Source organism: Dermacentor andersoni, chromosome 3 (assembly GCF_023375885.2).
Source record: "Dermacentor andersoni chromosome 3, qqDerAnde1_hic_scaffold, whole genome shotgun sequence".
NCBI classification, from domain to species: domain Eukaryota; kingdom Metazoa; phylum Arthropoda; class Arachnida; order Ixodida; family Ixodidae; genus Dermacentor; species Dermacentor andersoni.
The window spans coordinates 81,900,479-81,972,567 of NC_092816.1; the positions used below are offsets into that span (position 1 = coordinate 81,900,479).

The window sequence follows — 72,089 nt, forward strand, 5'->3', positions numbered from 1 at the left end:
ACAAATAGAGAAACAAATACCCGTGGTGCGAAGGAACACCGACATTTGAACACATTACATTCCAGTTCACGTTACGCCCGGCGGCTGCCATCTCGCCGCTGCTTGACAACACTCTCCATAACTGGTGCTGGGAGGTGCGACTCGCGGAAATGGAATTGGGAAGCGAACTGGTGACCCTTGACCAGGCCCAGCGTGCCGCTGTAAGCATTGAGGCCCTAGAAAAGGAGCTCCACCCACCATGATCAAACCACCTCTACTACAGTAAAGGTTTAATCTCTCTCTCTCTCTCTTTGCTTTTGTCGACACCTCGGAGGGGGGACACATTATTTTCCAGATCGAAGACATAGACAACTTTGCTGTAACAAGAAATATGGATTGCCGGTTGACTTCATTATAGTCACTGGCCTCCAATTCGTTTTGAGACGTCGCAAGGCGGAGTTTTTTTTTTTTTTTGCGAGCAGGATACACGGCCAGCATGAAAGTATTTAGGGAATGCATGTTCATATTCATAGACATTCAGAAGCACAAGAGTAGTGTGCCAATACTTTGTATATACTTTCAGTGACAAGTGGATGCTGCAAAATAAGGTTTAAAATATTGGATATTTTTTGTGCGCGTATCGGTTCAGCCATCGGTTCAGCCAATAGATGTTTACTCCCGATTTTCAGTTAGTGCTAAGGAATGACGTGTTTGGTGGCTGGGAAATGAAAACAGAGCTGCCACGAGCGGTGGTTGATTTAAAAAGGACGACCCATGAATAGGCTCGTTGGAACTATGACTCGCAAGGATCATGCTGATGAACCGCACACAGCCGTCCTAGGTGGTAAAAAGAAGCAAAAAAAAACGTGCGTGCTTCGTTCGGTATGCGACCTTCAAAGTGAAGATCAGTGCCGCCATATACTTTGAGAAACGTAAGAGCCAGTACCGTGCGTCATTGCAATAACACTGACGCACGACATGACAAAACACGTTTCATCGGTAGTCGGCAGTACAATAATTTACACTCATGAATAATCAAAGTATGGAATACTGAGAAGTGCTTCTTTAAATTTATGCCTGAATGCTGTGTGGAATTTTTTGCGGCCCTTAACCCTTTGTTGCATGAACAGAAACTGTGCGTGCAAGCAGTGGTTTCTTTTTGTTTTCTAATATTGGGCATTTAGGAAAAGCAAAGAAAAATGTTTTGTTAAAGTCAAACGTTTACTTACAAGGTACAGAATGTCCACTACAGTGGACAACATGAACACTAGCTTTGCTTTAATAAATTTCAATAATTTTGTTCTGCTGCTGAGCTTTCTCCCCGCACACTTGTACGATTGAACAAGAAACTTTGAACGCGCCGCGCGCTACTCCGCGTATAGGAATGAACAAAAATAGCCACTTTTTGGCGTCCACGCACAAGTAAACCGTTCACTTTCCACAAAGGTATGCGGTCTTGCGCTTGCATTCGCTTATTTTACACGTCTGAGCAACAGATGCTTCCTGATGCGGAAAATGACTGACGTTGTCGTAACGCACGTCTCCGGAAACTGAACTTGGTTTGGCAGGTGGCCTCCGCTGGGCTCTGGCAGCACTTGCCGGTGATTCTGCAGGAAGAACGACTTCTTCAACTGTGATCCTTGATTGAACTTTTATCAGCCCAATTGAAACCGAGAGTTTGAAGTCACTGAGTTTCGTGGCACGCTCTGCTGCGAGAACGCGGTACAAGAGCCACGCGTTCACAACCGCCAAATCTGTGAGATGAGAAATCACCCGCCTGTCCGATTTTCTAGTCTTCTTCTGCGTTCTGCACATTGAAAGTAGCACGGAGCACTTGTAGGCATCACCGATGTTTTCAGGCATTTGACCTTAACTTGTTTGGTTTTTGTTTTTTTCGATCGAACCAATTAACCTTTACGACTGAGTAAGCTCCATGTACGTCGGACCCCATTACGACTAGCCTGTTGTCACACCATTCGCAAACCATAATGATGTGGTCTCTGCCGACTTTATAGTCAAATAAACTTCTGCCTTGTTTTTTGAGTTCCTTCTCTATCACGCGGGGCCAATTGACAGTTCGGTTCTTGCGCATGGTGCATGTCGCGTGCAATCCTCTGTCTTTCCGGTGAGATAATAGTTCTGAAGGTGCAAAACAGTTTCCGAAAGAGAGGAAAGTACTCGAACGTGCATTTGTGACAAGGCGCAGCTCCACGCGTCCTGACGCGCCAATTGTCAGTGGTGCGTCAGGTCGGTCCGACTTAAAATTGTCGCCTTGAAACTAGACTTAATGGAGGTATCCAACTGACCAGCCCTTACCCAGACTTTGTAGCCCCATTTCTTTGGCTTCTTTGTCATGTAGAATTTCATTGGGTGTCTTTCATTGAAAAGGATAACTTTCCCAGGTACCGCCTAGCAGCTTTCAGGATCAGCCAAACTGCTAAGTGTCGCATTTAATTTCTCGACCATGGGACGAATCTTCTTGAGACGATCGACACCATCCTCGCTGATCATCTTTTCTAGAGCGGGATCATTGAGGTGAAGAACAGACAGTATTTCTTCCCTACGATTGACGGTCATGGCATCAGCTACAAAATTTTGCCTTGTGTTCGACGACTGGTATAGGCGCCCAAATTATATATCCACAAACGACATATACATACATATGCTTAAGAATGCTTCCTTCTCATTTTGAGATAGCGCTTTCATTTTGGGGCGATCGCACATTTTGATCGGTTTGATTAAAATCACAGAAGCTCGATAAGGTCTTCACCAAACCTGATTCTGAACATTTTCAGGGAAGCTTTCGCAATTCTAGCTGCAGCTTTAGGCTTCGGCTCATTAAGGAGCTTAACTTATAGAGCTATATCTACTTTGTCCCAGCGTTACACCTTCCGCGTGTCACTTTGTACTCAAAGCTGTTTTTTCGCGCATCGTTCCTCCTTATCGCTCTCAGTCTCCGTGTCATTATTGTCCGTCTCACTGCTATCGACGATGTTGCTCCGTCTCTGCTTCATCATTGCTGTCTCCTTCGCGCTCGCGGCGTTCGTCATGACTGTTCGTCGATTTCGGCAGCAGATTTCTTTTTTAGGAGATCGCTGCATCGTATGAAGAACAACATAATACTGCATTACTAAATTAATGTAAACATCAGAAGCAACATATATGAGGCTAAAGGAAGAAAGCACGACACGGCGCAGAATACCCGCAAATGTATGGGTGGCTTTACCCACAAGGAATTGTGCCCACTAAAGTGGACATACTACGAAAATTCTTCTGAACAAATGATATTCCCTTCACTCACCTGCAATATTTACAGCTGTTGACTGCGAATGTATCCTCTGTCGCGTCCATACGATAGCATGCACCAAATGATTATTTTGCCTGGGTTGTGAGGAAAAAGAAGCAGAGACGAAAATAAGTTAACCGCCGGTGCAGATGGTTGCCATTTTTGACGCGGAGTTTCGGAAAAATTGCGGTATGCTGGCGCCAGCTAGTACGACAAGTGAAAGCCCCTTTTGTCCACAGTGGTTGTCAATATGCACAGGAGCATCCTCGACGCGCTGCCCTTGCTCTGAAAAACGCGGAAATTTGTGCATTAAAGAGGACAGCATGCAAAAACGGGTTAAGTATTTCGTTTTAAATGTAAGGTAAGATGTATGGAACATTTTCTCAATAATATTTTGAACTTGTCTATGTGGTATTCAGCAGCGTCCATCACATATTATATTCTAATATACATGTTTACTTGTGATAATAATAATGTGCGATAATATCGCCCCTCTGTCCACGTTATACCTGTCGCAACGCACACACATACAATATGTTATTTATTAGGTTCGATTATGTAAGGAGTTGTTTGTGAGAGTACCGTGCACGAGTTCTTTTTCCTTACCTGCTGCGTATTATAAAGCAACGCCAAATGTGGGTGTGAAGAATACCAGTGACACACTTATGTGCGTCTTGTAGTTAATCAGCCCGCAGAATTGGAGAAGTTTGGATAGTTTTGGTTCCATTCCATCAAAATTTGAAGCATGCACTCCGATCCCTCTTTCTTGACTTGACTATAATATTTGTTGATTGACACTACGCCCGTTACGTATCGAGTGCTCGACTGCGTGCTCAATTTATCGCTGCAAATCAATACTATCACAATATGCCAATGTTGCTTTCGACTATAGCAAATGAATGAAAAGAGAGCAAATGATAAATGAAAGGTAGGGAGGTTAGCAATGACTGAGCCCGGTTGGCTACCTTACACTGCGGAAAGGGAAAAGGGGACGTAAAAATTAAATTAAGAAGAGAAGGTCCACTGAGGATATCGTTCGGTCACTCAGTCTGGATCACAGATGCTGACTCAATCCTGTAGCTCTCAAATATCGCAGCACCGCTTTTGTGGGCTTTTGCAGCTGCGACATGCGAAGTGCGAGGTGATGGTCCCACGATCTAATTCAAGGTCAACGGCTTTTTATCTAACTGGTTGAGAGCTGTGCAGAGATATTGTCTTTCATTTTCAAAAGATGGGCAGAAGCACAGTAGATGTTCTAAAGTTTCCTCGACACAGCAGGCATTGCACTCGGCGCTATCAGCCATTCCAACCAAAAACTTATATGCATTCATCAATACGACGCCCAAGCGTAAGCGGCACAGCATTGTTTCCTCATTACGCGGAAGCCCTGGTAACAGCCGCAGTTGCATAGATGGATCAAGGGAATGCAATAGACGTTGAGTGAATTCATGTGTGTGCCACTTCTCCAATGCCATACGGTGCGCTAGCTTGCCTCAGTGTTGGGCTGCGTCAGTCCGCGATAAAGGTATAGAAACAAGGGTTGCTCCTTCGTGTGCTTTCCTAGCAGCTTCGTCAGCGAGGTCGTTGCCGAAGTTACCGCAATGGCCTGGCAGCCACTGAAACACGACGTCGTGCCCTTTCGCGATCACGTGATCGTGCATTTCTCTTATCTCCCACGCCAATTCTTCACATGACCCGCGACGAAAAAATGACAGAAGACATTGTAAGACCGCCTTGGAATCGCAAATATTGTCCAAAGGTTAGCCGGTAGGTTGTTAATATAATCGACGGCACCTCGGAAGGCTACAAGCCATGAACCGGTCGATGTTGTCAAGTGAGAAATCTTGTATCGGATGCTTAGTGATCGTGATGGTATAACCACGGCGCTGCTGGAGCTGGTCTGGGTGGAAGAGTCATCCGTATATATGCACCCATACAATATTTTATACCAGGTGCCCACATTACTAGGGCCAATATTTCTAAAAAGCCGAAGCGGTCTAAAGAATATTACTGACTCCATAGTAGCCGTAGTCGTGTGTACTTCAAGCCAGTGTATTATTCATCATGAAGTATAAATTATTAATTTATAATTATTAGTGACCTTTTAATTATTGCTTGATAATGCAACATATCAAATATAATGTTGCAGAGCACCACAAATAGCCTCCAAATGAAGCATTTCTTTCGTTCCCAGCTTTGCGTCGTTGGTTTACTGAGAAAAAAGCAACGCGCGAGAGGTCCAAAATGCGAAATAGATAGACGTTTGCGCGCCGCTACTTAAGCGCTCTCGATGGAGGCGAAATGCGAAAACACCCGTGTACTTAGATTTAGGTGCACGTTAAAGAACGCCAAAGAGACAGACAGACAACGAACTTTACTTAATCCTGAGGAGCTACTGTCAGGACCTCCTAACGGGAGGCCATTGTAGAAGCTGGCCGCGCCCACGTAAAGGACAGAACGCCGTTTCGCTCCGCTTTTTCCTGGGCCCTCTTGATAGCCTGGACTTGCTTTCGAAGTACCGTGCTTCTGATGCCTCCTTCCATTCGGCTTCGCTGGAGAGGAAGTCGTTAGGCAACGCGGGACATCGCCAGAGCATGTGAGCCACTGAGCAAAAGGTTTCAGTGCAGTCGGGACAACTAGCGTCCACATCCGAGTTCATCCTACTGAGGAATCCCCGCGACGGGAAAGACCCCGTCTGCAGCATTCTAAGTGTAGCTGACTGACCTCTACTGAGCTTCGGGTGAGGCAGGGGATAAATTCTCCGAACAAGTTGGTAATGTTTACTAATTTCATTAAATGTGAGGAGTGTATCGTTCTGCAGAGTCCCTTCCTGCCCCTCTGGAGACTCCAGACCGTCGCGGCGCGTGACTTCTCGCGCACGGTCGTGGGCAAGCTCGTTGAGGTTTGGGAAGCTCTCGAGAAAGTTCGTCCACATGTGTGCGGGGAACCACGTGATATAATCAAAACCGGGGAAAGCCCTTTTCTCTAAAACAGAGGCCGCTTCTCGTGCGAGGTTACCCTATTCTAAAGCTCTGATTACGTCTCTCGAGTCGGTGTAAATGTAGGAACGCTCTGGGTCACACAAGGCCAGCGCAACCGCAGTTTGCTGTGCTTTAGTAGCGGTGGCCGCTCTGACCGAGGCCGACGAGCGATGCACCCTCCGCCCGTCTACAACCGACAACGCGAACACTCTCCTTTTCCCGTACCGCGCCGCATCGACAAAGACCGCGGAGTCTCTGTCATCTCTAACTTTCTTCAAATTGGCTCGTGCACAGGCTTTACGTCTACCCTCGTTAGGCTGTGGATGTACGTTCCGCGGGAAGGGCCTCACCAGGTAGGTCGCCCTCGTTTCTCGTGTTAATGTTATGCGCCGGTCCTCCATTGTCCTAGGAGCCATGCCAACCTCGTCGAGAATTCGCCTGCCAGCTTGGGTCGACGATAGCCTAACCACCTGCGCAGTGACCTGTGCCTCTATGATCTCGTCTATGCTATTGTGCATACCGAGTTGATCTAGTCTGTCGGAGCTTGTGACAATAGGCAAGCCTAGCATTTTCTTGATGCTCTTGTGCCTGAGTGTACTTAATTTGGTCTTTTCCGTTTTTGTCCACACTAGAGCTGACGCCACATAGTTAATATGGCTCATGGGAAACGCGTTGTACATTCGAAGGAGGTTGTCTTCACCTAACCCCTTCTTTCGGCTGGACATCCTAGCAATTAACCGCAACCTATTCTCCGTTTTGGCTGTAACGTGGGTAATTGTTCTGGCATTACAGCCCCTCGCGTCTATGAGCAGGCCTAGGATCTTAACTGAGTCGACTCTAGGAATTTTCTGCCCATTATTCGCGTATAATACCACGGGTAGCTGGTTGAGGGGTGTCAGTCACTGAACCCCTTGCCTTGCGGGTCTGTAAAGTAACAGCTCCGATTTACTCGTAGACATTTTGAGACCCGCGTCCACGAGGTAAGCCTCCGTCTAGTCCAAGGCCGCTTGTAGAGCTTGCTCCATTTCAGCTAGGGAGCCCCCTGGGCCCTAGATGGTGATGTCATCGGCATAAAGTGCGTGACCTATGCCTTGGAGGCCGCCCAGCCTATCTGATAGACCCTTCATGACTATTTCGAAGAGCAGTGGCGAGATGACTGATCCCTGAGGGGTACCCCGAGCTCCCTATCCATACACGCTCGACGGAATCTGCCCCACTTGAATAGTAGCAGTTCTATTGATGAGAAAGGACCTGAAAAAGGCCTGGAATTTGACACCCAGAGCTATCCCGGCCGTGGCTCGCAGAATGTATCTATGTAACACTGTGTCGAACGACTTAGTGAGATCCAGGGCGAGAATCCCTCTCACGTTCCGGGTGCCGCTATCAAAGATTTGGTTCCTTAGCACTAGCATAACCTCCTGCGTCGATAGGCCGGGCCAAAAACCAACCATATTATGTGGGAAGAGGTCTCTGCGCTCTACGTACGCGGAAACCCTGTTCAAGATCACGTGCTCCGCTACCTTGCCTATGCACGAGGTTTGTGATATTGGCCTCATGTTGTCCAAATGAAGGGGTTTTCCCGGTTTAGGGATGAGTGTCACTACAGCCGACCTCCATCCGTCAGGCACCTGTCCTGTCTCCCATACCCTGTTGACCTCCTTAGTTAGTAGTTCCACTGCCTTATCGTCCAGGATTTGTAATAGCCTATTAAAAACGTTATCCGGACCCAGAGCCGATCTGCTGTTTAAATTGTAGATCACCGCCCTGATCTCCGATTCTGTGAAAGGTGCGTCCAGTTTCTCTACCGTTGCGCACTCGATCTGCGGATAATCCTCTTCCTGCGCCGGCCCTATAGGGAGGTATCTATCCGCGATCGCATTCAAAAGTGACTCTTCAGTACCTCCCTCCAGTTTGTGCCGGTGTATGACTTTAAGTGTTTGCCTTTGATTATGCTTTGTCTGCGCGTCACACATGAGGTGCTTGAGGATGTTCCACTTCCCTCCTGAGCACATGGACCCGTCTACTGCCGCGCAGACCTCGTCCCATTGTAGCCGATTGAGCTCCGCGCAATATCTCTCGATCTCTCTATTAAGCTCCGCAACCTTTTTCCTCAGCCTACAATTGAAACTTTGTGTTTTCCACCTCATCAGAATTGACGATTTCGCCTCCAACAGATGCGCTAGGTGCGGATCCATTCTTAGGACCTCCGCTTCTTTTTGTACTACCTTAGTAGCCCTCTCGACGTCCTCCGTTAGCGATTCGATAGCCTCGTCAAACGAGGAAAATGAGCTCGTTCGCTCCTTCCTAAGTTTCCTGAACTCCTCCCAGTCCGTGACTCGAAATACCCTGGCCGGTCGGGCGTCCACCCTTCATGTTACCGCTACTATGAAGTGGTCACTGCCCAGGTTCTCCAACATCTTTCTTTGCTGGTCCTCTCCCTCAGACGTTTCCGAGTCGCTCTCGTCGTTAGGAAGGGGGGCCTCACGCTTTGCTATAGTGAGTCCTACGGGGGTATAGGTTCGACTACCTGTGGCGTCTGGTCGCTCGCCTCTATTTCAATGGGCTTTTGGTTTGCCTTGGCGGCTTTGAGTCGGCGTACCTCCTCTCTAAGCTCCTTAACTTCCTTAAGTTATGCATCCACGTGTGACCTACTACCATGCTCTGGCAAAGCCAACCGCGTTACCTCCGTGGGTCTCTGTAGCTCCTTCTTCTTCCCTTTGACACGATCCGCCCAGGTAAGCTCCTCCTGGATCCGCACGCTGGACACCGAGCGCCCTCTTTATCTGGAGCGCTGCCTGATTACACCGCGGTTCCACGCAGCTGGCGTGCGAGAGCGGCTTCTTTCGGTGCGGCGCTCCTGCACAGCTGGCGTACGCGAGCTGCTCCTGCCGCCCGCCGTGATGACGTAGGTTCCCAGCTTCAGCTGCTCTCCGCGTCGACGCCGCTGCCGCCGTCTTCTTCTGACGATATATGGAACTTGAAATTTGTCCCCACAATTTTGGCCGCTGTGGGGTGCGGGCCACCGCACAACGTGCATTGCGGATCGCACTGGTGATCTTCCGCCGGCGATCGTTTGCCGCAGGTGCGACACCACTTGCTTCCCGGGTTGGGACACACGTCAGCCCGATGTCCCAGTCCTCCGCAACCATAGCAGACTTCCGTGTGGCGTCGGTAGAGCGTGCAGCGAAGCATGCTCGCGCCACATGCCACTTAGTTGGGCACCCTCATTCCCTCGAAAAGTACCACCACCGCTGTAGTGTTCTTTATCGGCCTGGCCTGCAAAGCTCCCGGATGCCGATTATTTGCAATTCTCGCTCTGAGTTGAGCCTCGCTGACTTCCACGTCGACTCCTCTTATGACTCCTCTATACGTATTCTCGGGTGGAGCCAGATACGCCGCCACCCCACACGTGCCTTCACCGAGCCTGATTTGCTGCACTCGGGCGTACGCGTCCACGCTTTTCTCGTGAGGAGTACACAGCACAAAAATGTTCTGAACTCCATTGGGACACATCGTGTCCTCTTCGATTGCGGCAGGAGCCAAGGATGCCGCCATGGCCAAGGATTGCTCAAAGCGTATTTTACTGACCGTGTTGACATTCAGGCCGTCGTGCGGTCTCACAATGATGTGAAAAGTGTCCCTCGGCAGTCGAGGCAGCCTTGAAGCAGCGGTGACGAGTCGTATCGCGTCGTGTGGTGCGGCAGTGCGGCCGCCCTCCCTCCGTCTGCCACTTGTATTTCCACCGTCTTGACTTGAAGAATATTCTTCCCTGCGCGTGCCGGGCCGGCGGCCGTACGCCACCTTCCATCTCGCGTCGCATGCCTCTTCTTGAGTAATCTCTTCTCCTTCCACAATGTCCATTCTTGATTCAAAGTCCCACATGCGCGCCAGTAGACCTAAGCCTACCCTTGCCGTGTTTCAAGCACTCCCAGAATGGCGAAAAGTCCTCCCACAGACGAACCTCCGGTATCGGGAGAGTCCTCGTGACTTGCCACATCGATTAAAGAATAACTCGCTCGGTTTCGCAGGGAGACCCACTCGATAACTTTGATGAAAGCTGGAGCTGATGTCAAAGCGTCAGCACTAGTCGACTAGTCGAACCCCAGGGGGCAGAAATTTCCGGAGTCCTCCACTACAGCGTGCCTCAAAATCAGAAAGTAGTTTTGGCATGTAAAAGCCCATATTTTTTTAAGCGCTCTTAAGCGAATAGCCATGTATAGACGGCTTTCTCATCAGTGTGTTCTCATCTGCATGAGAACACACTGCAGATGCATTCATAAGCGTAGCGGAGCCGCCGGGGGGATTTCGAAGGCCACAAATTATGACGGCACACTTGGTACTGTAATTTTGCGCATTTATCTTGTTCTGCAGAAAGGCGCGCCTGGAACATCCGTTCCATTTGTTCACTTTAGCAATAAAAACAAGCCCTGGTCCGGGTATGTCCATCTAATCTGTGTTGGCGGATCTGCACGGCCAGCACATGCTGTTGGCGATTACGTAAATTGTTTTCCTTGACGCGTCACTGCGTAGATAATAACGGGATACCTCAACGGCATCACGCCAGTGATCTGCTCTTCAAGAAGACAGTCATGTTCTTCACGAATGTTCAGAAGGCTAAAATGATCCTGGCTTTGGGGGCGGCACATGACGACAACAGGAATGCAGTCATGCTATTCCGGCTGTGGCATTGTGGAGGACGCCCTAGTCCATCAACAATGCTTTGAAGGTACGAAGTCCCTTACGAGACTCGTAGCTTCTCAAGAAACTGGCACAGGACAGCGCCGATACTTCAAGAAGCGGAAACGAATGTTTTAGCATTCTGCGCTGCTAGCCGTCACGGTAGTGTGCGCCATGACAGTGTGGAGGCCGGAGCCTCAAGGTCCTCAATGGGGATGATATTGAAAGTAGATTATATGCACCCGTAGAATGTACATCTCCATCGAATCTTGAATACTGAAATTTGGAAGCAGACTTGAGTTTGTCAATTAAATTTTCACAAAATGTGACAAAGAACAGGTCCTTCTCGCTCGCGTGCTTCGGACAGATAAGGCCAGTTTCTCCAGGAACGCACAAGTTAACGTTCACAACACGCACTACTGTGGTGATAGGAATCCCCACTGGGTGGCAGAAACACGACGCCAATACCAGTGGTCGTTTAATGTGTGGTGCGGTATTTAATGATGGCTGCATCATCGGACCCATCTTTTTTGACAACACACTAAACGACGAAATGTTACATCAGCGACATCATCGAGGGACCCGTGAAAGACGTCTGTTGCAACGTTCGACATGCCCAAATTCGAAAGCTGTTCTTTCAACACGCTGGTGCTCATGCGCACAGTAGTAGTCAGTCTCAAGCGTGGCTCGACAATCCTTTTGCTGGACCGTGTATTGGTCGGCACGCACCTGTACCCTTGCCCACATGGTCCCAGGACATGACACCGCTGGATTTCTTGTGGGGCTACGTCACAAAGAGCAGCGAAACTACCACACCGGATGCCTAATGCCAAAATAAGTCCACCGAGTTATTCTAACGTCGTTGGTGAAAGCTGCAACTGCACAAGTTTTAGAAAGAAAGCAAGTACTGTATGGCTTGAGAAGGAGACCTGTTTGGGCACGTGCTATAAGTGGCATTGGAAAATAACTGCTTAAAACTGGCGTAAAATATGACTGTTTAACGCACCTTCATGATGTCACTCTATCCTAACATAAGGAAAGCTTACGACCAATGTAGAAAAAGGTAAAAGCTGCTTTGTTTTGCCTCTTTCCCTTAGTTCAAGAGACCGAAAGTTAAATGGCTACACCAGTTTCACTTATGGATGTTTTTGGGGGGCGGCTGAAACGCCTTACGTGCTTTTGCTTTCTTTTTTACTGAAAATAACTCCTGAGTAGCTCTTTTCTTGCGAGAGCTGCCTTCTCTTTTTGTGCTCTTTTGTGGACAGTTTCCTTTTAACAACGTTTGAATTTATTTTGTAGCTTTGCTCTTTGATACGCGAAGGTTAAAGCTATCCCGAGAGACTCATGATCGAGCTAAACATTCTTATGTCCGCCGATGCTGACTCGTATCGCACCACGCTGGTTAGATCGCGAAACCTCGCGAGACATCCTACATGACGAAGCCTGGTACGATGCAGCGATAAATGAATGCAGTCGTATATATTTCAAAGGTTGCTTGGAAGCGCTTGAGTAGCGGGGCGCGAGCGCGCATCTACGTCATGTTTCGCGTATTTCGCGGGCTTTTCTATCTTCATTGAAAAAAGCAACTAGGCATAATTCAGCACGAAAGAAATGCTTCATTCGGAGGTTATTTAAGGTGACCTACAACTCTGTAATGGACATGTTCGCGATTTAAACATAAATAAACAGTTCACTAACGAAAAGTAATAAATTAATTATTCCTTCGGGAAGTATACAATACTGGCTGTAAGTACATAAGGCAACGGTTACTATGCAGTTGGTACAATTTCTCTAGAGCGCTTGGGTTTTTTTTAATCTTCATTCAAATTAGCTTGGAACCCAGGTAGAGCAAAGGGTACTTTTGCTCATTATATTGTTGCCAATGGTGTATCGCGCCATCTCTATATACGGCATACATGCAAGCCACTACCAAGAAAAGTTTTGGCTTCGATTCGCGGCTCCTCTACGTGTTCCCGTACCTTCACGTGATATTGAATGATTCAATAAATGAAAAATTTATTTTGAGTATACTCTCTCGGTACTCGATGTATGTTATACAGAGTAGCTCTCATTCGGCTCTACATGTGACCCTAGAGTTGTCTTTTATTCCACCGTCAGGAAATCATTCAACAGTCTTCATGGAAATTGTTCTCCTTGGACTATTGTTTTCTACCGCCATACAACCACACTCCTATGAATCAGATATATTCACTTTCAGCAAGCGAGGGTGTTTAGTCCAGAGGGTACGACACTCGGCTTCTCAGCGTAGGGTCGTAGCTGCGAAACTCACTACCACCGTTGTATTTTACAGCCAAAATGAGTATGACTAGAATCCCTGGATGTCTTCAACTCCATAGCCAGAAAGCTCAACTAAGCACAGTGGAAGATGCCCGCTGTGCGCGCGGAGGTGTTCCTGGAAGCACAAGAAAATGGCGGTCACCTCCGTGCATCCTAGGTATTGTGCGTCAACGGCCATGAAGGGGAAGAAAAAACAATAACGAAGAAGCTCGCCGTCGTGCATAGCGTTCGGCGCAGGCTTTCTACCTTTAAAATTAAATATATGTAATGAGGACGGAAGATAACCGATGGTCATTAAGGGTTACGGACTGGATCGCAAGGGAAGGGAAGCGTAGCAGGGGGCGGCAGAAAGTTAGGTGGGCGGATGAGATTAAGAAGTTTGCAGGGACGGCATGGCCACAATTAGTACATGACCGGGGTTGTTGGAGAAGTATGGGAGAGGCCTTTGCCCTGCAGTGGGCGTAACCAGGATAATGATGATGATGATGATTGCATGAGCTGCTGTTGCCGCGAAGCGACAACTGTCGCATACGAAGCAGTGAGTGACGTCACTACGCCTTATATCTAGAAGAATAACGCAACTAGCAATCTGTTTCATTTATGTTGTGATTGCGCTATGGAAATGCCACGTATAGAGACAACTTCCGGCGAGCAGCTTGACACGACAAGCGGCGACGGGAACAGCAACGTCAATATGCACAACGACATCGTTCTGAGGCTACGCAGGATGCAGCGGCTCCTGCCCAAGGCAAGCTACGCAGAGTTAGGGGGCCTTAAGGGCAGCGCGAATACGATGAGCGACGAAAGTAACAGCAACGCCTGTATACACAACGGCGTCGCGCTCAAGCTCTGACGAACCCAATTCAATGCTAGGTCAAATTGGTCTATCGTGGCAGGTGGTATCACCGTTTCTCTGAAGCACCTTCAGAGCATGGATTGGAGCTCAATTTTTTCCTTTGAAATGTATTCTGTTTATTTTTACTGGGCGCATCGAGTTACTCGTTGCGGATAGGCTGCCGTCACGTGCGATTTCATGGGTGAAAGCCAATAATGGTGTGTACGATTTAAAAAGACACCCGCGGCACACCTTTGTCAAAGTTGTGTGGCCACCGCTGGAAGGCGAGCGAAACAGGTGAGGATCGAGCGTGTGCCAGCATCCTCCTTCTCTCTCCGTTTCTTCCCTGGCACTCGCATGCCCGAAAGCACAGTCCGTTTGTTTCGCCTTTCTTAGCCTTTCCGCGACGAACTCGCGAACCAATGAGGAAAGCGACAGGACCCTTCCTACCTTTCTGGCCCTGCCCGCCACTCGTTTATGAGAGATCTCACGCGTGACGCTCCCGCGCCTTCCCACCCTGCGCTTCTTTGCAACTCGGTTGCCTCCGAGCACGTTCCCTTTCCTCAAGCGCCCTTTCCTCGGAAATTGCCAAAAATATGATCTGCCGGCCAAGCGTGTCGGCTTCTATACATGACTCGTCGAAAGTTCCAGGGTAATCATTCGTCCTTATGTGGCTTCTAGAAATTACTACTCAATTCATGTCGCGCATACAATCTGATTACAAAAGTTTCGGGAAGAACTTATAGGAAAGATAGCATTCGAGTAAGCTCGAAATTCTACTGGTGCATCTTGCGCTGAGCTATCAATTTAATTTGTCAGCTAATAAAATGCAGTCCACGGGCAAAGAATAGGCAAGTACACGTTTCAGTATACCTTACCTGGAACTTTCGCTCAAATACAGAAAACCATGTATGTTTTTCAGATCAAATGCTGCGAGTTTCCTGAGGTACCTTGAAAAAACATTCCACCTATGCTCACTAAAGCTGCTGATGCTCGCAGAGTTACTGCTTATGGAACTACGATATTATTCTTGCCTATAGAGTAAGTAATCTTTAAACTTTTTGCTTGTATGTATTACAAGCAGTCGCTGCAATTTACTACCTGCCTACACGTCATTGTGCCAAGCGTTCCTTCTAGACAAAGCGAGACAGAGAGATGAAGAGTAACGGCATGGAGCTTAAACAGATATCAGTCTTCGGTTTTCTACCCTACACTGGGGATGGAAGATATGGGTTACAAAGAGGACAGAGAGGAAAACGTTAAGCAAACAAAAAAACACGCACGCACGAAGACGCAAACTCACAGAGGGTGTTCCAGTTAAAGACGTTCACAAAGGCCGGAAGATCGCAAAAGGCGCAATAGTGCTTGCACGGCCTTCTTCTGTGACTTTAGGTCCCTTCGATGCTGTAAAAGTCCTTTTTTCCGATAATGGTTGGTAGTCCAGCTGCTCAAGTTAGTGACGAAGGCATTCCCATTGTGGAATGTACTGTGGGCAAGCGCAGCAAATATGGCCAATCGATTCTTCATAGCCGTAGTGGTCACAGGTTGCGGTGTTGGTAATCCAGCATGGAATGCAGAAGCTTTGGTAAAGGCGACGCCCAACCACAGCGGATACCAATGACCAATGGCCAAGCTTTAAGATCATCATTTTCGGCGTTTGTTTCAAGTATTGACTAAAAATTTTTTATCTTGCTGTGCCACTGCTATGTTCAAACTCTGTTGACCTGATTTGTGTTGTGTTCGTTGCCTATGCTATAGTATTCTTTACATATGTATTGTTTCCCACTGTGCTAAAATCCCCAGTGGGGATTGTAGTATTGATAAATAACTAATAATAAATAATACAAAAGCGTGGCGTCTCCACGCGAAGCTGCGATGGCGCTCGAGCACTTAATGTGAGATCAAGGGAGTGCAGTCGAGTATTTCTTAATTGTGGCTCATTATATTGCGACGTGGGGCAGTGTCGAGCAAGCAGGCGCAGATACCGTACTGCGTCAGTTCTAGAAAGTGTAATTAGTACGTGGTGCTCCTCAATATGGGCTAGGCGGGCAGCTTGATCGAACCGTTTGTTGCCGATAATCCCGCAGTGACTTGGAAGCCATTGGAAGGTTATTTCATGGCCTGCATCTTTTATATGGTGTAACGTATCTGTAAGGTGAAATATTAGCTGTTCGTGCGGTCCGCGTCATAAACATGACAGTAGAGAGTGCAGTGCCACCTTCTAATTCAAGAATACCGTCCACTTTTGTCGCGGTTCATCACCAATGTAATGAAGGGCAGTAAAGAGCGCTGCGAACTCTGTTGCCGTCGATGTTGTCGCGTGAGTCATCTTAAATTTGATGGTTGTAACTTTCGCTGGTATCACGACTACCGCCGCGTAGCTGTTTGGCAGCAAAGATCCATCAGTGTAGATATGCCTAGAGTCGTAGTAGTTCTCGTAAAAAAATAGCAGCTTGAGCTGTTTAGGGGCTGGTCATGATAGATCAGCATTTTCGCGATGCGAGGTATTGTGAGGTTGATTTTTGGCTGAGTGAGGCACCATGGAGGAATTGAAGGTCTTGCTGTCGGAGTGAAACAAGCTGGCATTCATCATATGCGGTTATCGTTTGGGGGAAACATGTGCGTGGTCTGTCCGTGGTGACAAGGTGTCCTGGCTAGATGCCTTATGTTGGTCCTGAGCACTTCAATTTCAATATGGCTCTTGACAAGGTGGTCTCTAGCGATTGCTATCGTAGCCACTGTTGGAGCACTCTGAGGCAGGCCTCTACAGATCCTGAGTTTTTGAGCTTGAGCCTGAAGACTTTGTATTGTGCATAGATTCGTTTTTGCTTGCGTTGGTTATTGCTGGCAAGCTGTATCGCAGAAAGCTGAGAAAAAGCACCCTGTACAGATGTAACGTGGTAAAGGCTACTCAACAGTAGACCATATTCACACTCTCAATCAGGCGATAGAGAAATGTGCGGAATATAATCAACCCTTATATATAGCTTTCATTTATTACGAGAAAGCGTTTGATTCAGTCGAAACCTCAGCAGTCATGGAGGCATTACTGAATCAAGGTGTAGACGAGCCGTATGTAAAAATACTGAAAGATATCTATAGCGGCTCCACAGCCACCGTAGTCCTCCATAAAGAAAGCAACAAAATCCCAATAAAGAAAGGCGTCAGGCAAGGAGATACGGTCTCTGTAATGCTATTCACAGCCTGTTTACAGGAGGTATTCAAACACCTGGATTGGGAAGAATTGGAGATAAAAGTTAATGGAGAATACATTAGTACATTAGAGCTATGCCTCTCGCGTTGATGTTCGAACTTCCCCAGAGTGTATGATGGGCCTTGAAATCTCCAATAATGACCCAGGGATTGGGAGTTGAGGAAAGGATGTTTTGTAGTGTTTTGTGATCGAATCGACTTGACAGAGATAGGTAGGCGGCCACAAAAGTAAAGGTCAAATTCTTTTTCCTTACGTTCAGCCATATATATTGGTTATCATCATTAGGTGGCACAGGCTGATGAATTTAAGTGAGGTCACGGCGAATAAGCGCCAAAACCTTACAGTTTTCACGAATACTTGACGACATAAACGATTGAATACCAGAAAGCCTGTTCGTTTTCGATAAGTTCGGCTCGCAAATGATGATAATGGAAAACATATTGGCATACGCGAAGCGACGGAAATCCTACATGCGCGCTCTGAGTCCGCGCGCGTTCGACTGAAATGTAGCTGCTTGTCGGACCTCATCCCTGCAAGGTAGAGGCTGGGGAGCCATGATCTACTGAAGGGTAGCCAGCACCGGTCTCAGAGCATCCAGTACATGAAGCGCACTTCTGGCAGACGGTGTGTGCATGTTGTTTAGCAATACGCGAATGGCATTCATTAAAGCCCTAATAAGAGCTATCACTTGCTCATTTGTTTTTAGCGGCAACTCGGATACAGCACCTTGCTGTACTGGGAGCAGCTTCTGCTTCGGCTCTTCTGGCGGTCGTTTACACGGAAGTGGTGGCCATTCCCTTGTACAGGGAGATCTGGCAATTTTTTCCCTTCCACCATCGGTGCTTTGAGTGCTGGAAACTTCCGCTGATGATGCTACCTGACGAGTTGACTTTTCTTGAAAAGTTGATATTTTCTTTCGATAAGTCCTTCGACGGTGACGTCGTCTTCGCCGCACTTTCACAGCGGCCTCTTTGTGGGTAGAGTTGCCTCTCACCATTTGTTTAAAAATGGTGATCTCCTTCTTGATCTGGGGACAGTCTTTGGAAGAGGCGCAGTGATCACCCAGACAGTTAGGACACTGCAACGTGGTTGCGGTGGAGTTGTATTCTGAGTGGGCTTCCACGAATCGAGGGTACAAGGCGGAATTTATGCAAACACCTTTCACATGGCCTATCTTCTGACAATTGAAGAATTGCATTAGCCTTGGATTAAATGGTCGAACCTGGTGGCGAAAGTGACCAACCTTCACGTAGGAAAAGGCAGTCGCCTTTCAACGTTATCATCACACAATGTGTGTTGCCGAGGCGACCAACATGCACAAAGACGTTGTGTTCACTTGCAGGTTTTATGAGAGCTTGGAGGTCTGCGTTAGGTATGTCATTGTCAATGTCATAAATGACTCCTGTTTTTGTGGCACCATTCGCTGGCCCGATGGAGCGTTCCTTCATGTTACCCAGATGCGTTCCATGTTGTAGTATGTTAAGTACGTTCGGTTTCATCACATCGATTGCCAGGATGTTTCGCCTAGTGTTTATCTTCACATTCTCGATCTCGTTCGGCACGGTGTTTTCTAGATACACGGAGAGTGCTTGCCTATTGAGGAGGCGTAGCTTGTCAGTAGCGTTCTATGGCACAAACAGGATGGAGTGAGGGCATCGTTGAGGCGCTGTTTTCACAGTGTTCGAACTGGACGCCGAAGATGCGCTGAAAATTCTTCGGTCGGCCTTGCGGTACTGGACAAGTCAAAAGCTGTCTTCCGAGGACTCATAACTTGATGCGGAGTACAGCTCTGTGTCCTCGATGTCCCTCGATATATTTCCTCGCTTCCCCGAACCAATCAATGCCCGCGAGTGAACGAGAACCGGGAGGGTCATCGGTGTTTTGTGCATTTATCACCGCAATGTAGGGGGCGGTAGACCCCACAAGTGCAGTGAGAAGTCCAGAGAAGCACAGAGACGGGCTAGATATATTCCACAAGAGAAGCACTTCGTCTTCTTCACTTTGTATACAAAAGGTACTTGACTGGCGAGTGGGCTGCTGTGGGATGTCATTCTCACTTCAACTTCTTTTCGACGCCATGGAGGAGGAGGAATCAACTTAATTTGAGAAAAGTTTCAGGGCTTTGTAGATGGCCGCTTGTTTGAGGTTACTCTTCCGCCCATGCATTGATGGTTTTTGCACTTGGTGTCTACCGTGGAGGCGTATTAGTGTCTCCCATGTCGTTTCTGAGGGTGCTGGCAGAAGCCATTTGTGTGGGGGAGGCCCTCTTGTTTCCAGAGGATGTGGTTTTGGTTTACTATGGCGTTTTATCACAGTTTTTGCATATTGGGTGACCTCTTCGTGTGTGAAGATCGCTACACGTAGAGGAGTGGCAAGGCTGTTCGAATTCAGTGGAGGGCAGTGGTCTGTGATCTCCTGAGGTTTCTGTGTGGTATAGGGTATATTGTGCTGTCCACTTCGTACAAAAAATGGGTAAATATGAGCATATATAAATGAAGGACAGGGATTGAGAAAATCGAACAGCCGACAAATCATACGGCTAACTACATCTACTTCACTTTTGGACAAAGGCCGAACATATGCGGCATTCGCCGTGAAATAACAAATTATCATTCTTGTTGTGAAAAACTCACGAGTAAAATATTCATAATCTCTGCCATCAGTCATTATTATGTAGTACACTGGATAAATTTCTGACATGACGTTATCACGGGCAAGGCTACCGCTGATATTAGCACAGAACTTTTATCAATGAATTCTAACAGCTTCCGTATGACGTCTACGACTGCCACCGAAGTCAAAGTAATATTCATACTATAATGCATTCATCTACCGTAAGGCGGCTGGGCCACCACCGTGAAAATGAACACCAGAGTCAAACCAAAACTGCCTATTCTATTTAATATTCGAAAAAGAAAGGTGTTACCACAACATCTTAAAATGCAGTGACATCTTATAACTGGAATTCAAAATACATTTTAACACAAAAAATATCATCTTCTAAAATCAAGATACTTCTTTATAAAATAAAATATTTGTATCAAGAGTGCTAGCCATTTCAATCTCATATTTGAATAAATTAATGAAAATACCAAGGCAACAAAAAAATAAAAATACCTTTTATCAATCTTTTAAAGAAAGGAAAATAGAGGGAAAAAAGAAAAAAACGAAGAAGAAAAAGCGAAAGAACAATCTTTCAATGAAACAGCACCATTAAAAAACCAAATATCATATACATGCTATAAAAACCCTCGAAGAAAAAAAAACAAAGAAATGAAAAGAAAAAGAAACACTGCAACAAAAAAATAAAGTTTTTTATCAGTGTGTTCTTATATTGAGGTAAATATTTGAGAAGTCATGAACTGAGTCTTGAGAGGGGAGGCTTCGTTCCGGCCGCGAAGCTCTCCACATCTCTGTAAGGTGCCTGGTGGTGGTCTCGTGCTAACGATGCCCTCTCGGTGAGCGCATATTTCCCCCCTCATCTTTTAAGAGGTTCAATACATACAAGCATTTGTCTCGCAAACCAGATTTTTTTTCAAGGGAATTTTCCACGTCTCAATAATATCTCTCGTCGTATTCGAGTGCTGATTGCCGTGTTATAGTTGGTTAACGAAGCTTTCCCTCAAGTCTAAATATTTTAAGGCAGTTTGTCGTGTGCGTATCATGGCCACGCACGCTTATATCGCCTTCCGTTTCTCTACCACGGTTGCGCTTTAAAACCACGGCGCTGCAAGTTTGCTTCAGAGACTTTCCTTTCCTTCCCACTTCTCCGCCCTTAAACTGGCTTTCTTAACTACTACACGCAGAGACAAAGCAACAGCGCGCGCATTAGATCCTATAGATGAGATGAATGTTTACAATTATTATTAGGGTTATAATTATATTCGAGTGCTGATTGCCGTGTTATGGTTTGTTAACGAAGCTTCCCCTCAAGTCTAAATATTGTAAGGCAGTTTGTCGTGTGCGTATCATGGACACGCATGCTTATATCGCCTTCCGTTTCCCTACCACGGTTGCGCTTTAAAACCACGGCGCTGCAATATTGCTTTCCTCTCCTTCCTTCTTCTCCGCCCTTAAACTGGCTCTCTTAACTACTACACGCAGAGACAAAGCAACAGCGCGCGCATGCGATCCCATAGATGAGATGAATACATATATATAGAAATGTATCAGTCATAGCTCTCGTAGTATAGCCTTCTGAGCCGTTTGCTTTCTTTTTCTTTTTTTTTCTTTGAAAGGAGTCCTATTAGGGTTATTATAATTACACGAAGGTATTTCGCCCTTGCCAGCAGCAGTACTTGAGATAGCTATTCTGGCGGCTTGCTTCCCACGCTATACGTGCCGCCCTCGCACCTGTTTAAGCTTTTCCTAGACGCTAGAGCTGTACTACGCCCGCGCAACCTTGAGCGATCGGAAAGCGCGTTTTCCACTCTTGGCCGGCGGAGAGGGGAGGCTTCGTTCCGGCCGCGAAGCTCTCCACATCTCTGTAAGGTGCCTGGTGGTGGTCTCGTGCTGACGATGCCCTCTCGGTGAGCGCATATTTCCCCCCTCATCTTTTAAGAGGTTCAATACATACAAGCATTTGTCTCGCAAACCAGATTTTTTTCAAGGGAATTTTCCACGTCTCAATAATTTCTCTCGTCGTATTCGAGTGCTGATTGCCGTGTTATAGTTTGTTAACGAAGCTTTCCCTCAAGTCTAAATATTTTAAGGCAGTTTGTCGTGTGCGTATCATGGCCACGCACGCTTATATCGCCTTCCGTTTCTCTACCACGGTTGCGCTTTAAAACCACGGCGCTGCAAGTTTGCTTCAGAGACTTTCCTTTCCTTCCCACTTCCCCGCCCTTAAACTGGCTGTCTTAACTACTACACGCAGAGACAAAGCAACAGCGCGCGCATTAGATCCTATAGATGAGATGAATGTTTACAATTATTATTAGGGTTATAATTATATTCGAGTGCTGATTGCCGTGTTATAGTTTGTTAACGAAGCTTCCCCTCAAGTCTAAATATTTTAAGGCAGTTTTCCTAGTCTCTAAAGCCGCTCGAGTTCGCTCTTCTCCTCGGGCGGCCATTTTTTCAAGAAATTATGCCTTCCAACAACTCAGAATCAGCAAAAATCGACTGTCGCGGACAACATCAGTCCCTTTCCACATAAGTATGAGGCTCGGAGCAGGAGCTATGGCGCTTGAAAGTAACCGGTGGCTTGACGAACCAACCGACTGAGCTACCTTTCCGGGCAACATTAAAGGGTCACGAATTCAAATCACATGTTATGTTCCTTTTTTCCCCCTTTTTTTTCTTTCTTTTTAATGTCTTTTCCTTCATTTTATCACTGTACGGAAACCCTCCTAAAAAAAAATTATATATCCTCAATTATGTGTGGCCACACATGCGCAGGTCATAAATACCAGGTTCTCTAGCCGAGTGCCATCCATGCGGTATAACCGAGCTCAGATTGGTCCACCTTGACTGATCAAATAGGGCACCACTGTAGGTTAAATGAGGCGTACAACTCCTGCGGGACCCGCCGTGGTTGCTCAGTGGTTGTGGTGTTAGACTGCTGAGCACGAGGTCGCGGGATCGGACCCCGACCACGGCGGCCGCATTTCGATGGGGGCGAAATGCGAAAACACCCGTGTACTTAGAATTAGGTGCACGTTAAAGAACCCCAGGTGGTCGAAATTTTCGGAGTCCTCCACTACGGCGTGCATAATCAGAAAGTGGTTCTGTCACGTAAAACCCCATAAATTAATTTTTAATTTAACTCCTGCGGGGACGGTAGAGTATCCGTCTCCAGTGCAAGAGGACCGTGATTCAAATCCCGGTGCCGCGCAATTCCCCACCGGAAAATACAAAAAAAAAAAACCGTGTGTTGAGAAAATTGCACAAACAGGCCTGGAGTGCAGCCTGATCCCGGTGACCAGAACCGGTAACGCACTCTCTCAGCAGAGCAGGATTGGCCACCCTGGTGCAGTACTTGGCCACAACCTCCTATATGAATACAACAATCAAACCCCGGCCCTCAGTCCCCAGCAGCCGCGAAGCAACTGACCACGGCGGCGGTCAGATCTGTGACGCTGCAGAGGGTGCTAAGAATACCTGGCTCCGGACAGGCCGCCATGGGAATCTGAACCTGGCAACGTTTAACGTTAGAACGCTATCTAGTGAGGCGAGTCTAGCAGTGTTATTGGAGGAATTAGAGGGTAGTAAATGGGATATAATAGGGCTCAGTGAGGTTAGGAGGACAAAAGAAGCATATACAGTGCTAAAAAGCGGGAATGTACTGTGTTACCGGGGCTTAGCGGAGAGACGAGAACTAGGAGTCGGATTCCTGATTAATAAGGAAATAGCTGGTGACATACAGGAATTCTATAGCATTAACGAGAGGGTGGCAGGTCTTGTTGTGAAACTTAATAAGAGGTACAAATTGAAGGTGGTACAAGTCTAGGCCCCTACATGCAGTCATGATGACCAGGAAGTCGAAAGCTTTTATGAAGACGTAGAATCGGCGATGGGTAAAGTCAAAACAAAATACACTATACTGATGGGCGACTTCAATGCCAGGGTAGGCAAGAAGCAGGCTGGAGACAAGTCAGTGGGGGAATATGGAATAGGCTCTAGGATTAGCAGAGGAGAATTATTAGTAGAGTTTGCAGAACAGAATAATATGCGGATAATGAATACCTTTTTCCGCAAGCGGGTTAGTCGAAAGTGGACGTGGAGGAGCCCGAATGGTGAGACTAGAAATGAAATCGACTTCATACTCTGCGCGAACCCTGGCATCATTCAAGATGTAGACGTGCTCGGCAAGGTACGCTGCAGTGACCACAGGATGGTAAGAACTCGAATTAGCCTAGACTTGAGGAGGGAACGAAAGAAACTGGTACACAAGAAGCCAATCAATGAGTTAGCGGTAAGAGGGAAACTAGCGGAATTCCGGATCAAGCTACAGAACAGGTATTCGGCTTTAACTCAGGAAAAGGACCTTAGTGTTGAAGCAATGAACGACAATCTCATGGGCATCATTAAGGAGTGCGCAATAGAAGTCGGTGGTAACGCCGTTAGACAGGAAACCAGTAAGCTATCGCAGGAGACGAAAGATCTGATCAAGAAACGCCAATGTATGAAAGCCTCTAATCCTACAGCTAGAATAGAACTGGCAGAACTTTCTAAGTTAATCAACAAGCGTAAGACAGCGGACATCAGGAACTATAATATGGATAGAATTGAACAGGCTCTCAGGAACGGAGGAAGCCTAAAAACAGTGAAGAAGAAACTAGGAATAGGCAAGAATCAGATGTGTGCGTTAAGAGACAAAGCCGGCAATATCGTTACTAATATGGATGAGATAGTTCAAGTGGCTGAGGAGTTCTATAGAGATTTATACAGTACCAGTGGCACCCACGACGATAGTGGAAGAGAGAATAGCCTAGAGGAATTCGAAATCCCACATGTAACGCCAGAAGAAGTAAAGAAAGCCTTAGGAGCTATGCAAAGGGGGAAGGCAGCTGGGGAGGATCAGGTAACAGCAGATTTGTTGAAGGATGGTGGTCAGATTGTTCTAGAGAAACTGGCCACCCTGTATACGCAATGCCTCATAACCTCGAGCGTACCGGAATCTTGGAAGAACGCTAACATAATCCTAATCCATAAGAAGGGGGACGCCAAAGACTTGAAAAATTATAGCCCGATCAGCTTACTGTCCGTTGCCTACAAGGTATTTACTAAGGTAATCGCAAATAGAATCAGGAACACCTTAGACTTCTGTCAACCAAAGGACCAGGCAGGATTCCGTAAAGGCTACTCAACAATAGACCATATTCACACTATCAACCAAGTGATAGAGAAATGTGCAGAATATAACCAACCCTTATATATAGCTTTCATTGATTACGAGAAAGCGTTTGATTCAGTCGAAACCTCAGCAGTCATGGAGGCATTACGGAATCAGGGTGTAGATGAGCCATATGTAAAAATACTGGAAGATATCTATAGCGGCTCCACAGCCACCGTAGTCCTCCACAATGAAAGCAACAAAATCCCTATAAAGAAAGGCGTCAGACAGGGAGATACGATATCTCCAATGCTATTCACAGCATGTTTACAGGAGGTATTCAGAGGCCTGGAGTGGGAAGAATTGGGGATAAAAGTTGATGGAGAATACCTTAGCAACTTGCGATTCGCTGATGATATTGCCTTGCTTAGTAACTCAGGAGACCAATTGCAATGCATGCTCACTGACCTGGAGAGGCAAAGCAGAAGGGTGGGTCTGAAAATTAATCTGCAGAAAACTAAAGTATTGTTTAACAGTCTCGGAAGAGAACAGCAGTTTACGATAGGTAGCGAAGCACTGGAAGTGGTAAGGGAATACATCTACTTAGGGCAGGTAGTGACCACGGATCCGGATCATGAGACTGAAATAACCAGAAGAATAAGAATGGATTGGGGTGCGTTTGGCAGGCATTCTCAAATCATGAACAGCAGGTTGCCACTATCCCTCAAAAGGAAAGTGTACAACAGCTGTGTGTTACCAGTACTCACATATGGGGCAGAAACCTGGAGGCTTACGAAAAGGGTTCTGCTGAAATTGAGGACGACGCAACGAGCTATGGAAAGAAGAATGATGGGTGTAACGTTAAGAGATAAGAAAAGAGCAGATTGGGTGAGGCAACAAACGCGGGTAAACGACATCTTAGTTGAAATCAAGAAAAAGAAATGGGCATGGGCCGGACATGTAATGAGGAGGGAAGATAACCGATGGTCACTAAGACTTACGGACTGGATTCCAAGGGAAGGGAAGCGTAGCAGGGGGCGGCAGAAAGTTAGGTGGGCGGATGACATTAAGACGTTTGCAGGGACAACATGGCCACAATTAGTACATGACCGGGATAGTTGGAGAAGTATGGGAGAGGCCTTTGCCCTGCTGTGGGCGTAACTAGGCTGATGATGATGATGATGAACTCATTGTAAGGGCCTCTGCTGGTTGTAGAAACTAGTAAAATGGGGAAAAGAAATCTTTGGAGACGGGCAGTTTTCACGAACACTAAACATATAACAAAATAAGACATAAGACAGCAATAACCGAAGATACCACAACACAAAACACACAAGAAGTCAACAGAGCAGCCAACAGAAATGTAATCAGCAAAATCATTTAACCGGATCATGTACTTCTAGAAAATCCCAGGTGGAATAATAGAATTTGTATATATTTGCATGAAACACAAGAAAAGAAGAAATCCTATGAGCCAAGATATCAAGCTATATCATGTATGATCATCAAGTACATACAATTTTTCAATAAATCCTGCAACTGCCGCTCCCCTAGATGTGGTTTTGCTGTGGAAGTAGACCCCCCCCTACATTCTTTATATACATAAAAAATTTATTTCACTGCGGTCCTGTTTGTTTATTTTTCCAATTTGTCAGCCTACAATACTTAGGTGGAGCATGCAGGCGTAGTTTATTGTTTTATTTATATTATTTTATTTATATTACCCAACACAACTTTTATGTTCTCTTTATATAGGTTAGTAAGTTCACTGTAGGAAGTCACTACTCCTATCAGGGGGTCTGATTCCAAGGAAAGCGCCACCCGGTTTGCTAACCCTCCGGCCAGCTTACGCGCTTCCTCTTTGGAGGGATTTCGCGAGTGAGCGGGCTACGAGAAAACGCTGATTTTAGTTCTGTTTTTCTTACTGAAGTTTGTCAGGATAATAGCTTTGTTGAGGGACACTCTGCCCCGCATCAAGCTGAGAATAGCACTCCTAGATTCGCTCTGTACAGTGTGAGTAGTTCGGTTCATGGTAGCCAGCAATAAAAGAAAGGTGGACTTTGGTTGACTTCGTTACACTTGCTGGCCTCTACTTCGTTTGGCGCAATCGCAAGGCGGAGTTTTATTGCGAGCCGGATACACGGCCAGCATGAAAGTGTTTAGGGAATGCATGTTCAGATTCGCAGACATTCCAAAGCACAAGTATTGGTACCTATACTTTGTAATTTACGCACAGTGACAAGTAGGTGCTGCAAAATGAGCTGTCAAATATTGGATATCTTTTGTGCGCGTATCAGCTCGTCAGTCCATTCCTAAAAGATGTAAACTCGCGACTTCCATTTAGTGCCAACGAATTCCGCTGTCGTGTTTGGTGGCTGGTGAAAGAAGACAGAGCCGCCAGGAGCGGTGATTGATCGAAGAAGGAGGACCCATCAACACGCTCGGCGCATCTCTAACTCGCCAGGATCGTGCCGATGAACCGCGCACAGCCGTGCTCGGTCGTAAGAAAGAAAGAAAAAAAAGTGTGTGCGCCCTCCTGTACGCGACCTTCAAAGAGAAGGCCAGTGCAGCCGTATAAATTCAGCAACGCAAACCCAGGGCCGTGCGTCATCGAAATAACACTGACGCACGACGTGACAAAACGCGCGCCCTCGGTAGTCACCGGCACAAGAATTTATGTCATGAATAAGCGAAGTAAGGGATCCTGAGAGGCGCTTTCTTCTATATTTATTCCTGAATGCTCTGCGGAATTTTCTTGCAGCCGTTAACCCTTTGTTGCAAGAACAGAAACAGTGCGTGCAAGCTGTGGTTACTTTTGGTTTTCTATTAATAGGCATCTAGAAAAAGCAAAGAAAATAGTCTTTTTTCAAGTTAAAAGTTTATTTTGCAAGATACAGAATGACCACTACAGTGGACAACATGAACACTAGCTTTGTTGGAAGAAATTTCGATAATTTCTTTTTTCCAGGTGAGCTTTCTTCCCACACACTTGTACGCTTGAATACAAAATTTTGAATGCGGCGCACGCTGCTCGGTGTAATGGAAAGGAAAAAAAATAGCCACTTTTTGGTGTCCACACCCAAGTAAACCGCGCACTTTCCACAAAGGTATGTGGTCTTGCAGTTGCATTCGCCCATCTTACATCTCTGAGCAACAGATGCTTCTTGATGCAGAAAATGCCCGTCGTCGTCGCAACGCACGTCTACGGAAACTGAACTTGGTTTGGCAGGTGACCTTCGTTTGACTCTGGCAGCACTTGCCCGTGATTCTGCAGGAGAATCGACTTCTTCAACTGCAATCCTTTATTGAACTTTTATCAGCACAATTGCAACTGATAGCTTGAAGTCGCTGAGTTGCAGGGTACACTCTGCTGCGAAACAGCGGTGCAGGAGCTATGCGTTCACAACCGCCAAATCTATGAGATGAAAAATCACCCGCTTGTCCCATTTTATAGTCTTCTGGTGCGTTCTGCACATTGAAAGTAGCACGGAGCACTTGTCGACATCACTAATGTTTTCATTGTACCTTGCGGCTAGGGCAAGTCATTCGAACTTAATATGTTTTTTTTTTGTTTTTTAGGTCGAACCACATCGCCTTTACGAGTGGGTGAGCTCCATATACGTTGGGCCCCGTTACGACTAGCCTGTCGTCGTACCATTCGAAAAGCATAATGATATGTTCTCTATCGAATTTGTAATCAAATGAACCTCTGCCTTATTTTTTGAGCTCCTTCTCTATCATGAGGGGGCATTTGGCAGTTCGGTTATTGCGCATGGTGCATGTCGCGTGCAATCCGTTGTCTTTCAGGAGAGATAATAGTTCTGGCGACGCAAAATAGTTATCGAAACAGAGGATAGTGCTCGAAGGTACATTTGTGACAAGGCGCAGCACCACTCGACCTGACGTGCCAATTGTCAGTGGTGCGTCAGGTTGGTCCGACTTCAAATTGTCGCTTTGAAACTAGACTTGATGGACGTATTCAGACTGACCAACCCTGATCCAGACCTTGTAGCCTTATTTCTTTGACTTCTTCGCCATGAAGACTCTCCATGGGTTTCTTCCTTTGAAAACCTGTCAGGGAAACCACCTGACAGGTTTCAGGATCAGCCAAACTGCTAAATGCCGCATTAAATTTGTCGAACATGGGACGAATCTTCTTGAGACAATCGAAAGCATCCTCGCTGATCTTCTTTTCTAGAGCGGGATCATTAAGGTGAAGAACAGACAGTATTTCGTCCCAACAACTGACGGTCATGGCATCCGCTACCATATCTTGCCTTGTGTTCGCCGAACAGTAGAGGCCCCCAAATGATATGTAAACAATCAAATTGCATACATATGCCCAAGAACACTCCCTCTCATTTTGAGATATAGCTTTCATTCTGAGGCGACCACAAATTTTTTACCGGTTTCATTCAAATGTCAAAAGCTCGATAAGGACTTCACCAAACATGATTCTGAACATTTTCAGGGGAATTTTCCCAATTGTAGCTGTAGCTTTAGGCTTGAGCTCATTAAGGAGCTTAGGAGATGGAGCTATATCCCTTTTGTCCTAGCGCCATACCTTCCGCGTGTCACTTTGTACTTGACGCTGTTTTTTCACGCATTGTTCCTCTGCATCGCTCTCAGTCTCCGTGTCATTATCGTCCGTCTCACTGCTATCGACGATGTCGCTCCATCTCTGCTTCATCGTTGTTGTCTCCTTCGCGCTCATGGCATTCGTCATCACTGCCAGTTGGCACGTTATTGTCAACCAGGGCACTGACTTGATCCTGTGGCAACGGGACGTCCAACAGTTCGTCGATTTCGGCAGCAGAATTCTTTTTTAGGAGGTCGCTGCATCCTATCAAGAACAAAGTAATACTACATTACTAAAATGATGTAAACATCAGAAACAACGCATATGAGGCTAAAGGAAGCAAGCGCGACACGGCACACAATACCCGCAAATGTATTGGTGGCTATGCCCACAAGGCATGGTGTCCGCTTTAGTGGACATACTATGAAAATTGTTCTGAAGAAATGGTATTTGCCTCACTCAGCCGCAATATTTCCAGCTGTTGACTGCGAATGCAACCTCTCTCGCATGCATACGATAGCACGCACCAAATGACGATTTTGCCTGGGTTGTAAGCAAAAACAGGAGAGACGAACGTAACTTACCCGCCGGTGCAGACGGTTGCGATCGTTGACGCCGAGTTTCGGAAAAATCGCGGTATGCTGACGTCATCTAGCGCGGCGAATGAAAACCAATTTTGTCCACGGTAGTTGCCAATATGCGAAGGAGCATCCCCGACGCGCTGCACTTACTCAGAAAAACGCGGAAATTTGTCCATTGTAGAGGACAGCATACAACAAAGGGTTAAGTATTTCGTTTTAGAAGTGCGGCAGAATATCTTAATCATTTTCTCAATAATATTTTAAACTTGTCTACGTTGTAGTCAGCAGCGTCAACCGGGTAATATTATATGCCATTATGCATGTTTACCTATTATAAAATTTACTTTTGTGAACCGCCCCTCTGTCCACGTTGTAGCTGTCACAACACTAGCATAAACAATACGTTATTCATTAGGTTTGATTATGTAAGCGGTTATTTGCAAGTAACATTTCTAAGGCCGATTTCTAAGGCCGCAAAGCGTGACGGTGCACTTGGTACTGTACTTTTTGTGCATTTAACTAGTTCTGTAGAAAGGTGTGCCTGGAACATATGTTCCTTTTGTTCCATTTAGCAATAGAAACAAACTCTAGCCAGGGTTTATCTATCTAATGCGTTTTGGCGCGTCTGTAGGTCAAGCATATGCTGTTTTCGATTGCGTAAATGATTTTGTTCGGCGTGTCAAGGCGTAGATAATAACGGGATACCTCAAAGGCACCACGCCAGTGACCTGCTCTTCGAGAAGGCATTCATGCCCTTCCCGAATCATCAGAAGGCTAAAATGATCCTGGCTCTGGGGGCGGTACATGACGCCAACAGGAATGCAGTCACGCTATTCCTGCTGTGGCATTGTATAGGACGCCCTAGTCCATCAATAATGCTTTGAACGTACGAAGTCCCTCGCGAGACTCGTAGCTTCCCAAGAATCTGGCACAGGACAGCGCCGATAGTTCAAGAAGCGGAAACGGATGTTTCGGCATTCTTTGCTGCTAGCCCTCATAGGTTGTGTACGCCACGATAGTGCTTAGGCGGGAACCTCAATGTCATCAATGGGGATGATATTAAAGAAAGGTTGTATGCACCCGTACAATTCACATCCTCACCAAAACTTGAATACTGAGATTTTGAAAACAGACTTCACACTGCCAATTAAATTTTCACGAAATGGAAAAAAAGAAGTGGTCCTTCTCACTCGCGTGCGTTGGACTAATGAGGCTAGTTTCTCCAGAAACGCGCAAGTCAACCTTCACAACGCGCCCTACTGCCGTGATAGGAATCCCCACTTGTTGGCACAAACACGACACCCATTCCAGTGGTAGCATGGCAGCATCATCGGACCCATCTTTTTTGACAACACACTAAACGGCGAAATGCTACGTCAATGGCATTCTTGAAGGCCACATGAACGACGTCTGTTGCAACGTTCCACTTGTCCACATTCGGAACATCTGGTTTCAACACGATGGTGCTTCTGCGCATAGTAGTAGTCAGTCTCAAGCGTGGCCCGAGAAACCGTGTATTTGCAGTCATGGACCTGTAGCCTGGCCTGCATGGTCTCCGGACATCATACCACTGGTCCTCTTCTGGGACTACGAAGCTACCTACCCCTATGTGCCGGCCTTTCATGAAAGCGGTATTCACAAATCCGGAGGGGAAGAGGAATAGAGTACGCTTTACCACTTATGTCTGACTAAAATGATAATGTGGCGTTGCAGTGACGGTGAACAACACAGTAGCTGCATCTGTGAATCACGTAACTAACTGTTTATTCGCCGAACTTTTGCCCTACAAAACAAGTAACTACCAGACACAACGATTTCCGCGAGCGAAGCCAGCAATCGTGAAAAATATGATCTGCCGGCCAAGCGCGTCGGCCTTTACACATGACTTGTCGAAAGTTCCACGGTAACCGCTTGTCCCTATGTGGCTTCCATAAATTACTACACAATTCATGTTGTGCGCACAATCTGATTACAAAAATTTCGGCAAGAACATATACAAAAGATATAATCAGCTATAATAGTCGAGTCGAAATCGTGCCGGCGCGTCTTGCGCTGAGCGATAAATTTACTTTTTAGCCTATCATATGCATTCCACGAGAAAATAAAGAAGCACACATATAAATATAACATACCTGGAACTGTTAATCAAAGACATAAAAAACTATATATTTGTTTTTCAGACCAAATGCAGTCAGTATGGTGAGGTACCTTTAAACAACATTTGAGCTTTGCTGACTAAAACTACTGATGCTCGCGTAGTTGCTGTTTACAGAATCGCAATATTCAATTTGGCTTCAGAGTTAGTAATCTTTAAACTTTGTTCGTGTATTTATTACGACCAGCTGCTGCAATATACTACCTGCATACAAATAGTTGAAATTATGGGGTTTAAAGTGCCAAAACCACTTTCTGATTATGAGGCACACCGTAGTGGAGGACTCCGGAAATTTCGACCACCTAGGGTTCTTTAACGTGCAACTTCTTCTAAATACAAATAGTTATGCCAAGCGTCCTTTCAGGACAAAAGGTACACTCGCGCACAAAATGTTGTGTGACGCACGAGCGCATGGCGAAATGACCCTCCTTCCCTTCTAGCGGGCGCCCCTGTTGTCAAGACCGACCCCTGCGCCATGCGCGTCCCTCCGGGACTGCAGGTGCGCATGTTTCCGCGCTTCCTCCTTGTGCGCCCAGCGATATCCGGAAGTAGCCGCGAGGTGTGGGTGAAGCTCTCTGGGTGGGGGAAGGCCCTCGTGTTTCCAGAGGATGTGGCTTTGGTTGGCTGTGCGTTCTGTCACAAATTTTGCATTTTGTGTCAACCTCTCTATTTTTGAAGATCGCTAAACGTAGAGGAGTGGTAACAGTGTTATTTCGAATTCAGCGGAGGGCAGTGGCCTGCGATCTCCTGAGGTCGCTGTATGGTTTAGGGTATATTGTCCTGTCCTGTTTATAGAGATAAGCTCACTGTAGGATGCCACTACTTCTCCTATTCGGGGGTCTGCTTCCAAGGAAAGCACCACCTCATTTTTTAACCTTCGGACCAATTTTTGCACTTCCTTTCTGCCGGAATTTCCCGAGTGAGCGTACTAGGAGAGAAGGCTGATTTTGGTTGTGTTTTCCTTATTCGAATTTGTCAGGATCTTAGGATTATTTAGGCCTACACTTCCCGTCATATAGATGAAAATAGTGCTCTTAGATTCGCCCAGGACAGTGTGGACAGTTGGGTTCATGATAGCCAGCGCTAAAAAAAGAAGCTCAATTGTTGGTTGACTTCGTTATACTCACTGGCCTCTACTTCGTTCGGCGCCATCGCAAGCGGAGTTTTATTGCGAGGCGGATACACGGCCCACGTGGGTGTACTTAAGGAATGCATGTTCAGAGTGGTGGACATTCAGGAGCGCCAGATTACCTATCTGTACTATGTATTTACGCTCATTGTCAACTAGGTGCTGCAAAGTAAGCTTCACAATATCGATTATTCACCCGCCGTGGTTGGTTAGTGGCTATGGTGTTGGGCTGCTAAGCACGAGGTCGCGGGATTTAATCCCGGCGAAAACACCCGTGTACTTCGATTTAGGTGCACGTTAAGGAACCCCTGGTGGTCCAAATTTCCGGAGTCCCCCACTACGGCGTGCCTCGTAATCAGAAAGTGGTTTTGGCACGTAAAACCCCATAATTTTTTTAACAATATCAATTATTCCTTCTGCGCCTATCAGTTCAGCCGTGCATTCCAAACAGATTTTTACTGGGCATTTTCCTTTAGTGCTAAAGAACACTATTGACGCGCTTAGTGGCTGGTTAGTAAAAAAGTAGCTTTCAGGAGTGGTGATTGATTGCGAAAGGATGACCTATCAATAGGCTCGGCGGATCTATAACTCGCCAGGATCGTGCCGATGAACAGCGCACAGCCGTGCTAGGTCGCAAAAAAGAAACGAAAAATGTGCGTGCTTCGTTGAGTACGTGACCTTCAACGTGAAGGCCTGTTCCGCCATATAAATTCACAAACGCACAGACAGGGCCGTGCGTCATCGCAATAACACTGACGCACGAATGTGAAATAGCGCTCCCTCGATGTTCACCAGCAGAATAACTTAAACTTATGAACAAAGAAAGTAAGGAATCCTGAGAGCTGCTTTTTAAAATTTATTTGTGAATGCTCTGTGGAAACTTTTGCGGCTGTATAAGCATTTCGTTTTAGATGTTGCGTAGAATATATGGAAAATTTTCTCAATAATATCTTGAACTTGTCTATGTTGTAGTCAGCAGCGTCCATCAGATAATATTGCAATCTATTATGCATATTTACCTGCGATGAATATACTTCTGTGCAGAGCCCCCTCTGTCCACGTTGTTCCTGTCACAACGGACACATAAACAATGCTTTATGCATTAGGTTCAATTATGTAAGCGGTTAACTGTTAGAGTATCCTGCAAGGGTTCTTTTTCGTTATCTGCTGTGTTTTATAAGGCAACGCCAAATGTGGGTGACACACTATTTTGCTCCCATTCTTGTCAATCAGTAGACGGAATCGGACAGGCCTGGATAGTTTTGCTTCCATTCCATCTAAATTTGAAGCACGCAATCCCTGTTTCCTGACTTCACAAAGATTTTATTGGTTGAAACTACGCCTCTTACGTATCGACTGCTTGATTCCGTGCTCGATTTATCTCTGCGAACCAATACTATCAATTGTGCCAATGCTGCATTTGACTATTGCGGTAGCTTCACATTTATTGACCACGCTGCAGTGCAGTCATACAATATATTATACCAGGTGACCCAGTTAACTTGGACCAATATTTCAAAAAAACCCAAGAAATCTAAAAAGTCGTTCCGACTGCATAGTAGCCGTAGTCGTGTGTACTTACGGCCAGTATATTATTCATCACGAAGTATCAATTATTATTATATTAATTTAGGGAACTTTCAAATATTGCTTGAATCGCAAACATATCAATTACGCAGTTGTACAGCACCTCAAATAACATGCTAATGAAGCATTTCTTTCGTTATCAGCTTTGCCTGGTTGATATTTCAGAGAAAAAGAAAATGCTCCCGATAGATCCAAAATGCGAAATAGATACGCGTTCACGCGCCGCTACTCAAGCGCTCGGAAGCGAATAGCCATGGATACACGGCTTTACGAGGGGCGGCAGCTCGATACAGGGCTTCACGCTATGTCATGGTCTCTTCATCATAACACGCCGCTTACCCATTAATGAGTCTACTGGAGTCTTAAGGGGGAGGCGGGAGGGTGGGGATCTTGAGGACGGGAAACGGTGACGGCGTCTTTGGGACTGTAATATTGCGCACTCATCCTGTGTTGTGGATATGCGTGCCCGCAACGTATGTTCCTTTTGTTCTCTTTAGCAACAGAAACAATCCTTTGGCAGGCTACGTCCATCTAATGCGTTTTGGCGTATCGTTTTGGCGCATCTGATGCGTATGGGGTTGTCGATTATGTAAAATCATTTGTGCCTGACGTGTCAGTGCGTAGATGATAATGGGATATCTCAATGCTACCACGCCATTGACCTGCACTTAAATAACACCATCATGCCCTTCACGAATGATGAGAAGGCTAACATTAACCTGGCTCTGGGGGCGGCAGCCACGCTATTCTGGATATGGCCCTGTGGTGGACGCCCTAGACCGTCAACAATACTTTGAACGTACGAAGTCCCTTGCGTGGCGGGTAGCTTCACAAGAAAGCGAGGCAGGACTGTCACGATAGTTCAAGAAGCGGATACGGATGCTTTGGCAGTCTGTGCTCCTAGCGCGCATGGTAGTGGGCGCGACGCCAGTCCGGAAGCCGCAACCTCAAGGCCATTACACAATTATAGTACTGCGTACTTTGCGTACATAAGAAGGCTACGTTCTGGAAAGTGCGCTTGTGCAGAATGCAACACGAACGGTTGGTGATGCGTGCGCACGCATCCTCTTCTTGCGTGCCATTAAATGTCTAAAAACGAAAACGAAACTTAGAAAAACAAGATCTCCGTGGGGAGCCTTTGTGCTGCTCTCCTGGTTCTCGTTTCTTCGGGAGAGCGCGTGACAAAATAGTTTTGCAGAATGGCGGCGTCAACAGTGACCTGCGGAAGGCTGAACATTTCACTATCCTAGGATCTGGCTTTGCAGGGTTAAGTGAACGGGCACAAGGGATTCCCGGATCCGGCATGGTGTAAATGCATGGCAAAAAATAGGAACTTTGTATTTGAAAAAGTGATTAGCGCGAAAGGCTCGACCTACTTTTCGCGCAGTTCGTCGCAAATAACCGAGCCAGCTTCAGAAAGCGAGTACTCGGTTTTTATTTTCCCGATATGATTCGTGTATTGCATCCGCATTAAATGTAGGGTCTCTTAAACACCTAAATATAGTTCGACGTAGCGTGAGCACGCGCAAAAGTTACATTATATTGACACGTGTACTTATCTTTATCGGGCGAATACGTTTCACCGCTTAACAACTGTAATCGCACAGCGACGGACGCGCCTGCATGTATCCGACGTTTCTGGAAAGTTATCGATGATTCTACCCGGCTGTCTGTTGTCGCCGAACCTTATGTTATCTGATTTCATCGCCTGACGCGAATGGCGTAGAACATTGTGGAATACGCGCGGGTCCCAGCGATTAGTCTGGAACATTCGACGGCTGCTGTATAAAAGCCGACGCGCTTGACCCGCTGGGCAGATTTTCGACGATCGCCGAGCGTGTTCGCCGCTATCGTTGTGCTATAAGTGTAGCCTGTTTTGTGGGCACAGGTTCGCCCAATAAAAGTTAGTTTTGTCGTTCACAGTACTGCTACTGTGTTATTCAACGTCACGACCACGTGACATCTGGTGGAGGTGCTTGTGCGTTCATGTACCGAACGCCCCCGCAAAGCCGCGATCCAAGCCCGAAGCCCGAGGACAAAACCAACGTCGCCCAAGACCAGCGAGCTAGCCGCCGGCTGCAAGGACTGCCCCCAGAGCACGGACTCCTACCTGAGACGTGCAGGAAGATTGCCACCAAGTCCTCCCCAATGGCAGCCCCAGCATCCCCCGTCGTGCTGCAGCAGCCCAGGGAGCCCCCCACGTTCCGCGGTTCAACATTCGAGGACCCGGAAACCTGGCTCGAGACGTACGAGAGGGTCGCTGCATTTAACAGCTGGAACAGCGACGACAAACTGCGACATGTCTTCTTCGCATTGGAAGACGCTGCCAGGACGTGGTTCGAGAACAGAGAAGCCACGTTAACGACCTGGGACCTTTTCCGAAGTGGCTTCCTGCAGACATTCACAAGCGTCGTACGCCGAGAACGAGCCCAAGCACTACTGGAAACCCGAGTGCAGCTGCCCAACGAGACCACCGCGATTTTTACAGAAGAAATGAGCCGCCTATTCCGCCACGCCGACCCGGAAATGTCCGAGGAAAAGAAAGTCCGGCTACTAATGCGTGGTGTTAAGGAGGAACTTTTCGCCGGTATGGTACGAAACCCACCGAAGACTGTCGACGAGTTTCTTCGCGAGGCCACTAGCATCGAGAAGACACTCGAGATGCCAAACCGGCAATTCGACCGCCGCACCAACGCTACAAACTATGCCGGAGTTCAATCACTGGCCTCCGAAGACCTGCGCGAGGCTATCAGGGCAGTCGTACGAGAGGAGCTTCAGAAGATCTTCCCGTCGTCGCAGCCTCAAGTGGCCTCGATCGCTGACATCGTCAAAAATGAGGTTCAGCGGTCGCTTGGAGTTCCGGAGGTGCAACCTCAATTACCGCAACCCCAACCCGAAGCGATGACCTACGCCGCCGTCGTACGCCGTCAAGGCCCTCCTCAGCGACCGCGCCAGGGCCCTGTAACGCCGCAATTCCGTCGACCAGCGCCGCCGCCGCCGACAGCGCGCCCACCAGTCGCCCAGCGGAGCTACCCGAGGAAGACCAACGTTTGGCGCGCTCCTGACCACCGCCCGCTCTGCTACCACTGCGGGGAAGCGGGTCACGTCTACCGACGATGTCCATACCGGGAAATGGGACTGCGAGGTTTCGCCGTCAAAGCTCCGCGCCCGCAGCAAGGTGAACGCCCTCGCGATATCGCTGACTACCTCGCGGCTACTCAGTGGAGTTCTCGACGACCGTCGCGTTCACCATCACCAGGCCGCTACCTGTCGCCGCAGCGCCGACCATACACTGGCCCAGCTCGGGGCCGGTCAGCGAGCCCATATCCGGAAAACTAAAAGCAGCAACCGATGGAGGTGCGGTTGCTGTCCGTCGAACTGTCGAAGATCCTCCGCCGCCGACGAAGACGCCGAAGAAACTACCTCGACGACATAACGACACGCCGCCGTCCCGACGAAGTCTGGAAGGAAAGAATGCGACGACGAAAGACGACCTGACGACGTCACATACCAGCCACAAGTCAACGCGACGCAGTCATGATCCGACGCCAAGACCGAACTGTAATGCAAGACAAAGAGCCACCGACCTCGACGTGCTTCTCGACGGCCACGCAGTCACCGCCTTAGTCGACACAGGGGCTGATTACTCCGTCATGAGTGGACACATCGCCGCCCAGTTGAAGAAAGTTAAGACTACGTGGGAAGGCCCTCAAATTCGTACCGCCGGAGGACTCCTCATAACGCCGACTGGAATGTGCACGGCAAGAATTACCATTCATGACCGGACTTACCCTGTCACCTTCGTTGTCCTCCAACAGTGTTCACGAGACGTCATTCTCGGCATGGACTTCCTCAACCAACACGGCGCAGTCATCGACCTGAAGTCGAAGTCAATAACTCTGTCGGAAGACCATGCGATACCGTCGGAGAACCCTCGTAGTCACCACGCCTTGAGTGTGCTCGAAGATCAGGTGAGCATCCCGCCTCGCTCCAGCATTGTTATTTCGGTCGGCACCGAAACACCCGCTGACTTAGAAGGTGTCATCGAAGGCGACCAACGTCTACTGCTAGACCGTGAAATTTGCGTCGCAAGAGGGATCGCTCGACTGCACGGAGGAAACACGAAAGTGTTGCTGACAAACTTCAGCCAGGAGTGCAAGCACATCAACAAGGGCACGACGATCGCATACATCGAGGAAATTCTGGAAAACAGCAATGCGTTTGTCCTCTCGGATTCCGCCGCACCTACCCCGACGACCATGGTTGCCGAACCAGACTACGACATTAATCCAAGTCTCCCCGTGATTAAGCAACAGCAGCTCAGAAGTCTGCTCCGGCGATACAAAGGCTACTTTTCGACGTCATCGAGGATTCGACAAACACCAGTCGCCAAGCATCGCATAATCACCGAGGAGTACGCTCGACCACTTCGCCAGAGCCCTTACCGAGTTTCGCCGCGAGAACGTGAAGCTATCAGAGAACAAGTCGACGAAATGCTGCGCGACGACATCATCCAGCCGTCGAAAAGCCCGTGGGCATCTCCTGTTGTGCTGGTGAAGAAAAAGGACGGAACCCTTCGTTTCTGCGTCGATTATCGTCGTCTGAACAAGATCACGAAGAAGGACGTATACCCTCTCCCACGGATAGACGACGCATTGGATCGGCTCTGCAACGCTAAATACTTCTCCTCGATGGACCTCAAGTCTGGCTATTGGCAAATAGAAGTCGACGAAAGAGATCGTGAAAAGACCGCCTTCATCACCCCAGACGGCCTCTACGAGTTCAAGGTTATGCCATTTGGACTTTGCTCGGCGCCTGCAACGTTCCAGCGCGTGATGGACACGGTTTTAGCAGGATTGAAGTGGCAGACCTGTCTCGTTTACTTGGATGACGTCGTTGTATTCGCCGAAAATTTTGACGATCACCTTAGGCGGCTTGCCACAGTACTAGAGGCCATCAAGTCATCAGGGCTCACTCTGAAGCCAGAAAAGTGCCGCTTCGCTTACGACGAGCTTCTATTCCTAGGCCACGTCATCAGCAAATCCGGAGTACGCCCCGACTCGCAGAAAACAGCTGCCATTGCAAAGTTCCCGCAGCCCACCGACAAGAAGGCAGTGCGTAGATTTCTTGGCATGTGTGCCTACTACAGCCGATTTGTCAAGAACTTTTCACGCATCGCTGAGCCGCTGACACAGCTAACTAAATGTGACGTCGAGTTCAAGTGGGAAACGCCACAGGGCGACGCATTTCAAGAACTCAAACGACGCATGCAGTCGCCGCCCGTACTTGCGCACTTCGACGAGCACACCGATACCGAAATACACACTGACGCCAGTAGCCTAGGCCTCGGTGCCGTCCTAGTCCAGAGAAAAAATGGACATGAACACGTGATAGCTTACGCTAGCCGATCATTGTCAAAAGCAGAAGGCAATTATTCTACAACCGAAAAGGAATGCCTCGCCATCGTTTGGGCCACAGCGAAATTTCGCCCTTACCTATATGGCAGGCCATTCAAGGTGGTCAGCGATCATCACGCGTTGTGTTGGCTAGCAAACCTAAAAGACTCCTCAGGACGGCTGGCACGGTGGAGCCTCAGGCTACAAGAATACGACATCACTGTAACCTACAAGTCCGGACGAAAACACTCAGATGCCGATTGCCTATCCCGCGCCCCCACTGACCCGCCGCCGCAAGATGACGAGAATGACGACGCCTTCCTTGGAATAATAAGCGCGGAAGGCTTCGCCGAACAGCAACGAGGAGACTCGGAGCTAAAAGCCCTAATCGAGTATTTGGAAGGGCACACCGACGTTGTCCCAAGGGCATTTAAGCGTGGATTATCTTCGTTCACGCTTCAAAACAACCTACTCGTGAAGAACTTCTCACCAGTCCGCGCCAACCACCTTCTTGTTGTTCCGTCGGCGCTACGTCCAGAAGTACTGCACGCCCTACATGACGATCCGACCGCTGGGCACCTCTGTTTCTCCCGGACGCTATCGAGGATACAAGAAAGGTATTACTGGCCGCGCCTAACCACCGATGTCGCCCGTTACGTCAAGACATGCCGCGACTGTCAGCGACGCAAGACACCACCGACAAGACCAGCGCGATTACTACAGCCGATCCAGCCTCCTTACCGACCTTTTCAGCAGATCGGGATGGATTTGTTGGGACCGTTTCCGACATCAGCTTCCGGAAATAGGTGGATTGTCGTGGCGACGGACTATCTCACCCGCTTCGCTGAAACTAAAGCTCTACCGAAAGGCAGCGCAGCCGAAGTGGCTAAATTTTTCGTCGAGAACATCCTGTTGCGACATGGTGCTCCAGAAGTCCTCATCACCGACAGAGGAACGGCCTTTACAGCGGAGCTCACTCAAGCCATTCTGAACTACAGTCAGACAAGGCACAGGAGGACAACGGCCTACCATCCGCAGACGAATGGTCTTACGGAGCGGCTGAATAAGACCCTCGCCGACATGCTAGCGATGTACGTCGACGTCGAGCACAAGACGTGGGACGCGGTCCTGCCGTATGTCACCTTCGCCTACAACACGGCGGTGCAAGAAACAACACAGATCACGCCATTCAAGTTGGTTTACGGCAGGAACCCGACGACGACGCTCGACGCCATGCTGCCGCACGTCACTGACGAGGAGAATCTTGACGTCGCTACCTATCTCCAGCGCGCCGAAGAAGCCCGACAGCTCGCCCGCCTACGGATCAAGACCCAGCAGCGTACCGACAGCCGACACTACAACCTCCGACGACGCTTCGTCGAGTACCAGCCCGGCGACCGTGTTTGGGTATGGACCCCGATACGCCGGCGAGGACTCGGTGAGAAGCTGCTGCGACGCTGTTTCGGACCCTAGAAGGTCATCCGACGTATTGGCGCACTAGACTATGAGGTCGTGCCAGACGGCATTTCGCACTCACAGCGGCGCCGCGCACGATTTGAAGTGGTCCACGTGGTGCGCCTTAAACCATTTTACGGACGCTGATGAACTTCCTTAGTTTGTTGTTTTCTTTGCTACGAGTGCTTTTCTTTGTTACTTTCGTTTGTTAGCAGCATCGGGGCGATGCTTTTTAAGAGGGGGGTAATGACACGTGTACTTATCTTTATCGGGCGACCACGTTTCACCGCTTAACAACTGTAATCGCACAGCGACGGACGCGCCTGCATGTATCCGACGTTTCTGGAAAGTTATCGATGATTCTACCCGGCTGTCTGTTGTCGCCGAACCTTATGTTATCTGATTTCATCGCCTGACGCGAATGGCGTAGAACATTGTGGAATACGCGCGGGTCCCAGCGATTAGTCTGGAGCATTCGACGGCTGCTGTATAAAAGCCGACGCGCTTGACCCGCTGGGCAGATTTTCGACGATCGCCGAGCGTGTTCGCCGCTATCGTTGTGCTATAAGTGTAGCCTGTTTTGTGGGCACAGGTTCGCCCAATAAAAGTTAGTTTTGTCGTTCACAGTACTGCTACTGTGTTATTCAACGTCACGACCACGTGACAATATTGGCGAAGTCAACTGCGTCTATAGTTCGACCGCTGGTTCGACGCACAGGCGTACACGGCCAACGCACTCCGACGCGCCAGGCGTCTTATAATGCTCGCCCGCTTACGTAGGTAGGCATTTCGCAGTACTAAAGCCCTGACGTGACACGCGCTCTTACGTTCCGCAAAGCGCTTGCGTGCGGCGTACGTATCGTCATGACGCAGTACTAGAACTGTCTATTAGGGTGGACGACATTAAAAAAAAAGGTCATATGCACCCGTACCATGTACATGTTCATCGCAAACTTGAAGTCTTAGATTATGAAAACAGACTTGACTTTGCCAATTAGAATTTCCCGAAATATAAAGATCAAGGGGATCTTCTTACTCGCGTGCTTTAGACAGATGAGGCTAGTTTCTCCAGATATGCACAAGTTAGTCTTCACAACGCGCACTTCTGCTATGCTAGAAATGCTGGCGTGCCTGTCGCCATCCGCGCAGATTTCAATAACGTCCAAGCGCATGGTCCTCCGTAAAACGAAGCGGATGAGGAGCACAACGCAGGCTTTCATCTAGTCCTTGACTGTGCGAAATTTACTATAAAACTAAGATAAGTAAGTATCACAACGTCACCATCCTTGTTTCATTCCCACGTCTTCCTCTTCTTGTTCATAGCGAAGACGACCGGCCACTGACCAAGAGCACCTACAAATGGAAAGCCGTATGATTTCTGCCTCTGCTTTTTACTCCGAAACATCATTTATGTAGCTTCTTCCGTCATTTGCGTTGTCATAGAGATGGCCATCGTACCGCCCCTCCAACCAAGTGGTGGCCGATCGTTCTGTGCGCAGCATACGTTCACTCCTTCATTATAGACCCTAAACGGCCTCTAGCTGAGCGATCGGCCTTTACTTGCTGCGTGCAGACTAGTAGGTCTCACACAAGTTGTCGCTCGATCAAAATATTGCATTTGGGGTAGTGGGTGTTCCACTAGCACCCACCAGAACTTCTTGAAATTGGGCATGTAACTCACGTTTGCTAATAAACATCTCTCAGTGCTAAGTGACAGGTTTTGCTCAGGGATCTGAACTATCACCATTGTTATTTTATTATATCCATATATTTGTGTCAAAATAGCAATGATGAGAGTCCAGATCGCTATATATAAGGTCTATATATCTTCTGAAAATGCACTTGTCAATAGTCCATCACCGGCAGTTCTTTTTCCGTCTTAACTTTTTCAGTGTGCTATGTTGTAGCGACTGATGCACGTTCCATAAGCTGTGCTTTCAAGTTCACGCAATGGCCATATTTTTTTTTTTAGTTGTGCTACGTCTTTTCATTTCCGTTGCTTAGGTACACTGAATTTACTTAGCGCGGGATGCAGGACGTGGGCCTTGGAAGGACCAGCTGATGAAAAAATCATCTGTGGTGCACAGTAAGGCTCAGTGCTGGCAGACCTGAAAGCATCGATGAATAGAAGCCTGCCTGTTGGAATTGCACCAGCTCGCTTCTCTGAAAGAACCTACGTGATGAAGAAGTACTTGACTGGCCTACCCCGTTATTAGTCTGTGCTTATTTTCATAAACTTTGTAAAAACATTCTTGTTACTTGTCCCCACATTCAGAAAACAGCGAAATGGACATCGTGTTATTTCGAACCGTGAATATGAAACCGCCATACCATAATGAAATCAAATTATTATTTATTCCTCTTGAGTGGTCATATAATTTTTGTTTTAAATACCATGATTATGATGGGCGGAGCCATCAGTTGCCCATGGTGCGTTGCAGTTGCGACGGGAGCTTTTTGCTGCCCATAATTTGTTATGCAACCCTGTCGTAGCATTTGTAGCCAGCACTCCTGTATAGTAGCATGCTGAAGCTACTTTAGCATGACCAAGTGTACATTAAAAATATGCCATAAATCTGATGGTTGATTTCAGCTTTTCTGAAATAACTGTAGTAACGCACTGTATAATGCATTTTTCAGCGTTGTCATTGTGACAGTCTGCCTCATAATTTGGCCTATTTTGGGATCCCACAAGACACGCTGCTACCATGCGTTTTGAACCTAGGTCAATTGCTGAAGTTCTGCAAGCCCCGTGGAAACCAACCGTCACCTGCACCCAATAAAAGAAACTCATTGTTCCGGCCCTCATAACTCATCTTAAGCTGAAGCTAGAGCAAGGCTAGAAACAGCATATATTCTACAAGGATTTACCACCGCATGCCGTCGGGTTGCTGCACCCGACAGGCTACTGTCTTTAACAGAGATGATGTTTTATTCTAGAATATGCTTGTCAGCAGTACCACTGCTTATGTTTTTATCCTGAGGAGCAAACAAGCAAAGACAACATAGGAGAAATTTATTCAACTTACTCATTGAACTAAAGAAATTACAAATTAATGGCAATGAAATTGGATGAAAAAACAACTTGCCATAGGTGGGGAATGATCCCGCGTCTTCGCATTACGCGTGCGATGCTGTAACCAATTGAGCTACCGTGGCGCCGCTTTCCCATCCACTTTCTTGTGTATTTATATTTTACTACAAGAACTAACTGCTACTACTACCAGAACTAGATCGTTCCCCACCTGCGTCAAGTCGATTTTTCATCAACTTTCATTGCCATTAATTTATCATTTCTTTAATTCAATTATTAAGTAGAAGTAATTTACGCTATGATGCCTTTGGTGGCTTTGCTTGTTGGCTTCTCATGATATGATTATTAAACATCGCACCCCTCGGTTAACCCCCTTTCTTCTCCTTCATCACTGCTTCTGTTTGTAGGATAAGAGTTCACGCTGTACAAAAAAACGAAAATAATGTTAATTCTTGTTTCATAAAAAATTTTGAACTTGCATTGAACAGAAATTATGAAAGGGTACATAGTGTCATAATAAAATGGAATGAAGAAAAGACATATGCATGAAAAGTACAACTACTTCATGTACAACGTGTCTGTGAAGTCAAATACATGCAGTCAAACTGCTTTTAGGGTGATGTTTGAGCTGGTAGGATGTCACAACGGTCATAGATGTCTTAAGCAGAATATTTCGACAGCTATTATAGTGCCGCAGGGCATTAACTCGAGCACTCCTCCACTTGCACACCAATGCAAGTGCAGCACACAGAGCGCAGTTCGAAAGGCAGTTGCTCTTCGTGCGTGTGTTAGCAACCTGGTTCCTGCATAAGAGAAGGGGTTGATAATAAGCATACGATGATGTTTTTATCCATCCATCCATGAAAAGTAGCTTAGGTACTGTATTCGTTTCGTTTAGTTTGCATTTTCTACTAATACATTCGTTTAAGACTTGTGCTCTAGAGCGCGTTTTTTTTACATTAATGAGCTCACAGGGTTTATATTTATTTTTATTGCCAAAGAAACATTTTTCAGCTGGTCTACCGCCTGCACAGCAAGATCGGCATACAGCGATCTAAACCTTTCACAATGAACCCTATAGAGAGCTGAAATGTTCGCAATAAAAATGTGCGAGATATATCTGCTACCACTCGGCAGCAATATCTGTATTAGGAGTTGTCACTACACTGCTACACCTTTTTTTATTGGAATTAAAAAATAATGTGATGTACAAAAACGCCACTCCGTTCTATTGGTATTCTGTCTCTTTTATTCAAACAAAACATTACATTCGCCTGTGTATACATGCATGTATACATGCCATTTCATGGTTGGTGACTTCCTCATTGAGCTCGGATCTTCATAGGGTTGATAACCTAATTAAACTGAATGGTTTGAAGCAAGGATTACGTAATTCTTGCTTATGACTTTAAATTGCACCAACTTCACATGGTCCGCGCGAAATTGCAGTACATTTCTAATTTTGCTTTAGCGCATTTAGCTGCATCAAATTAGAGAACATTGCAAAAATTAAAGTGAACGCACCTGGTCGTTTATAGAGATGCTCGCTTTGCTTCGTTGTACTTCACCATCCTTGGATTAGTGTAGGCAGTGATGACCTACCTGAGTACAAACAGCGCCGACGGGGTGACTGCCGGTGCTCGCACAAGCAATACACGCGCGCAGGTAATACACGCACTAACGACAGGAATCTTCGTAGCTGTTTTCTTTTCGTAAGTTCGAAGTCCGCCGCAGTTATATATCACGCAGTGCTTGAATTGATGCAGCTTTGTATGATCAGCCGCGAGAAACACGTGAATGCACTAACCCCGATAGTAGATTTGGAACAATTGCATGAAGAAGACCCGCATGCAGCTCATCAACTGGCTCATGCACGGAGTAAGACGACAGCCACTGCATTAGCTCGCAGTCTACTTGACACGACGGCCGATGGCATCTCGGTGCCGCAGCGGAATAATTCAGGTGCCGTTCCAGAGGACTGCACCAGCCTCTAAAACGAAGCCCTTGAATCTGCGCTGCATGGTTAACAAAAGAAATGCTGCGGAGGCAACTGGCGTCCATCGGAAAATGCTGACGAGGCGAGCGAGATCACAAGGCAGACATGTTTACGCACTAACTTCACTCGAGGAGCGAGTCAAAGTAGCTGCGGGGCTACCTCTATATTTTCGAGGCGCGTTTCCAGTGAAGGGCCATTTTTGAAATGAAAAACCGCTCTCAAGGAGCATTTCGAATGGAGGGTGCGTTTGTCAATACGGTGAAGGTGCGCTTGTCAATACGGGGGTTAGTTTCGCCATTTACGGTTATGCTACTGTGTTCGTCACAGTCACTACCACGTGACAATATTACCTTGTGACGTTAGTAATTTAAAGAAATGTTATTAAGTTGCCCTCTTTTTTTCCTATGTAGTCTCCAGTTGTAACATTTAATCTTTTCAGTACAGTCTATCACGGGTCATGCTAACGTTGTCGCGGTCGTGGTCAAATTGTCCTTCGTGCGCGAAGTCCTTGTCATCGCCACAGTCGTGCCGACACTTTGGCTGTTTGTGGCACCGCGTATAATTGCTCGCTCTACATGGACATGTTGCTGCGTTAGGCAACATCTCGTGCAACACAGATCAATAACATATTGCCAGATACCTGCGTATCGCTGGGCATAGTAATGAACAAAAAATGTGTAAGATATCCATATCCAAATCCTAGATTAATGATAAGCTTAAATTCGCCATTACTGAGAAGTAGAATTTATTAAGGCAGCTGTGAAATACATGGTCCTGGACGAAACAAATGAAATTCTGTCATAGCCTACAGTTGCAGAACTTTTACAGACATCACTATTTAGAAGCTAACATCCCTTGCCAAAGAGGAACAACTTCCTCGTTCAGGCTTTCCAAGCAGCATTACTGGAAATAGACCAATGCGTATGCTGCTATTAAAGGGAAATGCCGTTGTCTCGTGAAACTCTAAACTACCATGCCTTGCCAGCAGTTCCAGCGATTATAGACTTACGAAGTGGACCATGTGATAGTACTTGTCAGCTTCGGTAAAAATAAAGCAAGATAAGCACTGCATAATTTGGCCTTGCAATATTAATGAACTTCGACAATCTGAATACCTCTCATTTTCACCTTTAACTATTTCGCATTCCGCGTATCTTGCTTTAATTAATTCAACAATGCACTTCAGTTTCAAAATGAAATGACGTACACGAACGCCTGCGCCACAGAGGAACTTTCAAAACTGCACATAATAATCTCACATAAATCTTACACTTCGCTTGCGTGTGTACCGTCTTTTGTATAGCAGCACCGGCAATTTATTCGCGATGTCGTAGCTCTTTGAGGGTATAAAAGGTTGATATTTTATGAAAACCTCTGCCTTTGCCAATCGACAAGAGTCCACTTCATAATCTTGAGATGCCTGCACGAAAGGTTTTCACGGTTTTGTTATTTACAGTCAGTGCCGCACTGATGTGAGTAAATCTTGGGGTTTCTTTTCGCTAATGCAGAGGCATCAGCAGCAGCTCTATTCTTTAGATTTAGGAGGACATTTTGGTTGAACGCTGTTCCGGTGATGGCATGCATATTTACATATTACCCCTTTCGGTCAATGTACTCTAAACGCGTACTTATGCTTCGTGGATTGGTGTGGTTATTTATGAGAAAATATATATTGCAATGTGATCCCCGAGCTGTTAGAATACAGGGCATGCAGGTTTGTTACTTCGGGCCTGCTAGGCGAACATGTCCATCATTGCTGGCTAGCCGCAGCGTACCCTGCTGCTGGTGCTGCTGCGTTTTTAATCCAAGTATATTTCACGCGTCGTCATGATGCAAAATAGCGTACTTTGCGGTTGCCGCGCAAGAATAACACCGTTAAAAGAACCAACTGTGCAGAGTTGCAAATTATATTTATAAAATAAGGAAGAAGAAGAGCACACGGACAAGATGAGCCACATTGTCGATGCCTGCAGTGCAACCACTGAGCAAGACGGATATTCAGTGTTTGAAAATATTGACAAGTGTACTTGTTTGTCTTTATCGGGCGACACGTTTTACAGCCTAACAAATGTTATCGCACAGCGCAGGACGCGCCTGCATGTATCGGAAGTTTCTGGAATGTTATCGATGCTTCTATCCGCTGTCTCTGACCGAACCTTGTGCATTCTGATCCGATGTGAGCGCGGCGCGAATAATGTAGAACTTTATGGAAGGCACGCGGGTCCCAGCAATTACTCTGGAACATTCGACGACTGAGGTATAAAAGCCGACGCCCTTGACCCGCTGGTCAGATTTTCGACGATCGCCGACCGTGTTCGCCGCTATCGTTGAGCTATAAGTGTAGTCTGTTTTTGTGGGCTCAGGTTCGTGCAATAAAAGTTAGTTTTGTCTTTCACAGTATTGCTACTGTGTTCTTCAACGTCACCACCACGTGACAATATCTTGTGTGATCTCAAATGGAGCCCGTGTCTGTGATACCTCAAGAACCTCGTTGTGTTCGCCCCCGAATTCAACACGCATCTTCGCCTTAAGCAAGTGTTGCTGTCCTTGACCAGCGCAGGCCTGCAACTGAACCTGACAGAGGGCGCGTCCGCAGCGCCCAAGCTCGTGATTTTAGGTCACGTCGTATCCCAAAGCGGAATCTGGCCCTGACCCATTAAAACTTCGCGCTGTGGCGGAGTTTTCAAAACTTAAGACACTCAAAGAACTCGCGCCATCATCAGTCTCCGTTCTTACATCATACGCTTTGTTGGCTACTTTGCCTCTATTATATCACTTCTGACATAAATCTTGAGTGGCGCCAACGAACTATTATCCTGGTCTCCTGCGTGCAGCACTGTGTTCGTGACCTTACGCCATCTCCTCACGTCTCCGCGTTAGTGCGACACTACGACCCCATCGCCCCAACTGAAGTGCATACCGATGCCAGCGGTATTCGCCTTGGCACTGTCCTTGCGCAGCGAAAATATGGCTACTCCGAGTGCGTCGTTGCTTAGGCTAGTCGTACACTCACTAAAGCGGAACGCAGTTATCGCGTCACAGAAGAAGAATGTCTGGTTATCACTCGGGCACTCGGATTGTTTCGCCCTATTTATTCGGTCGGCCATTGAACGTGGTAACTTACCGTCACGTCCTTTGTTTGTTATACTTTTTAAAAGTCTGTACTCTTTGTCCACTGGGCTCTTCGCATTCAAGACTACGATATAGAAGTACTCTACCGGTGCGACCGCAAGCACACTGATGCCGACGGTCTGTCACACTCTCCGCTGCCAGCCGACACTGCCTCCTCTCCACCTTTTAGGCGGTGTCGTCCATCGACATCCACATCTTCGCATCAGAACAGCGCAAGAATCTCTGGGTGGTCTCTCTTTTGGGTGACCTTTCTGGCTGGCCTGCGTCTCCCCTGCCCCATTCCCTGCGTCGCAAAATTGCTCATTTCGACGACCTGGACAGGCTCTTGTATCGACGCAACTAACAGCCCGATAGTTGCAAGTGGCTCATAGTTATCCCGAGAGGATTGGATTTCGACAAAACTTCACTCGAAGTATGATTGACCATACCTCATCGTGGAACGCACCTCTCTTGTCAACTATGCCATACAGCCGCTTACACCGACATCTGACGGGCGCCGCCATAGATTGGTTGTCGTTCAGGTTCACCGCCTGACAGAATTCTATGACCCACGCGTCTCTACGTCGTAAGTCGCCAGGATGGCTCCGCTTTTGCACGGGGGGTAATCCTCAGGTAGAACAAGAGCAGACAGACAAGGCCAGCCTGACCATCTATTCGATGTCTACAGTGCGAACACTGAGCCATCCGGATCGCCCGTGCACGGCACAAGGGAGAGAGATCTACTCGGCCATCCAGTGGTTCCTGCTATGGGTCCCATGACTGCTCGGTTACGTTTGACGCATTAACTTGGAACGTTGAGCGAGTTGGCATGCATTCACAATGGCAACAGCGCGAACAAAGCGACAACAGAGTGAAAGAGCATAGGACGAGCGCTCACTGTGTGTGTGTCAGTAAACTAAGTTGTGAGTCAGCGCTCGTCCTGTGTCATTTTACTCCATCGTTGTTTTGTTCGCGCTGTTAGCATTATGTACGCGAACCAGGACCGTGACGATAGTGCAAGAATCGGAAATCGGAACGCTTTGCCGCTAGCCCTCACGGTAGTGTGCGTCACGACAGTGCGGAGGCCGGAACCACAAGGTTATCAACGTGGGCGATATTAAAAAAAAATTATTTGCACCCGTACAACAATGTTCATTTTCATGAAAGGCTTGAAGATAGATTTTGAAAGCAGACTTGACTTTGCCATCTATATTTTCACGAAATATGAAGAAGAACCGGTGCTTCTCACTCGCGTGCACTGGACGGATGAGGTTATTTTCTCCAGAAACACACAAGTTAATCTTCACAACGCGCGCTACTGCAGTAATAGAAATCCACACTGGCTGGCACAAACACGACACTAATACCAGTGGTCGTTTAATGTTTGGTGCTGTATGTATGATTACAACATCACAGGACACATCTTTTTTGACAACACACTAACGACGCAACACAGCGTCAACGACGTCCTCGAGAGCCCCTAGAGCGACGCTTGTTATAACGTTTCACTTGCACACCTTTGGAACATCTAGGTTTAACACGACGGTGCTCCTGCGCATAGTAGTAGTCAGTCTGAAACGTGGCTCAACAAACTTTTCGCTGGACAGTGTTTTGGCCGGTACGGACCCGTGCCCTGGCGCACATGATCCCCGGACATGACACCGCTGGACTTCTTGTGGGGCTACGTGAAAGATAGCCTGTATAGCACCGAAACTACCCCACAAGACGCCATAAAGGCAAAAACAAGTCTGCCGCAAGATTTCAACATACTTGGTTGAAGCTTCAACAGCACAAGTGTTGGAAAGAAGCAAGTACTGTATTGCTTCAGACGGTGACCTGTTTGAGCACGTGCTATAAGTGGCCGTGGAAAATAGCCCCTCAAAACTGGTGTAAAACAGGACTTTAACACACCCTCATGGTGTGAGACTATCCTTAAATAAAGAAAAGCTTGCGGCCAAGATAGGAATAGGTAAAAAACTGTTTTGTGTTGCCCATTTCCCTGAGTTCAAGAGACAGAAAGGGTAAATGGCTAAACCAGTTGGACTTTTGCATGTTTCTTTAAGGGCGGCTGAGACAGCGAACGCTGTCTCAGCCGCCCGTTCGCTGCCGCCTTTAAGGGCGGCAGCGAACGACTGGAATCGTCCGCCCGCCGACGTGGCGCACCAGTCCCATACTAGCCACTTCAAGTCATTCATCGAAGACCTGGCGCAAATGTAATACCTAACCCTCATGTAAAACCCCACACCAGGGGCATTTGATGTAAAAATAAACAAACAAACAAACAAACAAACAAACAAATAAATAAATAAATAAGAACAGTAATGATTTCGCTGATCGAATGATCATCTAAATTTCTGAGCATTTTGTGTGTGAACCAATTTTTTCTTAGAGTGGTACTGGTTTTAATGTGGTTGAAGACTGCACTAACTTGTACTTCGTCTATATCCCTATCTCAGGCTTGATTGTACCTAGAATTGGTATGTCCGTGTTGGTTTTGAAGTAATTGCTCCGCATTTGCTGTATTTGGTCATTCTCTTCCGCAGAATAGAAATGCATCATGTTCTGCAGGTTCTTACTTGTGTTCGATTTGGTTCGCACGGGATCTATCAGGTGTCTGAGTAGCGACCACGAGTTTTTGTTAGCTAATTGACCATTTAGACGGTCAGCCATTTGATACTAGTGTTTTCGGCTCATGGTTACGTGCAGTTCCCGAATTCATTGTCAATTTGAGCTACGTTCCTACGTAACATTTGGTTGATTTAGTTTGTGACATCCATCTCTTACAGATATTTTTCTTCCCACAAGTGCATGAGCCATACGTCAGGAAATGTCTGATCCTCATTGATCTCAACTTCGATGGTGGCTTTGTTCGCGTCCTCGTTAAGGTTGGATGTCCTTTTTTTTCAAACTTTTGGTTTCGGAGTGCTCCCTTTCGTTTCGAATGTCTCTAAAGACGTCGCGAGTATGTCTCACTTTGATTTTTTCCGTTCATAATTTTACTCAGTGTGTATGTGGTGGCTATTACATAATGATCGCTGCCTTCATTTCTTTCTGTTATATGCTTCAATTATATCTTTTTGATGGATGTTAGGTTGGGTGATGTGTTTAGAGAGATGCTGCTAGCTGCTCGGGTAGGGCGTCCTTGGCATGTGAGGGGTTTCAGTGCAGCTCAAGGGAGGTTTTCCACAGGATGGTCGCTTTCTTTTCACAAGACTGATAGCCCCATGCCGCGAGCGGAGCCTTGAAGTGCCCTGCTATAATTACTGGCGAGGTTCGGACATGGTTCTGTACGCTTGCGATAAGTTTGGAGGCAGCAATGCCCCTGTTTTTGAGGATGGCGTGTGGGAGGGGGGGGGGGGGGGGGGGCGTGATAGATGTGTTCGATGTATAGGGTTACGGAAGTTTTTTTTTTTCTGAGGAGGATTTCTGCGAAGTTGTAGGATATATCCGCGGTACTATCGCGGTAAACGATAGGTTTTTATGCATCATGAGTGCCGTGAAGGGATTAACACCTTCGACCACCTTCGGATTGAAGGTTCTGTAGCGAACAAGTTGATCGTTCACGCCAGTATCTTACAGCGCAATAACATTAGGTTTGAGTGTAGATTGATTGATGCTACATTCGAGATACCGTGTTTTGAATCGGAACTCTCTGCAGTTCCACACCTAGATAATAATTTGGTTGATCCCCATTATGAATGTTTAGGGGCTTCCACATGTAGTCCATGTGTTGAAACTGGGCTCCTTGTTGAGGGTAATTTATCTCAGCTAGTATTGTTGCTAGGACCATAGCCCCTTACTAGAAGTTGCGATTGTGCAAGAGGGCTTCGTTATTGTTGCTGTGTCAAGGTACCAATGTTAGTTACTTTGATTTAATTAATGCCTGCTAGCATATTTTCGATCGCGGCTTCGATTCTACTGAGGCAATCCTCAATAACTGTCAGAATCTCAGCTTGTTTGGCTCCTAGGGCCTCGAAGCACGCGTTGATGGTGGTTTCTTCGTTGACTGTTGTGATTGTCGAATTGTTCACTTGTCGCTGGGCACTTATCACTCGGCTGAGTATTGTCGCTGGGCTCGAAGCTCGGCGCATTTCTACTCTTATTCTGTTAGTTTCCATGTTACTTACCTCGCTCGCAGTACAGGCTATCTCTTCCTTACCCTTGGGTGGTGTAGCGGTCGAGATGGAATTCTTTTCCAGGTGTCTGACGTCTTCGTTGGCTGTAGTCAACTGTGGCTGTAATGGTTTAACCGTCTTTACCACTTCCCTCACCTGATTGTCTTGAGGTCTGGCCGGCGTTTGCGTCCTTGATCTCAAGCTGGAACCGGAACGACCACCGCTGGTCAGGGATTTTGACCGATACCTAGACTTGCCCCCTTGTTTTAAAGGCAACGTTGAAAGCAAAAAAGTAAAGGAGGTTCTAACTATCAAGAGACTTGAATCCCTTTCATGCAGCAAGACCGAGGGATGTCCTTTTTTCTTTATGTGGAAGACCTCTGCCATTTAACGGGTTAACTGTTTAGTGCTTTTGAAGATAACCTGAATATGTTTGAAGAGAGGATAACAGCCGCAGTCCCCACAGTGGGCGGCTAGATGGGTCGTTGCTGATGAATTATGTGTCGCCAAGTGCATTCTTAGCCTCACGTTGATGCAACGTCTAGACCAGCCTACGTATATTTATCGCACTTAAACGGGGATATATACTATGCCAATTGCGCAATCTACAATCTTCTTGGTATTTTTAATATTTCACTGCAATGGTTTCCTTCGAATACACGAAGAAATTGTTTGAACTTTGTTTCTCGCTGAAAAAAGAGCCTCAAAGTAATACCTAGTGCCTATATGTTTATTTCGTGTGATGTTCTATGTAGGTATGTTCTTAGCTATGTGCTATGTTCTATGTTCTATGTATGCCGGCCCGACCCGCGGCGGAGGTGAAGCAGGCGTTAAGCACTCCCCATACATGGGCAATCCAAAATATAGTGCAATACCTGCCGGACCCACGGTGGCAGTGAAGCAGGCGTTAAGCACTCCCCATGCGTGGATAGGTCCCGAAGATAGTGCGATGTCGGGTCGACCTGCGGCGGAGGTGCAGGTCGCCATTAAGGGGCCCTTATGCGAATCTTCGCTGGTCATGCTTGTTCGCAGAGTAGAAGGTCACTGAGTTTTTCTTTTTTGCTTTTAACTTTGCCTTTCAATCGATCTAACCCGATAGCCTTGTGGCGGATGTTCATACGTCCTACTCCTGTTTTTGTCCGCATATATTCGTTTCATTTTAATAATTTTTTTCAGTTGTGAGTAAGCGCTTCTTCCTGTCCACTTTCTTGGCTCTTGTGCTTGTGCACTTTTACTGTTTCAAGTTCCTTGTTTGCTGATTTTCGCTGGATCTTTGGTGCTTCAGGCCATGTTTGTGGGTGGTTTGTTCTGCAGGCATTCTTGCTGTTCACTGCTGGCTTTGTGGCTGATCTCTCGCGACTGCGGCTGTGGCTTTTCAGCTCAAGGCAGGGTTCTTGCCTGTTCCTACTCTGACTTATTCCTGTCGATCTCGAACTTGATCGGCTGCCTGGTGACTTTCATCATTCTTCCTGGTTGGTGCTGTAGCATATTAGCGTCTTATTTCTATTATTATGTTTGACCGGCGCGAAACGTAGTTTGCAGCTCCTGCTGCCAGTGTGATGTTTGCCGATGCATACTGCACACTGTGTGCTACATCTCAGATCTTCTCTTAGTGGCGGTGATGGATGTTCTCCTCAGCATCTTTGGAATTTTGCTGTTCCAAGGTCCGGCAGCGATAATACATATGTCCGGTGCCAAAGCTCCCTGCAGTTGAAACAGGCATCGTGTGTCTCCTCGAAGGGGTGTGCTTCTCTGGTGAAACACCTGAAGCGGAACGTGGCAGGAAGTATTGGTCGGGTCAAGGTAATGACCAGATGTACTGATGAGTCCTGTCTCCTGGCATGAACACTGCGGATATCGGAATTTTCCTTGATGAGTTGTGCTTGAACGTTTTCGCCTGTTTCGTCCGTGTAGGCCTTGTTGAAAATGCCACTAAGGAGTCATCCGGCGGTGGTGCGAAGGTGGCCACTGGTAAATTTGTATTGTGCTTCAGGCTTCTGAGGGCTTGCGGCGACCGGTAGGCTTTTGCCCTTGTTCACTCGAGTGTACTGACTGTAATGATATCTTTATCCGGGTGGATTCTCCTTTCTCCTTTCTATTTTGTGGACTGTCGAACAATTCCAATTAGCCGAGAGAAGGACGTTGAATTTCTCCGTAGAGCGAAAGGGAGCAAATGCACCAGACCCTTTCGGTCGCGACGCTGCACATTATGTGTGCTGGAGGAGGTGCATTTATTGTGGCGGTACCGCTTTCTTTTGCAACTCCATTCAGCTCGAGAATGTCATGAGAATACTATACCAAGCGGGCAGATTTAGTGACGAAAAACTTTGCTAGCTCTACCGTAACGTAATCCTTTGCAGTGTGATCAACAATCCCACCCTCATTATACGTCTGTTACCTGCCATCGTAACCTTATGCCGTCGCAGGACAATCTTTCACGATGCTTAGGTCCAGAATTTCGCACTTGTTTACAACTGTTAGCGAAGCTCCACTGTCTACTAAAGCCTTGATCTCCCCCATTTGTTTGCAGAGAAATGGGCAGAACTTTGCGACGATTGATAAGAAAACTAGGCTCTTGAAATGAGAGAAGGTGACCTCCCGATGTAAACTTGGTGATGTTTTTCCACTTCACTCCGTGAACTTCATTGGATGAAGTATTCTAGCCGTGAGGAACGCAATAGAGTGCCTAAATCTTTCTTATTTTTAGGCAAGTCATCAATAGCAGGCGGCGTTCTTAGTTGGACATCGTGCTGCATGCTCTTCGGCTGTCCTAATATAATCAGAGGTACGAGCGACGGGTCCCATAACGCGGAGTCAGCAACATGTAGCAGCCTTCTCTTCTCAAAAAAAGTATTCAACCAGAGTGCCGAAATTATATTTGAAAGCGATAGCGCTTTCCTACCTGTGGTGCTTATTCTCGGAGAATGACGTCACAAAAATGTCTCTCCACTCAGTTCACGGCCGCTGGATGCTTTCCCTGATTCTCATGTCGTCTCAGGTTTTCGCTATGACTGGTAGGTACAAGCCATATCCAAAGCCTTGTCAAGGTCTTGTCGCCAACTATTTTGGTCACACGCGTACTCATAGACGCTCAGCGAGGCTTGAGCATTTGCAGGTTACGAACCGTTATAAACATCCGGTATTACTGTTTTTCGTGACGAGCTCTAGTATTTATTGCTGGTCTTCACCGTTTCTCTGCTCAAATTCCATTCTATGATATAACATGTCTTGAGCATTCTCATATATTCGGCCTCAGAACTTCACATATATTGCATCACAACTTCTTGAAATTGGACATGTGACTCACCTTTAATAATAAACATCGCTCGGGGCTAACTGACAGGTTTCGCTCCGGGATCTCAACTATCATCATTGCTATTTTAACATCTCATTACAATTGCGTCAAAATAACAATGCTTATAGTCCAGATGGCTATACATGTGGCCTCCCGGTTTGCATTATCACAAACCTACAGGTTTTCGCACAAGACTGCACAATACATTTAATCTCTCGAGTACAGTCAATCACTGATCATGCTAACGTCAGCGCGGTAGTTGTCAAGTGTCCCTGGCACGCCATGGCCTTGTCGTTGCCGGCGTTGTACGAGCCCTTTTGTTGTTGGTGACACCCCACAAAATTGCTCGCCCTACACGGACATGTTGCTCCATTGGGTAACATTTCACGAAACACGGAACCATATTAGATTGCCAAATAGCCATGCATTGCCGGGAATAGTAACGATTATAAAATATGCGAGGTAATGCGTATTTATCAGCCAGTATAATGATCAGCTTCAATTCACCATTTCTCGAGAACACAATTCATTAACGGAGCTGTGACATACACGGCCACGGAAAGAAATAAGGGAAATTCAGGCATAGGCTACGGTTGCATAACTTTTAAATACCTGACTATTTATGACTGCACATCGCTTGCCAAACAGGAACAATTTCCTCGTTCATGCTTTCCAAGCAGCATTTCTGGAAAGAGACCAGTGCGTGCACTGATAATAAACGCAATATCACGGTCTCATGAAAATCTAAATTACCACACAATGCCAGCAGTTCCAGCAATTATAGCGTTTCCAACTTGACCATGTTAAATTACTTGTTACATTCTGTAAAAATAAAGCAAAATAAGCATTGCATGATTTGGCCTTGTAATGGTAATGAACTACGAAACATCTAAATACCTCTCATTTTCACCTTTACCTATGTTCACGATCGGCGTGTCTCGCTTTCAGTCATTCAACGACGTACTTTGGCTTCAACATGAAATGACGTACATCGCTAAAGCCTGCGTCATAGATGAACTTTCAAAACTGCATATAATTATCCCATATAGAGCTTATATGTCACTTGCATATGTGCGTTCTTTTGTATAGGAACACCGGGCAAGTTGTGCGCGAGGTTGTTGCACTTTGCGGGTATAAAAAGCTTTATACCTTGTGAAAACCTCGCCCTTTGCGGATCGGAAAGAGTGCACTCTATAATCTTGCTATGCCTGCACTAAAGTTTTTCGTACTTGTGTTACCTATAGTCTGTGCCATACTGATGGGAGTAAATTCTGAGGTTTCATCTTTGTATTGCAGAAGCACTAACAGTAGCTATCTGCTTTAGATTTAGGAATACATTTTGCTTGAACGCTTTTCTGGTGATGGCATGCTTATATACCTTACCCCTTTCGGTCAATACAGTCTAAACGCGTACTAAGGCTTCGTGAATTGGTGTCATTATCTTAAGAAAATATAAATTGGTATAAATCCCCGAGCTATTAGAACACATGGCTTGCACGTGGGTTACTTCAGGCCTGATAGGCGAACACGTCCGTCATTGCTGGCTAGCTACTGCTGGTGCTGCTGTGTCTTTCCTCCAATGATTTTTTCACGTGTCGCCATTATCGAAAGTTCCGTAACTTTCGGTTGTCGTGCAAAAATAACACTCTTAAGAGGCCCAACTAAGCAGAGTTAGAAATTATATTTAGAATGTACTGAAGACAAAGAGCACATGGACAAGACCAGCCAGATTGTCGATGCCTACAGTGCAATCACAGAGCCAGACGGATCTTCAGTGTTTGACAATATCTTGTGCGGTCTCAAATTGAGCCCGCTTTTAAGCTACCTCGACAATATCGTACTTTTCGCCCCCTATTTGAACACTTATCTTCACCTTAGCCAAGTGCTGACCTTCTTGATCAGCGCAGGCCTGCCACTGAACCTGAAAAAGTGCCAGTTCGCCGCGCGCAAGCTCGCGATTCTAGGTCACATCTTATCCCAAGGTGGAATCTCTCCCGACCCAGCAAAACTTCAGACCGGGGTGGAGTTTCCAAAACCTTAGACAATCAAAGAACTCGCGTTTTATGGGCCTCTATTCTAACTTCAGACACTTTGTTCGCAGCTTGGCGTCGGTTATATCACCTCTGACACAAATATTAAGTGGCGCCAACGAACTATCCTGCGGGTCCCCGGCGCCGGACATCGCGTTCGTTACCTTACGCCGTCTCCTTACGTCTCTGCCTATACTTCGACACTGTGACAACACCGCCCCAACTCAAGTGCATACCGATGCCAGCGGTATTCGCCTTGACGGTGTCCTTGCTCAGCGCAAACCTGGCTACTCGGAGTACGCCGTTCCCTACGGTAGTCGCGCACTGGCCAAAGCGGAATGCACTTCTCACGTGAGAGAAAAAGAATGTCTGGCTATTGTTCGGGCACTCGGAAAGTTTCGCGGTGATTTACACGGTCGGCAATTAAACGTGGTAACTGACCGTCACGCACTTTGTCGGGTATGCTTTTCAAAAGGCCCGTCTGAACGCCTTGCCTGCTGGGCTGTTCGGATTCAAGACAATATACAAGTAATCTACCGCTCCGGTCACAAGTACACTGACGCCGACGCTCTGTCATGGTCTCCGCTGCCAGCCGACACTGCCTCCCTCTCGATCTTTGATGCCGTATAGTCGGTCGACATCGACACCTTGACACCTTCTCATCAGAACATCACAACGATCCATGGGTGGCGTCTTCTTTGGATCGCCTTTCTGGCTCACCTGCATCTCCCATGTTCCGTTCCCTGATTTGCCAAACTGCTCATTTCGCCATCCTGGACAACTAGCTGTATCGACGCAACTACCAGCCCGATGGCTTCCTTGTTATACCTAGAAATCTACGTTTCGGTACGTGCACGTCTTTCCACACCGACCCACAACGTGCACACGCAGGCGTCATCAAGACGTATGAGCGCCTGCGGCACCGTTCGGACTGATAAGCAGTGTTTAGATATGTTGAAAAATCTGTGCGCTCATGTCCGCAATGCTAACGCCACATATCGCCGCCTAATCCGGTGCACGGATTATTACGGCTATTCCCGCGCTCTGCTCGTGCCTATGACCGTGTGGAATTGACCTTTACGGGCCGCTACAGCTAACATCCGCGGGCAAGCGATGGAATATTGTGGCAGTTGATCACCTTAAAAGGTATACGGTAACCACCGTTCTACCTCCAGCCACCACCAGTGATGTTGCATTCTTTCTGCTCCATTGTTTCATTCTTCTTCATGGCCCTACTCTCGAACTGTTGAGCGATAGAGGAGGCGTGCTTTTATCGCAGGTGGCTGAAGCTCTGCTTGCTGGATGCGGCCTTGTTCACCGAACCACCACACCGATCATTCTCGAACTAATGGGCTTACGGAGCGCTGCAATCGAACCCTTGGTCACATGCTCACCATGTACGTTCTATCGCATCATACAAACTGGGATATCATTCCCCTGTTTGTCAGGTACGCATATAGTACGGTTACGCAAAATGCTACAGCGTTTTCCTCATACTCTCTTCTCTACGGCCGCGCTCATTCCCATACCATAGATGCGGTTTTACCTTATCAAGCAGACACGTGAGAATGCGCTCTCCATTCAGCCGTTCTCAAATATGCCGAGAAATGCCGTCAGTTAGTGCGAAATTTCCCTTTCGACGTTCAACAACGACAAAAATGTGATGGTGATGGCGACACTACCAACCCGAACTTCGCCCCTGACATACTTTTCTTGCAGTCAATGGCTTGTGACACGCTTGGACTTTCGATAAAACTTCTCTCGAAGTAGGACGGACCATACCGCATCGTAGAAAGCACCTCTGCTGTCAACTATGTCATATTGCCGCTTACACCGACATCAGACAGGCGCTGCCACGGATTGCATGTTGTTCACGTTGACCACCTGACGCAATACTATGACTCGCTTGTCTCCACGTCGTAATTCGCCAGGATGGCTCCGCTTACTTACCGGGGGTACTCGTAAGGTGCAAGAAGAGCGCACGGATAAGGCCAGCCAGATCGTCTATTCGATGGCTGCACTGCGAACACTGCATGGCACGAGATAGCTACTCGGCCATCCAGCACTTCCTTCTTTGCGTCCCCTGACTTCTCAGTTACACTTGATGCATTAAATGTGAAAGTTAGGCGAGTTGCCATGCATTCACAATGGAAACAGCTATAACGAAACGACGACTGGGTGAAAGGACATAGGAGGAGCGCTGTGTGTGTCAGCAAACTTAGTTGTGAGTCAGCGCTCGTCAGGTGTCCCTTTACTCCATCTTCGTCTTGTTCGCGCTGTTAGCATAATATACGCTTGACGCTATGGGCGGAAATATTAACTACAACCTTTTATAATTTATTGGTTTACAAATATATCAGCGCTAATTTAGGGCTATAGCAGGAGTGTTAAGGAACACCGCAAAATATCAGTAGAAGACAATAAAGCAAATACAACGAAATAATTGAACTCACTGCCGATGAAATAGAATCGCAAGACAAAAAAAAAGCAATACGGAATAAGAATTTTACGCGTTTGGAAGGTGTTCAGCTGTGCCAACTGAAAACTCTTTTAGTACTAAGGAACAATTGTCACCGGGCAGTGATATCCAGAGTTCTTTTATGCATGTACATAAACTGTATTTGAACGTGCTAGTAATTGCCAAGAAGGTGTTACATCCAAGGTGTTCGGGCTACGGGCATAACTTTCTTTCCTAAATGTGATATGGTTAGAGTCGTAAAGAACAGAGGGGGTTAATTATTGCATATAAAGATGTCAGAGCTTCTGTGCGATAACGGAAAAGCATCGGTTGAATGACGGCAGAGTCTATGTTGGCCTGAAGCCGCGGCTATAACATCGGCAAATGAAGCGAACATATTTTCTTGGAACATTTTTGAGAGAAGTTATTTCAGTGTTGGTACAGTTACCAAATTACTGACGCATATATAGAAGGGCGGAGCGAATTAGCCTTTTAACTCTTGCGTCGTTATAACAAACCTTAAGGGGGGGTCGAAATTACTTCGTTATTATCCGTTCCTTCGTCAAATACATTATTAAAATTTGCTGCAATATATGCCTGATGGTTTGAACAATTGTAAACATGGTATGAGAAGACAGCTTTGCGGCTAGTGCAACCGTTACACGGCCCCACATGCGATGAAATTCCTACAAAAGAATCTTCGGCGTCTCCAATACGCGAGTTATCGCCTGAGGCTACAACCTTTAGACAGCTGCGTTCTTTTCCATTCTGATGGTCTTTTACGTGCGCTTTCTGCTTAACTCGTCGCAGTTGAACTGCATGTGGCGCACAACAAAGCGTTCGGCTGTGCTATCGAGGAAGCAAGAGAACTTCGCCGCAGCGGCTTTACTCGGCCGCCTCGGGGTCTCCAAGATTGTATCGAAGCCAATGCAAGCTCACAGGCCACGCCAAATTTCTGCCCTATGCTGCAGGCAGACGAGGAAGTGAATGCATGGCCTGGACGTGACTCCCTAAATTGTGCAGGGGAGAACTCTGAGGTCAGGCCCACTTGCGGCTGCCTGCGCGGAGCGCCGTAAAGAGAGAAGAGTATGTACTAATATTTCGCACAACCATGCTTAGACGCGCCGCACGTTGCAACTCACGGGGACATCTCGCGAGGAGCCAGAGAGATCTCGCAGGACACACCCATCTTCGTCTGCTTGAGCGCTGCACCACGCACTAGAAGTGAATACACTAATTATTCAAACCACCGCGCGTAGCCGCGCAGCCTCGTGCGACTCGCGCCACCCAGGGCGTCTAAGAAAGAAAGGTCAGTGGAGCGAGGAGAAGTTCGCTAGCGAACAGCTGCTTGTGCGCAGGTGCGACGATACGCGCGGCACTGAGAAAGACTAGTGTTGCTCGAACACAAATTGAAGCGGGAACACGGCTGTTTCGAACAGCTGCGACGAACGCTCGGCGCGCAACCGTCAGGTATTTCTTGGTTTTGCAGACATGCCTAGTTCGTTATATTCGTTTGCAGGACAATTTCACTTCGTTAAAACGAATTTTCAAATGCATTGATATCTAATGAGAGTTCAAGATGAATTTAATTTGCTTCGTTACATCCATTATTTCGTTATGTCTCGTTCCGTTATAGGGAGTTTCGAGTGCATATAAAAGCACGTCAGGGTCATGAGGGATCTTAGTTAAAGAGTGGCGCATATAGCCTAGTTTATCTTCGTGTTTTTCTATTTACACATTTGATGTGGTTAGACCAAGGAAGTTTTGTGCTAGGATAACCGATAGATATTTATAACCAGATACTCTTTAAAAGCGCAATGAATTCGAAGAATAGACAAAACAATAGGACACCCTTTCTTTATTAAATGACATCACGACTGATTCACTGCAGTTGATATTCATTTGTCATGTATCACACCAAGCGCAAAAATAGGTAAAAAGGGGACAAGATGGTTATCGTCAATAAGAGAATAAATAGTTTCATACAGCACACAGTCCCCTGCATAAAGGTTAACTTTAGGAGAGGTGCTACAATATAGGTCGTTAACAAATATTTGAAATAAAAGTCTTACGAATCCCTGAAGAACACCAGACGTGCCGTCAGCAGGGTATAATCTTATTGAATTGAAGGAAGCAAATTCGCAGTGACATTGATTAAAACTAGCTAAACAGGACACAAGCCGGGGATAAGCTGTATAGTGAAAGAGTGCGAGGCTGTGCTGGCGATCGCGGCTCATTCTTGCGAACGCAACGGCAGAACGCGGGGAGGAAGCGCGCCGCATTCCGTCGCACACGTAAGGCTTCAAGGGGAGAGGAGGAACGGGAGGGGGCGTTCTACTCCGGGCGGCTCGGGTGGCGGCGCGTGCCCAGCTGGGCCGCGGTTTCTTGAAAGCCATATGCGACGGGTACAGAGTCCGCGCTGTGCTGTCCTTTCGCGGCATATTTCGCGTTGATGCGAGGGGCTGCGCAAAAGCCAATTCGCTCACTGCTGCGGCCACGCTTGAGCTACGTTCACACTTTGTAGTGAAGAAAGAGGAAGCGGCAATAACCTGAAAAATTCTGCCCACCTACGTGGCAAAATGTTCTGAAAACAAGGTGGAAAACCCTATCGGTTTCGGACCAATTTTTTCGCCACTGCTAAGCGGAAATTCGTTCCGATTCACCGGAAGGTGCACTAGCCGCTGCACTAGCATGTGAACATTGGGTCACAAAATTTACCATGGCACCTAGAGTGTCGGCCGTGATACTGATCGACGCTATCAAGAACCACCCTTTCCTCTACGACAACAGTCACCGGCATTACAAGGACACGTCTGTCAGGATTACATACTCGCGATAATATTAAACTTCCCGGGACTGGAGCATGGGCAACACCGGATTGGTGTGACCAAACTTCCCGCGTTTTTGCAAAGCCGGTTGAACCTACCAACGCTGCCGCGTCTGTGCTTTACCCTCCTTTCGTTTTACTAGCTATAAATATGAAAACTATTCCTTATTCATCTTCTATGGAAAAATAACGTTGTGGACTACACGCGAAGTTGCGCGCAGTATTCGCTTTTACTGACAAATGGGTCAATGAATGAACATACTTCTTGAAATCGTACAATGAACAGCGCCATCACGCGGACAAACGTGCGCAGACTACATGGATATTGGCAAAAGTGGCAGCGGTGGCGACAAAAATGTGAACGTCTTCGACATGCGCGGAAACCATTTTCGCCCGCTTTGGAATTTCCGCCCACTTACCGCTACCCGAATGTGAAACCAGCCGTGCTCATTGCAGCATTTTGACGACGAATTTATGCAGTAATCGAGTAAGATGTGTTCACGTTGGCTTGTGGGCGCGTGACACCATGGTTGGTAATTTAGTTAGTATGCCTATGTCTGTATGCTTATACGGCAGATAAAACTACTATCCTTACTTCGTATAGCTGTCTAGTAATTGGCCATTTAAATCGATACTTGCCTTTCGGGCGTATCTACGCCATCTTATGTATGGCGTTAAGTTTTGCAAGTAGTTTAGAATGAAGCATACAGTGAGAACTTTAGAAAAATCGATAAATATGACACTCACTGCTTACTTAGATGTAGTTTATAAGTTACATCATGAACAAATACGACTTATGGAGTCATAGTGCTGTTTCCGAGACAAAAATTATGCTGATCAGATGTTAGAACGTCCTTAGAATTCTTTGATATGTTCGTGAATAATGGGCATTAAGATTTTACATCTCTGTAGGGTAAGAGATATCAGACTGCAATTAGAGTGTAGTTGCTTACAAAGGTAGACCTTTAGCTGTTTTCCATTAAGTTGGTACTTCGCCAGAGTTTATGCGTTTCTGAAAGATTACATTGTGCGATTGTGTTGTCCATAAAGAGTTTCGAGTAAGGAAAGAATTCGGAATGCCATCAGCACCAGTATACTTTTTAGAGTGCAGCTCTTAAGGCCCGACCGCTGGCACGCTTTGGCAAGCTTCGGCACGCGCCGAGAAGCTAACGCTTCGCTTCGCGTTGGTCGGAGGAAGAGCGCAGGCAAGCGCTAGACAAGAGCTTTGACGCGCACCAAAGCTTGCTCCTCGGCTGCGGCGCACTGATGATGCACTATTATGTCTTCAGCCGTGAATGTCCGGCTTAAAAGAGCCTGATCTAAAGTAAGCTTTAAACAATAAGTTAGTGATCTGTATGCTCTTTTAGATATAAAGAACACGCTTGATTAATGATTGTACGCCTGCCGCAACTGTCTCTTTTTATCTTTGAAGTGACAATAGTGCACAAAATATCGACATCAGCGCTCGCACTCGTCTGTCTATACAAGATCCCTTTGCGAACACCTGCACGGCGCTGCCATATCGTGTCACAAGCTGTTGTACTACTTCATTTTCTTGATAGCTCATTGCACAGACAACTATGCAAGAATAGGCATGCAAGTTGTCATTGAAAAAATATGTTGATAAAATTGGCGAGTGATGTCGGCGATCGTTGCACATCTCATCTGCGGGTCAAGCGCGTCCGTTTTCATACATCAGTCGTCGCTATTTCGAACTGCCGACCAAGAAGTACTTGCGAAACTTTTTAAGGCCAAAAAGAATGGCTAGAGCTTCGCGCTCAATTTGTGCATAGTTTCTTTCGGGCGCTGTAAGCGTGCGTGACGCGAATTCGATAGGTCTCTCACCGTGACATTCGGTGTGCTCGAGCACCGCTCCAAGACCCTATGCCGATGCGTCACATGTCAGGCGCAGCGGTTTGTTTCCATCGTACAAAGCTAGAACTGAGTCCTCGCTCAGGAGCAGCTTGCATTTCTGATAGCTGGTTTCACACTCTTTTAGCCATTCCCACGGGCAATCTTTGCTGAGGAGTTTGTAGAGTGGTTTTAAGGTGGTGGCTGTTTGGGAAAGGAACCTAGCGTAAAAATTCACCAACCCTAGGAAAGCCTTCGATTCGGTGACACCAATCGGAGTTGGAGCCTTCAGTATGGCTTCTACTTTATCTTTCGTAGGATGCATGCCAACTGCGTCTTATTCGTGACCAAGATAGCGGAAGCGGTTTTGAAGAACTTGCCATTTATTAGCGTTGGCATGTATCCCATGCTTCCGTAGTCTCTGCAGCACCTGTTCGGTGCATTTCAGGAACTCGTGTTCGGTCTTCCCTGCTATGCGAGCATCCTCGAGATAGCACACTGTGCCCTCCAAGCCAGCCAATACCCGATCCATTACTGACTGGAAAATGTCAGGTGTGCTCGAGACACCAAATGGTAAACGCGTAAAACGGAAAAGGGCATGGTGTGTATTTATCGTTAGCAACTCTTGCGAAGGGTCATCCATTCCAAGTTGCAAACACGCTTTCGATAAATCAAGCACACTGAATCAAGTTCCCCTTGCCAACGACGTGAACACATCTTCTGGCAATGGTAGCTGTTAGCTGGTAGTGGGTAACCGTAATACAGAGGTTTAAAGACACATGGTAGTCACCACAGAGCCTGACAGTTTCTCCATCATTTTTCAGAACTGTTACGACAGGGGTTGCCCAATAGCTATCACGCGCCGGGTGCAACACACCGGCCGATTTCAACTCCTTCAACTCTTTTTCAACCTTGTCTTTCAAGGCGTACGGCACTAACCTGGCTTTACATAATGCAGGTTGCGCTCTCTACCTCAAAATATAGGGTCCACATACCCCTCAGTAGTTCCAATTGGGCCTGCGAACACATCCCTGTACGGTACCCTCCTCTTTAGCAAGCCCTCCGGTTCAACGAGTGCGTTCACTCGTAAAACATGTGACCAGTTTAGGCGAATATGCTTCAACCAGTCTCGGCCAAGCAATGCCGGTACCATGCGCTCCTGTTCATTCGGAGCTATTACGAGCGGCAGTCTAAAAGAATTGCCTTCATGAGTTACATTTACAGTGACACTGCCATTAAAGGGAACGCTTGAGCCATCGTATGTCCCTAAGCGAAAGTGCACAAGCTGATATGGCAGATGTCACAAATATTTCACACTTTCACTTTCAGGCCTAATTGATTCCACTGAGCCTCTTTCTATTTCCGCGGCAATGGTTTGCCCATGTACATTCATATTAACTTTGTACGGCTCAACTCTTTCTGCTAGCGCGTAAAAACCTAAGCTAGACTCGTCCTCTTCAGCGGTGAAATTGCTCTGCCTTCTCTTACACATAATAGCTAAATGTCGCGCTTGGGAACAACTGTAGCACCTTGCCTTTATGGGCCGACAGTCCTGCTGGTGGTGGCTACCCCCACAACGAAAACACGACCGCATCCTCTCCTTGTCAGTCGACCCTTTCCTCGCAGCCGCCGTACCACGTCGCCGACAGTCGCTGGTCAATCGCTTAGTCACAGCACTGTCGCCATGTTGCCACTTCACGTCGTCCTCTTGTTCAAGAGTCACGTCTCGTCCCGGTCGCACATCCTTCGCGCGGTCGTAGTCACTGCACTGTCACCTAGTCGATGCACTGTCGCTGCGTTCGTCGTCCTCTTGTTCTCGGTTCACGTCTCGTCCCGGTAGCATCACCCCCACGTGGTTTCCCGCGGCTTCCATGGACGTGGTGATATCACATGCCTTGTCCCATGTTAGGCCTTTCTCGTCTTCAGCGGACAAAAGCTTGCATTGAATAGCCTCGCTGCGCACACCCACGACGAGCTGGTCTCTGAACGCCCCAATTGAAAACGTTCGAAACGAGCAGTTCGTTGCCAACAACTTGAATTCCACGATGAAGTCGTCAACTGCCTCCCGGCGTCCCTGTGTGCGTTTATGGAAGTTGTAATGCTCCGTGACTATCGACCGCATTGGCGCGTAATCGTTCTGCAGCTGCTGTTTTATCTCTTGATAGGTACTCCTTTCAGGAGCCTTCGGAAACATCAAGTTCTGCAATGTGGCGTACGCGCTGTCACCCACTATCGTGATAAGAACATCGGTCTTGCTTTGTTCCTCCAGCTTATTCACTCTCGCAAAAGCCTCGAACCCCTCGAAGTAGACCGCCATGTTTCCTGTCATGGTACAGAATTCCGTCAGGCGCTCGACGAACGGTTGGTGGCTAGAAGAGAGTGGTAGATCGTTGTCCATGATGTCTACTGCTGCTTGCTGCTTGAATCAGGGACAGTGGTTCATCCCGTCCTCGTCGCCATTGTGAAAGAGACGACAGTTGCGCAAGAGCTTTATTGACGACGACTGGCCGGTACATCACATATCTGAAGCGAAGCCCTCCTGCTTGGTTAGACAACTTATACTGTAACGGTGGCGCTGGAGCGCTGACAAGCGTGGCCCCCTGCTGGTTACAAGATACAACACTGATAATAATAATAATAATAATAATAATCTTAGTGGTAACATGGTACCTTAGACTAAAGAAGGCTGATGCCTGTATGCTAGAGCGTCTGATAGCCAGCGATCTAGAGCAGGAACTTCCAGTGTGCAGAAAACACCCACTTCATGTGTGCGCGCACAGACACATGAACAATCACACAGCATGGCACACACGCGCACAGTGGACGGGTGCACAACGCACAGGAGTGTCAATTCAGTCCGGCCGCAAGGAAGGGGAGTCCAAATGGCCGGGGGGTGGAGAGGAAGCTCTGTATGCCAGATATAATCTTTTAGTGGTGGTGTCAGGCCATACAAGCGCGATGGGGCTCAGGCTGTGCATACCACTTGTTCAGATTAACCGAAGAAAAATGAGTGTTTTCCAGGGAGCCGTCAAACACCTTGCAGAACAGACAGACTAGAGCAACATTTCGCTGGCATTGCAGGGTGTGCCGCTTGAGGGCTTTGAGGCAATCTTCGCAGGCTGGCATGAGCTTGCGACGACTGAAAAGACGGGACTGGAGGGTGCATGCTGTCCAGCGCCGAACAAAATCAAGTTTGCAGCGACGTTACTTTGGCACGCGAACTATACTGATGAGCAGTACTCAAGCCGTGAATTAATGATAGAAGTGTAGAGTGCTCGGAAAACCTCAGGTCCAGAGGGAAGGGAGACATGGGACACAATACCAAGATGGCGAAGATCCCTAGATGCAGTGCTGGTGACATATGCAGAAATGTGGAGACAAGGGCTGAATGTTGCACCCAGACTGGAAATGCCCCGAAAAGTCTATACAGTTGCCTCCGTGTAAGTAGGTTAGACACGCATCAGTTTTGTTGTGGCTGATACTCATGGCAGCCAGTATTGCAGTGCTGCTACAAAGTTTGTTATTGTAGGCCCAGTTGTTCACTTTTACGGCAAGCATTTATTTCAAGCGCGTATGGTGTACACCGCATAGAGTTGCAGTGGAAGTGCTCACTTGTTAATGAAACACATCCTGCGAAGATGCATTAGGAACTTGGTTTTGAGTTGATCTTTTTCCTGACTACAGTTTATAGTATCGCAGCAACAAACATCTTAGTAGAAGCTGAAGAGATTTGGGCAGTTTAAGCATAGCTTCTGCACAAAGCACTGCCGACCTTTTCACCTTCCCCACAATGCACTCGCACCATCCGCACTTTCCATAAACAAAAAGGGAGATAAAAACCAATTAGAGATTCAGTGACACAGTACTTGCTGCTTTTGAAGAAGGTATCGAAGCAATCACTGTAGACGCTGCTACATGCATAGGTCTACCATGATGCAGGTCCTGATATGCACTGAACGCGGTGCACACGTTGCACACAGCTCATTTCTTCTTGTAGTGCTCAAGTACAAGGACACACTGACTGAAACATGACTGCTCGGTATCACGTATCCTTCAGTGCATCAGTGTTCTTGAGTGTTGCACTAGCGATTTATTCCCAGTATCCTAATCGCCTCTGTATTTTCATGTGCAGATTCAAAATTATGATTTAGACGTCATCACTGCTCATTACAGTATCGTCTACATGATTAGTCATAACTGACATCATAACTAAACTCCTTAAACTTCATGGTTATCGAGGGTGAAAAAAGACTGGAGAGGTACTGCGTGCTGTAAAAGGTAAAACTGAACTCCAGAACATGCGAACGCATTATATTTGTGTAGGAAATTTCGCTAAAATAAAAAAAAATCTTTAACGTCTTTAATTCGAGAGCGAAGTACTTCCTTGGCTTCTTCGAAGGAAGCGCGAACCTCAGGTTTCGACTGTTTTGATATTTGTATATCGGGCCACACAGCGTGACAAGTGCAACATACTCGGTACTTCCGAGAAAGTATATTAATTTTCTTCTTTGTTTTCAATAGGGCGCAATACTCATGCAGAATTTCACAAATGACTCAGAATGGCCAAAAATACCATTAACCTGACACTCAGCACTGAGTGACAGACTATGATCAAAGTGATCTTCCAGAGTCTCAGCTATAAACGTACCGCCGGCGATATTAACATCCCGAAATGCCGAATACATAAAGCGTCCCTCTGGGATATGAGAGTTGCGTTAAGCCACAACTGCATTATGATTCGAGATTCCTTTCAAACTACAATACTTAAAAGCTCACTGAAGAACACTTGCACTGATGAACACTAAGACAAGTATGAAGTTCTGCCGCGTGTTTCATGCGGCCTCTGTCAGTTTGTCATGAAAAAAAATCAAATAACTGTCTACAAACAGAACAATTACTGGCGGAAAAGGCAAGGGAAAGTCAGAGAATACTGGGAGCGTTGATATCGCAAAGGGAACGAAGTTATAACTGTGAAGAATATGGTCATGTATAAATTTCTAGATATTGTCGAACAAGTAACCTAATAACCAACGATGATCTTGCCATCTTGAATTTTCTTTTTACCATTTGGCTCCCTGATGGATTACATTCTGACCCCCCCTCTTTTTGCCATGTGTTGCACTTACCTTTTTCTAATGCAGACACCGAAGCTCTCAGAGCACGTGACTTCTCGCAAACGCCTATAGGCACAGCATCTAGATCCTTAAAATGCCGTAAAGTAATTACCGCCAATGTTTTAGAAGCAATAGATGCCGCAAGGAGATTAGGTATGACAAGTGTTCGCACATTACACACATGCGGCCACGCTCTCACTGTCCTACAAAAGCGATATTCCCGATACCACTGGCGGCTTGCCATTCGTCTTGCCATTCCCAAACTACTATTTGAAGTCCACTCAGATTTAACGTCCCACACGTTACAGGTACTGAAGCACGTGGCGCGA

The 72,089-nt window shown here is 47.0% G+C and overlaps 1 protein-coding gene and 1 long non-coding RNA gene across 2 annotated transcripts; both read right to left on the reverse strand.

Moving 5' to 3' along the window:
- Positions 1-27,859: 27,859 nt before the first annotated feature.
- Positions 27,860-45,877, reverse strand: LOC129387660 (uncharacterized). Its single transcript, XR_008614850.2, has 4 exons — positions 45,535-45,877; positions 43,211-43,282; positions 34,511-34,558; positions 27,860-29,890 (listed from the first exon to the last, which is right to left on the reverse strand). It is a non-coding gene; the product is annotated as an uncharacterized lncRNA (long non-coding RNA).
- A 22,540-nt stretch (positions 45,878-68,417) lies between these two features.
- Positions 68,418-68,963, reverse strand: LOC140216512 (uncharacterized). Its single transcript, XM_072286848.1, has one exon. It carries the CDS (start codon positions 68,961-68,963, stop codon positions 68,418-68,420), a length of 546 nt encoding a protein of 181 aa, XP_072142949.1.
- Positions 68,964-72,089: the final 3,126 nt, after the last annotated feature.

Excerpts from the sequence above, each read along its gene's own strand:
- LOC140216512 (XM_072286848.1), bottom strand. The coding sequence starts at position 68,963 with ATGGCGGTCTACTTCGAGGGGTTCGAGGCTTTTGCGAGAGTGAATAAG.